Raw genomic sequence first — 72,089 nt, 5'->3', positions numbered from 1 at the left:
AAGAACTGTGCTATTACAGGACAAAAAAAAAAATACCCAGAGAGGGTCTGTGTTTTAGCATTCTCTTGGTAGCTATATTGGATCACTCAATGCCACATTTATGACCCAAGTTATTCCTTTCTCACCTTTTCTACTCTACTTTTGCTTTACATTGAGCTTTTTTTTCTTTTTTCCATTTTTCTTTGGTTTGGTTTGGTTTTGTGGCCCTCCTGGTTCTGTGTTCAGAAATTACCCCTGGTGGGTTTGGGGACCATATGGGATACTGAGGATTGAACCTGGTTGACGGCATGCAAGGCAAGTGCTGTAGCCACTGTCTTATCTCTCTCCCCCTCTCTTGGGATATTTTTGTTCTGAAGCTATATGGAAGCCACTTTAATTTCTACCTAAATCAAGACAAAGTGGATAATGCAAAAATGTCCAACAGTATTCAGCAACTGAGAACAAATTTTAAGTTACCTATTTGGGTATATGGCTTTTACAAAAATAAACACTCACAAACCATAATATGAGTTTTCATCTACTAGACTTAAATCTGGTACTAATTCTTTTCAGCAGTTACTAGAAGGCTCATCATGTTCTCCCTTTTCCAGTTTTCCCTGATTGTGGTTTTCTACAATAGAGTTCACTCTTTTTTGATGCTTTGTTTTACTTTGGGGCCATACCTAGTGATGCTCAGGAGTTACTCCTGACTTTGCACTCAAGAATACTCCTGGAAGTGCTTAGGGTACCATATGGGTTGTCAGAGATCAAACTGTGCATCCACATGCAAGGCAAATGCCCTACCTGCTATACTATATCGCTCCAGTCCAAGGTTTTGCTCTATCTCACATAATAGCTTAAAGATTTTCATTGGGAGACTGCAGGAAACTAATAGCCAAGCCTGAAGGAAAGAGATTTCTCTACTTTTTCTTTGATTAGAGATGGTCTGAGCCTCTAGGAACACACTACTAATTGCTTACCTAAAATAAATAAGACTTCCTTTTCTTGGGGCTGTGAAGAGCATTTACTCTGATTATAAAAAAAAAATCAGATATCTTCCTCATAGAAAAATAAGAAAAGGCAAGGAAAGGTTTTTCTCCTGATACCTATTATATTTCAGATATTTCAGATAATAAAGCCCTGTGTTTTATTTCTCTACAATTTCAACAGCACTGTATCCTGCAAAATTTCCTTTTCACCATGTTTCTTCCCTCACTCTCTTTCTCTGATAATAGCCATTGGAAGAGTTGGCTTTGGTTAGAAATCATCAGGATTATTCCTTGCTGTACTAGTTTCCTTGCTAGTTTCTCTGAACTTAGTTGTTTTATTCCTCTGAAGAAACACAAAGTTTCTTCCCCAGAATATGTCTTATAATAAACTTTATCAACTGCGTTGAATTAAGTCTTTTGAGTTTAACTAAAAGTTTGTTTAAACAAAGGCAGATAATTAGTCAACAAATATTTACCAGTCATCCACTTTGGACTCAATAAATACTGTTTTCCTTCATGTAACATGCTAATGAAAGGAGATCAGGAATAAGTGATGTGATCACTGGTCAGGGCAAAAAGAAGTCATAAAGAAGAGCAGAGATTGAGATGGGAGGGTTGGAATGTGCACAGAGTAAGTAGTGGAATCATAGATGGTCTCCCTGGGAAAAAGAAAGCACAAGAGGTCTATGATGATGGAATGAATCGTAAGAGGAGGGGAAAAACCCAGATGACGCTACTGGTGTCAGCTTCGTTCAATGCTGAAGTTCTGAGTCCTAATCTTGGCTCAGAAACCTCCTTAATCTGCTTAATCTCATCTTTCAGATAAAGAAAATAAAGTTTGTCTTGTCTATATTTTGGAGCTACTGATGTCTGAGTTAAAATTTAGAAAATATTTTGACCTCCATGGACAAGAAACATCCAAGGTTTTTTTTTTTATAACAACACCTGGAAGCAATCCTCTACCAGGGAAGACACTACCACGGCTCTGACATCGACCTGCTCAAAAGAGACTTCCCTTAACACTAAGAAGACTTGACAACAACAACGACCTGCTTACAGGACAAGGTTCTCTGCATTGCCCTATAATTGTGAGGTGAAACGAGAGGACGCTCTGCACCATCCTGACTGCAATATGGGATATGCAGATTCCAGGACCTTTAATACAGAAACATGATACCAACAACAGAGATATTGTGTGAAAAATAAAAGTGCATTGGCACTACAGACAATGACCTGGATTGGACAAACTAGTTTGCCTGGAGCCTAGAGTTGGTCTTATGCCAGGAAACTTCAGGGGTAGGGTCTCCTTGTATTTAGGTCAAGGCTTTTCCTTTCCATGTCCCTCATATTTTGGTGGGCCTATGCAAACAATAATTGCCACTCTAACACCTTTTTTACTGTACTCCTTTGACTCTAATCCTTAAGAAAAAAAACCCACTTAAACTTTTGAGGTTAACTTAAACTAATATGCATCTGTGTGGAAATGTAAAAAAGTACTTTACCTTCAATGTTTAAGGAGTTACATAAGTTTATATCTTTAGATTGCTTTGTGTGCTGCTAAGAAATATTATGTACTACAATCTGGGGACCTGAGGGACAAAGTAATTGTACATGGGTTCTGTTTTATTTTTCTTAATGTTCTTTAGCTGAAAGCTCAAAGTTAAGATATCAGCAATGGGACTACTGAGAATTCTGTTTATGGGTGATTGTCCTTCCACTGTAACTTTACCCTGTCCTCTTTCTTTGCATCTTTGTTCTCATAGGAATTTTCTTCCTGGATCGATGGGACCCCAATGATTCTTGTTTTTGTTGAATTTATTCCAAAATTCTATTGTCATCTGTTTATTTATTTTAAGGAATTTTAATTTCATTTCTGTTAGTTTATTTTGAGGCTTTTTCCATCTGTTGTTAGTTTATATTAAGGTTTTGTTCATCTCCTGTTAGTTTATTTTGAGGCTTTATTTCCATCTTTTGTTGTTGTCTGGGGGTTTTCTAAAATTCATCTTCAAGCTCACTTATTTGTTCCTCAACAGCTATTACTATTACCCAAAACCCCAGCAGCAAGAAGTAAAAAAAGCAGGAGAAAAACACAGGGAAAACAACGTAATTGTACCTTGTACTTTTCTTTTTTTTTTTTTTAATCTTTCAATTAGGACAAATAAATAGTTGGTGATCCAGCCTTCCCTCTTAGTGAGTCAAGCTTATTGATGAATCTTTACATTCTTTGTCTATCCAGGTTAATCTTAAGATGATCCTCTATGCTCTAGGGTGAAGATCAACCTGAAAGAAAAAAAAATATTTTTGTTGTTAAATGCTAACCATCTCTATTCCCCATTGGTGCATATGGTTAACTTCAACCCAGAAGGTGTCAGAGTCTGTGAGCAGAAAGGTGAGGTGTTGAGTAGGAGAGATAGCATGGAGGTAGGACGTTTGCCTAGCATGCAGAAGGACAGTGGTTTGAATCCCAGCATCCTGTATGGTTCCTCAAGCCTGCCAGAAGTGATTTCTGAGTGTAGAGCAAGGAGTAACGCCTGAGCAATGCCTGGTGTGACCCCCCAAAAAAACAACACCCCCCAAGAAAAGAAAGGTGAGGTGTTTAAGTAAGCAAACAACCTGGCACCAATTTACTTATTTTATTTGTTGACTGTTCTAGACAGGTGGTTAGAATCCTATGAGACATAACTCGTTAATCATATTTTTTTGTCTCTGAAATTTACAGAGCCCTAAGATTGTATTCTAAGTTCACTTCATTTTATTTAAAAGTCAGCAATAGAATGGGTGTGCATGCATGGAGGAAACATGATGATAGAGAACACAAATTTTGATTAAATCATGAGAGAGAGAGAGAGAGAGAGAGAGAGAGAGAGAGAGAGAGAGAATAGGATTAAGATGTTTGCCTTTTTGATCCAGGTTTGAACCCCTGATACTCCATATGGTCCCCCAAATACTGCCAGAGAACATTCCTAAGCATAGAGCCAGAGCCAGGAAAATTGCCCTTGAGCACTGTCAGGTGTGCCCTCCCCCAAAAGAAAACTAATTTTGACTTAAGTAGTGAAGTTAAATCTAACAAAGGTTCGCAAAAATGTATAGAAATCTGTCTTGAATGCTTAAAATTGATTTTTAAACAATGTTTTATCATGGAAAATGCCAACCATGCAAAAATAGATAAAACTGTTTAATGAGCCTCAAGTCCTCATAAGTAGTTTTGCCACTTTCAACTTGTTCTCAATGTGTGCTTCATCCATGCCCTGACCAAATTCTTTGTGTGCCTCTCTCAATTATTTTTAAGCAAACTCCAATCATTCCATAAAGTCACACAAACACTGAATTAGCAGAAACCAAACCATTACTCCTCCTAGGACTGAATACACAACATGAGTAATGACTTGGGGTTACAAATACATTTTTGTGAGTAGAAAAATTGGTAAACACAAATTAATCAATAATGAAGAGTAAGTTTTTTGACCTGTAGCTCATGAAAGAATTTTTAATAACCATAATGTCATTTTTTTCAGTTAATGTTAACAACCAAACTGAGGTTTTTGAAAATGATGGCTGGCAAGATTTCTAAATAATTTTAATTTATTAAGATAACTGATTTACAAAGAGTACAAATATTTGTTTTAAGGTACAATGTCACCACACCAAAAAAAAATAACCAGGAGGATATGAGAGCAGAAATGATAAAATATAAAAAGAAGTGTCAGAACTGAAAAGTGTGGTAAGTGAAGTGAGAAATTAATTGGAAGGCTTCTCTATCATAGTAATAGCTGTTGAGGAACAAATAAGTGAGCTTGAAGATGAATTTTAGAAAACCTCCAGACAACAACAAAAGATGGAAATAAAGCCTCAAAATAAACTAACAGGAGATGAACAAAACCTTAACATAAACTAACAACAGATGGAAAAAGCCTCAAAATAAACTAACAGAAATGAAAACAAAAATTTCTTAAAATAAATAAACAGATGACAATAGAATTTTGGAATAAATTCAACAGAAACAAGAATCATTGGGGTCCCATTGATCCAGGAAGAAAATTTCTATGAAGAAGTAACAGTCAAAGGATTATTGCTAAGAAGTTTCCAAAGCTGGAGTTCATGCTTCAGCATCCTGGAGAGTATCAGCTAAAAGAGACCCCAAAACACCCCAAGGTATATACTGGTCACAATAATGAAAACCATGGATAGGGATTCCTGAGTATAGAATAACCCCTAAGCAATACCAGGTGTGACCCAAAAACAAACAAAATACAAAAGTTGAAAGAGAAAAGAGTGAGCAAAGATTAATAACAGCAAATAGGAAGCTCATACATCATTAATGATATGAAGAATCACTTTGAGTATGAATAGTATTATGTACCAATTAAAAGAAAGAGTATAAGAATATCAAATAAACAAGACCCAGAGGCTGGAGAGAAAGTTTCAATATATAGTTCTGCCTACCAACTATGAGGCCCAGAGTCACACAACTTTCACAACACAATTAGGCATATCTCTTGTGACCCTTGAGAACTGCCATACATGATCCTGATAGTACCCAAGTACAACACACTTAGAGGAACTCTAAGATACATAATCACTGTTGTATATGGCCCTTATAAAATGTTCTTTACAAGATATCTGGCGCCGGAGAGAGAGCATAGTGGTAGGGCGTTTGCCTTGCATACTCCCAACCAGGGACAGACCCAAGTTCGATTCCCAAGCATCCCATATGGTCCCCCAATCCTGCCAGGAGTGATTATGGAGCACAGATCCAGGAGTAACCCCTGAGCGCTGCCAGGTGTGGCCCCCAAAAAAACAAAACAAAAAATGAAATCCCCTTTAAATATAAATTCATATGTGCTTATATGTCACTTAATAAAGTCTTAGCTAAAAATGAATCAAATATACAGCTATCCTAAATTATATCTTAAATTCTACCAAAGCCTAGGTATATAGTAAGCTTTGTGCAATTATTATTTTTTTGCCATTAAAAACAATATGGAGATTTCTCAAAAAACTGGAAATTGAGCTTTCATATGATCCAGCTATACCACTCCTAGGGATATACTCTAGGAACACAAAAACAGTACAAAAATGCCTTCCTCACACCTATATTCATTGCAGCTCTATTTACAATAGCCAGAATCTGGAAACAACCAAGATGTCTTTCAACAGATGAATGACTAAAGAAACTGTGGTACATATAAACAATGAAATAATATGTAGCTGTCAGGAGAAATGAAGTCATAAATTTCCTATACATGGATGGACATGGAAACTATTATTCTGAGTAAAATAAGTCGGAAGGAGAGAGATAGACACAGAATAGTCTCACTCATCTATGGGCTTTAAGAAAAATAAAAGCATTATTGTAATAATACCCAGAGGCGATAGAGATGAAGGCTGGAAGGACCAGCTCATAACATGAAGTTCACCACTAAAAGTGGTAAGTACAGTTAGAGAAATAACTACACCAACAACTATGACAATTTTTGTTTGTCTGTTTTTTTGTTTTGTTTTGTTTTGTTTGGGGGCTACACCCAGTAATGCTTAGGGATTTCTCTGGTTATGTGCTCAGAAATCGCTCCTCACTATGGGGACCATATGAGATGCCATCTAACCATGGTCCTTCTTAGGTCAGCTGCGTGCAAGGCAAATAGCCTACCACTGCGCCACCCCTCTACCCCTGTGATGACAATATTAATGAGTGAGAGAAGTAGAAAGCCTGTCTTGAATACAGGCATGGGGTGAAACAGGGGGGATATGAGTGGCTTTGGTGATAGGAATGTTGCACTGGTGAAGGGGGGTGTTCTTTTTATTACTGAAACCCAACTATAATCATGTTTGTAATCATGGTGCTTAAATAAAGATATTATTTAAAAAATAAAACAACTAACACATGGTCCAAACATTAAAAAAATAAATACACTTTAAATATAATTTTATATGTGGTTATATGTCACTTAATAATGTCCTAGTTAAAAATAACTCATATATACAGTCTTCTTAAATTATATCCTGAATTCTACCAAGGCCTAGCTATATAGTCATGTTTATGCTATTATTTTCCTTGCCACTAAAAACAAAATTACCTAACATTTCTTTGGAAATACAACTAATTAATGCACAACTGTTGATGTAAAGAGAATAGAGAAAAATATAAAATGCTAGTACTAATTAAAAGATAGTTGGTGGGGCTGGAGTGGTGGCGCTAGAGGTAAGGCATCTGCCTTGAAAGCGCTAGCCTAGAATGAATTGCAGTTGGATCCCCCAGCATCCATATGATCCCCACAAGCCAGGAGTGATTTCTGAGTGCATAGCCAGGAGTAACCCCTGAGCGTCAGCGTGTGTGGCCAAAAACCAAAAAAAAAAAAAAAAAAAACACCAAATGAAAGATAGTTGGAATGACTCAATTTACAGAGAGCAGATTTAAAACAAGGTAACATTAAAATAAAGAGGGACATTATGTAATAAGGGGTTAATTCTCAAAGAAATTGTTGCAATCTTTCCCATATCTGTAGCTAACAACAGAGTAGCAGAAGACTGCAGCAAAATATGATAAAACTGAGACGAATGATAGTTCACTGGGTAGGGCATTTGCCTGCATGTGGCCAACTAGGATCAATCCCTATTATCCCCTATGGTTCCCCAAGACAACTAGGAATGACTCCTGAGTGCAAAAACATCTGAGTATTTCTGGGTATCACCCCCAAAAAAGATAAAACTCCAAGATTAAATAGATGAGTTCACTCTAATAGATGGAGGCTTTGCTACCATGTACTAAAAGTCGAAAAGGACACAAATCGAAAAAGATACAGTTCCGACTCACCCTATCAACTGAATATAATAGGTATTCATTCATATACAATTTTATTCAGGAACACAATAACCTCAAACTCATATGATATATTTAAGGAAGATCAAATTATGACCATAAAACATACCTTAACAAATCGGAAAAAATGTCCTATAGTGAAATTAAGTTAGAATTCAGTAACAGAAAAGTGACAGTGAAATCCTGCATTATATGAAAATTAAACAATACATTTTAAAATAACACACAGAAGTATATATATAATATATATACATATACACACACCTTAACTTCTTTCTTCATTCATCTGTTAATAAACACGTGGGTTGTCAAAAAATAAAATAACACACAGATCAAAGAGTAAATCAATCAATAAACTAATAATATGGGTAAACTAAATGTAAATGCAGGAATAACTTGTCAAAACTTTTGTTGTGCTACCAAAAAAATGCAGAGTGCTTCTAGAGAAATGTCTATCAATGAAAATATGTCTTAGAAAAGATCTAAAAAAAAATCACTGTCTACTGTTCCAAGCTAGAAATAAATAAATATTGAAAGGTTGAAAAAAAAAACAAGATCATAAATCAATAATTTTAAAATAAACAAAGTATCTAGAAATTATATAATCTGATTTTTAAATTAATAATAAAATTCTGACAGGCTAAGAAAAAAATAGGGGGAAAACACACATGAATATTTGAAAGAGAAGAGCTAACGGATCCAGATTCAGTGAATCTTAGATGATATATAATGCCAAACCATAAATTTGACAGGCAAAGTAAAGTAAACCGTTTTTAAAAAATACAATCTGGTCCGGAGAGATAGCACAGCGGCGTTTGCCTTGCAAGCAGCCGATCCAGGACCAAAGGTGGTTGGTTCGAATCCCGGTGTCCCATATGGTCCCCTGTGCCTGCCAGGAGCTATTTCTGAGCAGACAGCCAGGAGTAACCCCTAAGCAACGCCGGGTGTGGCCCAAAAACTAAAAGAAAAAAAAATACAATCTGTTGGGGGCCAGAGCAGTAGCGCAGCGATAGGACGTTTGCCTTGCATGCGGCTGACCTAGGGCAGATCGCAATTCAATCCTCCAGAGTCCCATATGGTCCCCTCAAGCCAGGCGTGATTTCTGAGCTTAGAGTCAGGAGCAACCCCTGAGCGTCACCGGATGTGACCCCAAAACAAAAAGATACAATCTGTCAGTCAAATCTCAGCACATGAGTTTCTCTGTGGCTGTACCATTTAAGAGAACCCAGCTAGCCAAGAATATTAGCTTTCTATTCTCCGGTGCAAACTGTCAATAAAATGCTTTGATTCCCCCTCCCCCACCAAAAAAGAAAACCCTCAACACAAAAATAATAAGAGAAACTGAGTAGGTCTATATCTATTTTAAAAGCTGTATCAGTACTTAGTGATTTTGCAAAGCAGAAATTACAGGCCCAGATTAGTTCACTGGTATATTCTATAACGCATAGAAGGACAAATTATACCAACACCAAATAGTCTCTTTCAGAGATAGAAGTAGAGAAATAATTTCTAATTTGCTTTATTGGCCAGTATTACCAAAATTCCAAGACTAGACAAAGACATTTCAAGAAAATAAAAATAAAACCAAATTTCATTCATGAGTATATAAAATTTCTTCCCCAAAATATTATCAATCAAGGGGCCAGGGAGAGAATAGGTTTAAGACATTTGGGCATTTGCCTTGCATGAGGTGACTTCAGTTCAATCCTTGGGCACAAAGCCTGAAGGAGTATTAGAATTCCCTGCATTTTAAGGTCCAAAGTTCAAAAGCATTTATAATAAAAAAAAATAAAAAAGAAAAAAAGAAAATTGAGGGTCCAGAGAGATAGCCCAGAGAGATAGCACATTTGGACATTTGCGTTGCATGAGGTGACTTCAGTTCAATTCCTTGGGCACAAAGCCTGAAGGAGCCCCATGACTACTACTGGGTGTAGTCAAAACACAAAATCAACAGTAGCCAAATAAATGCAACAATGTACACAAAGAATTAAATATTTCAGTGATTAGGCAGATTACTAGCGTGCTGAATTATCTAATGGATATTGAACTATCTCTCAGGTAATATATATATATTATATATGTTATTCTCACATAAATACCCTGAATCTTATTTAGTCTTTCTTTGCTAGTCAGGTTCTAATCAGGATCAAATAGAAGAAATAGAAGTGAAGCCTATTGTATAAAAAGGTTCCCTCCCACCCACCCCAGAAGGAAACTAGAATAGTATTGAATTCCCCTGCAATGTGAAAGTAATACAGCCAAACTTCTTGTTTACTAAAATGAACCATCTTAACCTTTGTCCTCTACACTCTGAGCTGGGAGGACAAGGCCTCTACTGATTTCTTTGTGCTTTTCTGAAACTAATGTTGATCTCAAACTAAGAAACCAAAAGAAATACAACTTAGTTCACCTAATTTGACTCTTACTTTCCAGACAGATAAGAGTAAACATGTGGGGTCGGAGCAGTGGCGCAAGCAGTAAGGCATCTGCCTTGAGTGCAGAAGCCTAGACAAACTGAGGTTCGATACCCCAGCGTCTCATATGGTTCCCCAAGTCAGGAGCGATTTCTGAGCACATAGCCAGGAGTAACCCCTGAGTGTCACTGGGTGTGGCCCCCCCCCCAAAAAAAAACGAAGTAAACATGTATCTTATGTTTCAAAACTTCTATGTCAACAAGGACCTAACATCAGATTCTTTGTTTTCATAGGATATTTATTACTCAGCATTGACCTTACAGAGCATTCCTTTGTAAGAAAGTAAAAACTTGGGAACTTGGAGTTAAAGTCTACAGTAATACACCCTATTAATTACTATATTGTACATATATGTATATATATTGTATTATATATATGGAATAGATCTGAGACTTTCTGACTCCTGGATGACTCGAATTTTCTTTTTCTTGTTCTTTCTTTCTTTCCTTTCTTCCTTTATTTCTTCTTCTTTCTTTCTTTCCTTTCTTCTTTCTTTTTTCTTTCTTTCTTCTCTTTCTTTCTTTCTTTCTTTCTTTCTTTCTTCTTTCTTTCTTTCTTTTCTTTCTTTCTTTCTTTCTTCTTTCTTTCTTTCTTTCTTTCTTTCTTCCTTCCTTCCTTCCTTCCTTCCTTCCTTTCTTCCTTCCTTCCTTTTGTTGGAGAGCCCTTCCAAAGTGTTTATATATCAAAGTCATGAATATAATGGTTTATTAAAACTATGTACCAAAAGTATGAAAATGGAATCTGTACCCAAGAAATAATTAATTTTTGTGATTTGTCTAAATATAATTAGGAATATGTTCCATATTAATGATACTGATGTTCACTGGTGCAGATAAACTTCGATAAGCGAAAGTGGTGTTCTCATTTTTTTAAGGATGGGGATCAAACACAGAGCCTCATACATTGCACTTTCACTCTGCTACATTCACTGCCTACACTGTTGAATTTGTAGGGCTCCTATAGCAAGAGAGATCTTTGAAATAAATGAGGTATTAGAATTTTGTGACAATTGAATTTCATGTACAGTAATTACGGTGTGGGTCACCAATATGTAAGCTTCTTCCTCCTCACATAAATCACACACCCCTCCAAGCCTCTTTTCTATTAAGAAATCTGCCCACATGTGTGTGTGTGGGGGGGGTAGTTTTCTTGGTTCTTCACTCTCATCCTGCCCTACCTGAAGTATAAACATTCACACTTCAGGAATTCTTTTGACCTAAAGGAAACAAGAACCAATGAATAAATTGTTCCTTTCCTTCTTTCCCATCATTGCCTTGAATATAGGATTTCTCTTAAACTCAAGTAGTCTCATTTTTTTTCTGAAGGGCCCAGAACTCAGTCTTTTGAACCTTTACAGATTTTGATTCTTATTTCTTGAGGGAGGTCTTGAAATTAGACTGTTTTAGTACTCCTAGAAACTAAAAGAATGGAAAAATATCAAGAAGGAAGTGTAATGCGACAAAGGCTGTTCATGGCAGAAAACCAGCACTGATAGCAACAAAACAAAAATCATCTGTCCCTCACATCTGCTGATGCACTGAAAGTGAAGAAACCCAATGATACTTTCCCAACTTCCCAATACCTTCTCCTCTATAATAGTCTATCCTCGTTTTCCCAACATTTTCTGCTAACATTTCTGTAGGGCCCTGGAGGGATGCCATTTTGTAAAGCCACACAGCAGACTTCTATTAGGTTCTGAACAAGGAGGAATGCCATTTTGTTAGGACCACATGGTGTAAGCCACATATAGGTTTCCTTAAGTCTAATTCTATTAACACCATCCCAAGCTACCTAGCCGTACCAGGATAGCCTATCAGGGAACGACACAAGGGAGCAGTAGAAAGGTACCCCTAAACAACAGCCAATCATTTTAAAGATTATCAAGAAGCTAGAATCTCCCTATATCCCTTTCCTATATAATCCTCTTCATAACCTTGGGTGGGGTTCATCTCCTCCTAGAGATGACCCTGACCTGTCAGTTTGGGGGCTGTTGGTAGATGAGTTAAAGTTTTGTTTAGCTTTACTCCAAATGTGTGGTCTCGTCCTTCAACTCCAGGCCCTAACAGTTTCTGCCTGGCTTGTACTTATCAACCAATCCAATGTTTCATACCATTCTCACCATAACATTTTCCCCCCTCAAGTTTCTCCTTCCTTTCTGCCCTTGTGGCACTGACTCTAAGTCCTCCCTTCCCTTTAAAACCTCCATTACAAACAACTATTAACAAGTCCACAAGTGTTTAGTAGTGACAATACCTCAAGATAAGCAGAATGAGTCACACAGAAGTGTGGCCTGGGAGCAGCCTTCGCAAAAGTGGAACTTGAGGGAAATAAAAAATTCTTTCCTGACGTCTTCCCACATGTCCTGCTCAGGTCCCCACAGTCAGAAACTACCAAGTAAGGAGTCCTGTGAGCTGGAGTCTCACACCATTTAGGTGTTTGTGATGTGCGCTCAAGACTGGGGCTGTGAGAGAAACCACTGCCCGTGGTCCTCTCCTCCCCACAGTCAGTCAGGATTACCTGAGAGAGAAATTACAGTCTCCATTCCAGGGGTTTCATTCGAGGCTCAGCCTATCTAGGTGATTTTACCATTCAGCCAAAGTGCTGACCATGTATTACCGGAGAAAAATTCACTAAGAAAGCAGGGTTCAATTTGGTTTAGTTTCCCTTATGAGACAAGGATGGCACAAGTGATGGAGGGCTTCCTCCTGGCTTTCTGCTTGGAGTTTGAAAGCTTTCATTGTCTTTAGAACTTTAGTTCTAAAATAGTCATCAAGTTGAGAGGAGTGCATGACAGATTGCTTTTTAAACTTATTCTATAACGTACAAACCACCTTTAACATTTTTGATCATGCGTGGTAGAACTTCTTAACGTAAACAGGACTCATCTCAGCCTCATGGACACCTAGACTGGCATCAAGAGTTTGTGGCTCGGGCCCGGAGAGATAGCACAGCGGTGTTTGCCTTGCAAGCAGCCGATCCAGGACCAAAGGTGGTTGGTTCGAATCCCGGTGTCCCATATGGTCCCCCATGCCTGCCAGGAGCTATTTCTGAGCAGACAGCCAGGAGTAACCCCTGAGCACCGCCGGGTGTGACCCAAAACCAAAAAAAAAAAAAAAGAGTTTGTGGCTCATGATGACTGGCTGGATGCCCTCCTGTTCAGCAAATTTAGCAACTAGGTTATTGAGCTGAACAACCAACCTCTTCCTGGCCTCCTTTGACTCCCGATCATTTGGATCACAACTACAATTTTGCTCGTCTCTTCTGACAACGGCATATTTTATTCAGCGTTTTAAAAATAACAGCTCACTTGTAGACTGAAGCCTGTGGGGAGAAAAGTTAGAGACCAGGTGTGGATTTTAAGTATTATGCCACCTTGTCAGACCATTTTCCACTTTTCTTTTTAAAAAAGGGGGGAGAGTGACCAAAATAGAGATTGGAAAAAAACACTAGTTGCAATTTTCTACATGGAAACAAGACACTGATTTGAGTATTTACTAGTGAAGTTTACATTTAGATTAAAATAACATAATCACTCAAATATTTACCTTTTTCTGGCTCAATCCACTATCACTTACAGTCAGCTGATTTGATTTAGAGATTTTCTTTCAATGTAATCATATGATATTATATAGTCAGAAGAAGTATAACCTTGTTTCAAGAAAGCTAAGGTTTGATTAACATACTTGATTAGCTATATTTTCATGTTGATTCTATAATTTAACTTGATTTTTCTCCTAACAATAAAAGTAAACAAAAATCCAGTGTTGTCTAGGTATTTCAAGATTAATTGCCAAGATGCAGTTCAGGAAAAGTCACCAAAGTACATGCATTAATAAAATTCATTTTTTAGACTTTAAGGGGGACTATCTGGGTTTTCTGAACCATCTATTTTGCACTGCTTTAAGTTTAGTTCTTTACCATTTTTTTGTTTTGTTTTTTGGGTCACACTTGGTAGTGCTCAGGGGTTATTTCTGGCTCTATGCTCAGAAATCGTTCCTGGCAGGCTTGGGGAACTATATGGGATGCCGGGATTCGAACCACCATCTTTCTGCATGCAAGGCAAATGCCCTACCTCCATGCTATCTCTCTGGCCCCAGTTCTTTACAATTTTTTGATACTTCAGATAAATCATTATTCCTCTGCATTTTCTCCAAATTACATGCAGACTACCAACTCTATTTTCTGTTTGTTTTGGGTTGGGTCTTTTAAAAAAATTTGTTTTTATTTTGGTTTTGGGGGCACACCTGGCAATGATCAGGGATTACTCTTGGCTCTGCACGAAGAAATTACTACTGGCAAGCTCAGGAAACATATGGGATGCTGAGTATTGAACCTGGGTCAACTGTGTGCAAGGCAAATGCCCTACCTGCTGTGCTATCACTCCAGCCCCCAGAGATTTTTTTTTTATTTTTTTAAACATTACAGTATAATGTTATATACATTTCTGGTAATTTTACTAAAAATCAACATCTGTCTATATTACATCAAGTTTAACAATTGTGCTTTTTTAGTTAATACGTTTTTTTTGGGGTTTTTTTTGTTTGTTTTTGTTTTTGTTTTTGGGCCACACCCGGTAACGCTCAGGGGTTACTCCTGGCTATGCACTCAGAAGTTGCTCCTGGCTTGGGGGACCATATGGGACACCGGGGGATCGAACCGCGGTCCGTCTAAGGCTAGCGCAGGCAAGGCAGGTGCACCTTACCTTTAGCGCCACCGCACGGCCCCAGTTAATACGTTTTTTGATAGGAATGACAACCAAAAATGTTTGTAAGTCCTAGAATATTTTAACATCACACTTTTATGTAATCACTATATATAGCTGAGTTCTATTTTATTAACTTAAACTATTATAAACATTTCTTGCACTATAAAGCAATTTTACAAGACATTTAAAATGTTAGTGGACATTATTCTCTTAGGTTGAGAAATCACAGATCTTTTAAGCAATGCTCCATCCTGTGACATAAAACTAAAATTATAAGTATAAAAATTAACCTAACTCTTACTTTAAATCTAGAGTCCTAGAAACTAATCAGTGGATATTTCTTTCAGAGTTGGTACCAAAAAACTATTGCAATCAGTAAATTATATAGGATGTCACACTTGATCAATTCTTACCATACCAACAGTGATTACACACTTCTCAAGTTGCAGGAGGAAATCAAATAATTGACCCCAGCTGACAATATTTTATTTTACATGGAACACCAAAGCTGGAGGAATGCCAGCCTAGCCTTCCACAGGGCTTCCATTGACTGCAAACATTAGGGCAACTTCCTGTGCTGACTGATACTCTCTCTTTTTGTTAACCTTTCATTTGATGTCTGAATCATCTCAGGAGTACATACAAGAGTTACAACATAACCTTCACTGAGGCCCAAGAAGAATCTAGGCACCCAGAAAACTTCATTTTAAAAATGTAACTCTTCAATATATTACATGCAATTAGAAGAAGCAATGAGTTTGGAAACTCATTTGAACCCCCTGAGTTTTACAGCTGCTTTATATTGATCAGCAAGGACAGTAGCTGCAGAGCAGAAGTTTTGAAAACTGGTAAATCTTCATGCAGGATTTTTCTATGGAATGAAATTGAAAAGAGCAAATGAGAAATAAAAGCTTTTCCTCTTTTGCGTTTACTACCACTTCCTGATAGTTAGCATGTTTTACTTGAATTTTTTTGAATAAACATGTGTTTTGAGTGTGAGCATGTGTGATATCACTTTATTATTATTTATTAATATGAAGTTAGAATAGAATACACATATATACATATATATGAATATATTCACTTCTAACAGGCACATCCAAATTAGAATGAAGTTAGAATAGAATATTAATATGAAGTTAGAAGTAGAATGGAAGTAGAGTCCATTCTACTTCATAACCTACAGATTTTGAGTCAACAGATATAATTTAAACTTTAATTTTTCATAAGATGATTAGTTTGGGTGGCGCTGTAAGAAGAAAAACAATCGGGGCCGGTGAGGTGGTACTAGAGGTAAGGTGTCTGCCTTGCAAGCGTTAGTCAAGGAAAGGACCATGTTTCAATCCCCTGGGTCCCATATGGTCCCCCAAATCCAGGGGCAGTTTCTGAGTGCGTAGCCAGGAATAACCCCTGAGCATCAAACGGGTGTGGCCCAAAAAGTAAAAAAAAAAAAAAAAAAAAGAAGAAGAAGAAAAACAATCAGGGGGCTGGAGAGATAGCATGAAGGTAAGGCGTTTGCCTTGCATGCAGAAGGACGGTGGTTCGAATCCCGGCATCCCATATGGTTCCCCAAGTCTTCCTGGAGTAATTTCTGAGCATAGAGCCAGGAGCAGCCCCTGAGCGCTGCCGGGTGTGACCCAAAAACCAAAATAAGAAAAAAGAAAGAAAAAGAAAAGCAATCAATTCAGGGAGACAGTAGAGTGAGTAGGGAGCTTGCCTTACAGTGGATGATCCAGTTCAATCGCCAACAATCTGTATAGTTCCCTGAGCCCTACCAAGAGTGATTACTAAGCACAGAACCTGGAATAATCATCAGGAGAGCATCATCATGTGTGGATAAAATAATCATGATAACTAATAAGAAGAAGAATAAAAATAAGAATAATAGAAAATAAGTATAGGAGACTTTTTATAGGATATTCTTACTGACTGAAAATAGAAACACAGAAGCAAAGAGCATGGGTGGTGGAGATAGGACCGAAAGCAGGGCACTACTGAGCCAACCTGAGTTCAATTCCCCATACCCATATTGTCCTCTGAACCCTACCTAGAGTGGTCCTTGAGCCCAGACCTGGCTCCAAAACAAAAACAAACAAACAAAAACAGAAATGAAGCCCTACAGGTGCTTTTTTTTTTTTTTTTAGCCATACCTGGTGACGCTCAAGGGTTACTCCTGGCTATGCGCTCAGAAATCGCTCCTGGCTTGGGGGACCATATGGAATGCTGGGGGATTGAACTGTGGTCCATCCTAGGCTAGCACACACAAGGCAGACACCTTACACTCTGCGCCACTGCTCCAGCCCCTACAGTGGCTTTTTGACTTAACAGAACAAAGAAGGCTGCTGTCCGCAGTAAAAGCTATTATGATCCATACTTGAAGTAACAAAAAAAAAATCCATAGAGAATTAAATTACTACAATATTATATTATCATTTAAAAAATAACTGATCCAATTGGAATCGAAAATATTCTGATGAAAATAATTTCACTTCTGGGGCCTGGGCAGGAAAGTACAGCAGGAAAGGTGCTTGCCTTGCACGCAGTCAATGTGAGTTTGATCACTGGCATATCATATGGTCTTCCAAACACTGACAATAGTATTTCTTGAGGGGCCAGAGCGATAGCACTACAGTAGGGCATTTGCCTTGCACGCAGCTGCCCAGTAGGGACCTAGGTTCAATCCCCGGCACTTCATAAGGTTCCCCAAGCCAGAAGCAATTTCTGAGTGCATAGCTAGGAGTAACCCCTGAGCGTCTCAGAGTGTGGCTCAAAAACCAAAAAGTAAAAGTATTTCTTGAGTTCATAGACAGGAAACCCCTGAGTATTATTAGGTGTAGCGCAAATACATACATATATACATACATACATATATATACATATATATGCATATATTCACTTCTAACAGGTACACCCAAACACTTCTCACAAATTCTAGTTCAGTGTGGTACTCATTTTAAAACTTCAGTCAGCATTTTTAAAGTTTCTACATATGTTGAGTGTGTACATACCCATAAAAGACTGTCTGGGCCAGAGAGAGAAAGAACAGCAATAACGAAGCTTGCTTGCATGTGGCCAACCTGAGTTTAATCCCCGACATCATATATGGTTCTGATCACAGCCACAAGTAAACCCTGAGCACAGCCAAGTGTAAATCCCCTCTCCCATGTTTTAGTCAATTATTTACTTTTAGATTCTTTCTCTTCCTTCCTTTCATTTTTGGTTTGTTTTCAGTCCAAACACAGCTACATTCTGGGGTACATCTGGTCAGGTCTATGCTTAGGATCACTCCCAGAGTTGTTTAGAGGACTAGGAGGTGCAGGGGATTCAACCAGGTCTTCTTCATGCAGTCATATGCTTCATTCAGCCTGTTTTGGTATCTCCCTAGCCCTATTTATTTCAAATTAAAAATGTTAGAAACCAATTTTATATGTTAAATTATTATATTTTAGTAGACTTCAATCTTTTGCTTTCAGTATATTTGAAACCTTTTAATGTTGAGTGGCAAGTTTAAATATGTCTCCAGATTCTTTGGGCCATTTTTCAGCTCATTTTCTTTGTTAAAGTGAATTTTATTCTTATACATATGTAATATGAGGGAATGGCTCTAGGGGAAAAACATATCTCAGGGTATTTTATCCCAGTGATTATTTTAATAATACATAAAGTCAAGATATGGTTTGGAGATTAAGGCCATTTATAAATAACGATAAAATCATAAATTATAAATATGTCAACAAGTAGTAAAAGAATACCTTCATACAATTTTAAATAATTGCTTAGGTTTAATTAACTATGACACATATCACCTACTTGCCAGTAAATAAAATATTAAATTTATTTCATTTTTTAAAAATCATGGGTGTCAAATTAAACTTGTGTTAGTACAGATCTTTACAACGGTCATATATGGAAACTTAGTAACTTTCATTATAACAATTAGAGGCAACAAAAGGATATGTATTTGTTAACTATATATTCATAGTTTTATAGTTGACCCAGGATTGGTAAAGTTATTAGACTCGTTCATATTTGATTCATTGTGGGGCTGGAGTAATAATACACAGGTAAAGCATTTGCCTTGCATGCAAGACAACCTGGGTTCAATCCCTGGCACCTGGGGCCGGAGAGATAGCACAGCAGTAGGACATTTGCCTTGCACAAAGTCGATCTAGGATAGATGGTGGTTCGAATCTCTCCATCCCATATGGTCCCCTGATGCCTGCCTGGAGCAATTTCTGAGCACAGAGTCAGGAGTAAGCCCTGAGCATCACTGAGTGTGGCCCTTAAAATCCCCTGCATCACAACCCCATAAGGTTGTCCAAACCCCACCCCGAGAATGATCCCCAAGTGCAGAGCCTGATACAACCCTGAACTCTGCTATTATGACCCAAAATAACTTATATGTATGGCTCATTGTGTTACTGTCTTGATAATGTAAGTATTCAGCAGGGGCTTCTTATGCTAAAGGCTAGATACAGTTTATAGTGCACAAGGCAATGGGGTAATTTAACTTTTAATTTTGTGTCTTTCCATTAACTGGGTCACAAGAATCTTACAAGCACCATTGCCCACAGCTTGTTCCTGAGATTTGCAAGCACTTTGTAAATCTTTTGTTAGTCAACACAGTTTAGTCTTGATTTAGCAGACTGCAGTTACAGAGACTTTTCTTAATTGCTTTTCATGCACAGTTGGGACAAACAGCCAGCCTCTAAGTAAAGGTTTTGTGGCCCGAAATGGCCACAAAATTGCCAAAGCAGCTGCAGGCTCTACAAGGCAGGGTTAAACCAAATACAAATACAAAAAAATTTTCTAGAAACTAAAAAACAGGCAAAATTAATAATGCTAAATTTATCTTGTACATGTATATACTAAGGAACAGCACAGATAGAGGGAAAGTCTTGCCAGTTTCCCAAAATTAAAATGATCTTGCAACAAATTTGAACTATTGTCATTCCATTTTCATCATAACTATAGGAAAGTTATTTCTCATTCTCCAAGCTATAACAAAAGCCAGTCTTGTTAATAATGATATCAAGACCTCATGTCAATTCAGGTTTTCTTTGAATAAAAAGTGACCTATTCTTAGCCTGTGATGACATTTGGTGGATAAGGCAGTCAGCAATATTTTGGGTGGCCAGGAGCATACTGAAGTGTTTAGTTTCATGTGGTAGTTCCAAGTGAGGAACAACCCAAGCAATGAGATTTCACTTCTACGGAATAAGAGGAAACTCGGGAAGTTTAATGGGGTAAACTCTTGATATGGAACCTGGTTCTGGAAGCACAAGGTGGGGGCAAGTCATAGAGAGGTTCTGCTGTTAATGGTACTCTCTACTCCCTGAACCAAAGAGTTGGGGGAACAGCACACAATTTCCAGGCTCTGTACCCAGAGCCATGCGTCCTTGTTCAAAATTCATGCCTGAACGTGTTATCTTCCAAGATGGTACCACTTATTCACACGATTTGGATTTGACATTAGGTGTCACTAGGATATAATGGCTACAAAAGTTTGGGATGGGGCTGAAACTGCACAAAGAAACAAGCTGAGGGCTGCGTTGCTCCCTGGCCTGAAAAGCTCACATACCCCAAATTCTACAAAACTAATACAGTCCTCACATTCCATTGTAATCCTCCCCTTGAAGCTGCCTCCTTTCCTGCTATTCTAATATCTGTATCAGTGCAGAGCAGTAATACAATAGGCTGGGTCTTTGCTTGGCACTTGGCAGACCTGGGTTTGAACCCCGGCATTCCATGATCCCTCCCAAGCTTGCCAGGAGTAATTCTTGAGTGCAGATCCAAGGCTAACCCCAGAACATCAGGTGAGGCCTAAAACAAAAGATAGAAAATAAAATAAAATCTCTCTCTCTTACCATTAGTTTGAACAGTTTTTAATCTTTAACACTGTATTGTCAAGCAACTCTTGATGTATTCTTTTCACTCCTAAGGTCATATTGTACATATTTTTTTTCTACCTTTCTCTTCTCTGCCTCCCCTCCCCCAGATTAGACTTCTACGCAAATATTGCTGGGTTTTAAAATAAATATTTGATGAATTTGTGTGTGAGAGTAGTGAAGAACAGACATCCACTAATGATGGGATAATTTCCATATTAAGTCACTCTTTAAAAAAAAAATTAAAAAAGCATGGAAGCAGTCCAGATAAGGCACTCTACCTTGCACTTGGCTGACCCTGGCATGGCAAATGATCTCACAAGCAACTTCAGGTCTGGTTCCTGAGCACAGATCCAGGAGTAAGCATTGAGTACTGCTAGGTGTGATTCAAAATACACGCCTAAAAATAATCAAGAAAAGGGTTCTGAAATAAGATGAAAATGAAGTCATACAAAATTGCTCATGGGAAATTTCATGTAGAACTGAATCATGTAGAGTGACACACATTGTTTGTGTATTTCATAGTTACAGATGTAATTCCTTAGAAAAATTTACTTTCCAAACCAATCATATCCTGCCTGAATCCAGTGCTATTTCAATAACTATGTGCTACTTATAGCCTTATTAATTAAAGAATTTAAAAATGGCATTTCTGTTATATTTTCAGCTGATTATGTTTATTAATCTATGTCCCTAAAGAAAAATTTTGGAAGATAAATAGAACAATTCATTTCTCCCTTTAGAATAAACATTTCCATTCTCTGAAAATCCTCTAATACTACATGTAGAAATATGAATTTGTCAAAATTCTTACTTACCAAATTGAGTTTAATTGTAATTGACACTTTAAACTTTCAGTTACACATGGATGATATTAGAAAGCGAAATAAACCAATATTTGTTAACCTCAGGGGACTTCTAACTGAAATCTCCTTAAGTCAAGGTCTTCCTCCACAAACAAACAAAATGTTGGTCACATTTCACACATGCTTCATAAGCCTAACTTTCTATTGATTTAATGAATCATTGGTGGTTATATCATTGTACCTCTCAAGCCACTAGAAAATGTAAATTAGGGCCTGGAGAGATAGTATAGCGGCATTTGCCTTGCAAGCAGCCGATCCAGGACCAAAGGTGGTTGGTTCAAATCCCGGTGTTCCATATGGTCCCCCGTGCCTGCCTGGAGCTATTTCTGAGCAGACAGCCAGGAGTAACCCCTGAGCACCGCCGGGTGTGGCCCAAAAACAAAAAACAAAAAAAAAAAGAAAATGTAAATTAACTCTGATACCATAGTTAAAATCTGATATATTTAGATAGCATACAGATTTTCACATATCTAAGTCATTTTTACACATGCAAACAAGATCACATCTAACTCCCTAGTCTGTCTTTTATAATACCTTCAAGGGATGTCAGCATCAACAAATGTTTACAAAAGAAGTTCTACTCACTACAATATTAATAAATGCCTTTCTAAATAGTCTGATATAACTTTTCATGAGATTCTTCTCTCTTTGGTTGCAGGCAATACTTCTGTTCAAGTGCCAACATCCTTTTACTTATTTTATTCCTCTGACACCCACTCCACTTTCGTTGTTGTTGATGATGGATGTTGCAGCAATGGGGTCACACTTACACCTGGAAGCAGTGCTGGACTATTGGAATTGTTGTTGCTGATATTGCATTTTAGCCATGCTTACCATTTCTGGTTGCAGTTGCTCCCTGTGGGTTAAGAAGGTGCTCAAACTTGCACACAGGGTCACACTTCCTGGCCATGGTACTCACACAGCTTTTTAGATGCAAGACTTGCCAGTAATATCACCTACTTTGGTGTTGTGTTCACATCCACCTGGCTGCAATATGCCCTCTCATCATTTGTAACACAGAATTTATAACAGAATTATTTCAAAAGCAGAGATACCATACCAGCCTGGAGGAATGTGGAGATTCCAGGTATTAAGTTCTCTGCCACACCAATGCAAGGCAGACATTCTAAGTCACTCATCCCACACATTCAGTGTCCAGAGGTGCCCTCCCAAGCTCTGGTGATCTAAAGGCCCCATGGTGATTCTCTTTTGCTTCTGCTACCGTGTTTAAATTTACAGCTTAATTTAAATTTAACTTTATTATATTTAACTTAAATTTACAGTGTCGGGGCTAATCAAGTCACTCCGGTGGTGCTGGGGGCCCCCAGCGTGCATGGTGCTTGGCAGCCTCGAGGGCTGCACCTGGTGATGTTCAGGGGCCATATGGTGCTGAAGTCAGGTAGTCCACTTACCTGGTCTCATCACCTCTGTACTATCTCTTGACCCCTCTCAATGTCTTTTTAATGAAAATACAGTACCTGTATGGGAAAGTCATTTTTCAAATGAGCAGCTCTTCTTAGTTTAGTTTAGAGATTATGCCCTAATCTAAGATTATGGAAAGAAGAACCAGTTAAAAAAATGATTAAAAGAACTTAAATAGTTTAGAAATATGTTGCATTTACCAACTATATGTTAGTGATTCACAAATTTTACCTTTAGTTTTTCAAAGATATAGACATATATCTGACTGCCTATTCTACATTTTTCTATTAGATAATAAATATTTTAAATATAATATAACAGAATTATAATTCTGTGTTTTTCTACAATCTATGAAATTTACTCTTTTTCTTAGTATTCCTCAAAAAAAAAAGGAAACCCCTACAAAACTGCATTTATCATTAATGGCATAACTCAGTAAAGTAGCCGAGTCATGTTGGCTTTTCTCACATCCCAATTATCCACATCCAATCAATTATCTTTATGGTTTAAAAGTTAAACATGCATCTTCAATCTGACTATTTTCCTACATGACCCCAGTTACTACTCAAATCAACTTCATCCCTCGCTCAGAATAGTACGTGCTATTGTATACCCAATACCATAGAAATTTTATAGAATCTGAAGTCATCTTCTTTCAGAAACATTAAAAGCATCATGTCATTCTGTTTAGAATACTCCAGCTCTTTCTTGTGTCACTGACACCAGTTAAAAATTCCTATTATGGCCATCATGACTGCTCTCCATTTTTGCTTCTGCTATTGTGTCCAAATTGACCTTCCTCAATTATGTGTTCTGCACCCAGCTCTCTAGTCTCTCTACATTCTCCAATTAGATATTGACATTTGCCAGATTTTTTTCAACTGACCCTTCAGTCCATCTGAAATAATATTATACATCAAGCAAGGCCTACCCCTTCAATTTTCCCCTTTTGGTTTTGGGGTCATACTCCAGCTGCTCTCAGTCCTTACTCCTGGCTCTATGCTCAGGGGTTACTCCTACCAGGTCTTAAAGGACCATGGGAATTGGCAGGAATTACCTGGATCAGCTGTGTGCAAGGTAAATGCCTTTCGTGCCATACTATTTCTCCAAACCTAACTTACACCTTCTTATTCCACTGGAATCAACCAAATGTTTCTTCCTCATAAACTTCTCCCTATTAAGTTATAGTCCAGGCTTTGTGAACCATGACTTTTACATAAACTGGAGAAAGTAATTTTATTTTAATCTTAATTTTGCAAATTTTACCAAATTGGAGGATTATACCTAACTACTGAGAGAGTCAGAAGTTAAAATGCATTAATTGCACAGAGTGTCTAGGTCTATGAATATTGTTAACCACAAATCCACCCTTCATCTCCACTAGACTCTTATTGTACCTATTTGTACTACTTAATACTTCTAAAAAGCTGTGATTTGTCTCCAGCAGTCTAGCAGAGAAATATCACACTTTGCTAAACATGGGGCCTAGCAAAGTGATGCTAGCAGGAGACCTGTTCTTTCATTTTTTTTGAGTGACAAATGAATTACAAACTCTCTCCCATTTAGCAATGTAAGATTAACACAAAACTCTACTAAAGTATTATTTAAAATTGCATGTCAGGTAGCAAAGTTTGCTCTTTCTCCAGCAGTAAAAAGAAAACTTAAATCATGACATGAATCGCAATGTAAAGGAAACAACTATGATGATCACTCATGTCCTTCAAGTATCAGAAATTTCATTTGTTGTTTGTTTGGAGGGTCACACCTAGCAATGCCTAAGGATACCTCTCAGTATGTGCCTTGGGGGGACTGTGTAGTGCCAGGACTCTTCATATGAAGTGTGTATTCTAGTCCTTTGAGTCATCTTCCTGGTATCAATCATTTTTAAGGCCACAACAGAATAAAAAACATAAAAAATAAACCAACTTGTCTGAGAAAATTGAATCAGGTTACCCAGGTCAATTGCTATTCACTGTGACTTAGAGAAAGAGCTCTGCTTCTACATGACTTATAGCCCTGGTGACACTCCAGGGCAGGAGTGCCAGTGTCCTCTGTGAACTCTATGGCTCCAGCCTGTTCTCTGTTATGTTTGTGCAGCTCTTGCTTCATTCTTTAGTCAGTCTGCCTGACCTCATCACTGTAAGAAATTTCCACTGACAGGGCTCTGCCTTGAGATTAGGCCAAAGACCTGGAATTAGTCTCCAAGAGGAACTGACACACATGCCTTTGTATATCTGTAGATAATGTGCTCCTTCATGAATAAAAAGGATAAAAGGTAGGACCAGATATTTCTCTAAGAAAAGGTTAATATTCACTCTATATCTTAAATACTTTAAATTTGGCCCAAGTTTTAAAAAACAGGCTGGGAAAGATAGTACAGCACATAGGGCACTAGACTTGTATGTGGCCACCCCCAAGTTTGATCCCTGACACGCCATATGATGCCCCAAGAGCTGCCAGGAGTAATTCTTCAGCGCAGAGCCAGGAGTAACCCTTAAGGACCTTTAGGTATATCCTAAAAACAAAACAAATCCAAAAAAATGTTGAACAATAATATTTTGGCAAGGAGAGTGAAAACTTAGCTTTTACTACTGTAAATTTTTCTACCATTTGACTTTTTCAAATAATATATTTATTTAAGCACTATGATCATTTGACATTTTATGCTAAAACCTGCAATGTAACTGCCAATAAAAAAATAACAAAATTTTAATGCTAAACTTACCTACAAATAGGAATTATGACATATCATCCAGAATACTCTTTTAATGCAATATAAAGTCATTAGATTTTATGTTTTGTATATGGTTTTCTTGAACTAATTCAGAATGCTATAATATAAATACTATATAAAATATATTTAATGCTATACAAGGCCGGAGTGATAGCACAGTGGTAGGGCCAAGATAGGAGCAATTTCTGAGTGCATAGCCAGGAGTAACCCCTGAGAGTCACCAGGTGTGGCCCAGACCACCCCCAATATATATATAAAGCTATAAAGATAAACATTTTTATATATTTTACATATAAATATAAATGCTATAAAATTTTTGCCTTTCTCTGAAAATTCCCCCAAATTTCTCAAAAAAAAATAATAAAATAAAAAGAGAGAAATAACCTGCTTAAACCCAGATATAGTTGCCTTCCTTCTGTGGAGTGGTTCAGGGCCTATGCTGTTTTGTGATTAACTAGTCAGCTGGAATGTATATTTTGTAGTTAAATTACCTGAGCTAGGTTAATTATGGTAGCAATTGAACCTCCTTTCTATATCTTGCAGATTGTACATTAGTGTGACCAAATTCAACTCCAAGCCACAGTGTATTAAGCACAAATTTTGACTGGGAGCAGTTTTAGAATCAATTTACATCCAAATAAAAAGGCACTCCAGTGAGAGGCACATTAAGATGTTTAAATTATAAGGCATGTGGGATTCATCAAGCAAGGCAGGCAGTTGTAAATCAAACTTATGGTGAATGGGTTCAGCATACAAGCTGGTTCTTAGGGAAAGAGCAAACACTTCCTAATATCTTTTCTCACTTTTAGCAAGCTAAATGAAAATATAAAGAAACAGAATAAAGAGTAAAGTTTTAAAAATAGACAAGTACAGCCATATTTCTCGCCTTCACTCTGACTGGTATCTATGTTTAAAAATAAGAAATAATCAGCACATTTTAGCACATCAAACTAGAATCAATTGGAGGGAGAAATAAGATCTTAAGGTAGCTTAAGAAACTTTTAATAAAGCATTATTATTTGTTCTTTTTTCAGTTTGTGGCTTCTGGTACCTACAAAGATAATATAAATTTTCCCTGTGGATTATCCTATTTCATTACATATCATAAAATTTCTAGCTCAGAGATATGCAACAGAATAATTATGTGCTGGCTAGATGAGCAATGAAAGAAATAAAACTATATTATATGAGTTTTCAATTATGTGGGCCTTCATATTCCTAAACAATATGTCTAAGTGTCTTTGCAAAAATTATATACATATACTTATATATCAACATATAGTTGAACAGTAAAGTGGGTCCTATTTTTTTCAATTAGTGTTAATTGTTTCAAGAGGAGACCCTAAACATCTTCTTTTCATGTCTTTCCCCCTTTAATACCCTTTTCTGCTTTAGGCATCTGGTATTCTCATGAAGATTCTCCCATTACTTAATTGCTGTGAAAGAGCAAAGAAACAAGGGGATGGACTCTTTAGGTTTCTTTAAGGTCTTACATTTTAAACAAACGTTTGTTGAAGAGAGAACAAAGGCAAACCCAAACTATTTCATCTCCTAATGATGAAATTTCAACCAATAGTCTATTTGTGTAGAAGCTTATTCTTCCTTAATAACTAACTCTGCTATTCAAACCACCTATTACAGTAAGTACAACATATAATCAAATATTTTAAACCTGTTACTAAATCAAAAAGGTAGACAAACTGTAGCCCAGTAATCAAATTAGCCTACTTTCTGTTTTTGTAAATAAAGTTTTATTGAAACATCACCATGCTTATACATGCATGGTTATTATCGACATTTTAGTCTCAACAACAGAACTTTAAACACAGAGTGTTTGGCCCACAAAACCTCAAATATTTACTATGTGATCCTTTGTAGAAACATTTGCCAACCCCTGAATTAGGGGCTAGCTCCTTTCAGCTAGATCTTTGGATATATTCTATTTTCCCAGTAGTACAAGCCCTTCTGAGTTATCCTTATTTCCCAAATCTCAGTAAAAGCTGCCTCTGTTTGAGAACCCTCAGTGTGTAGCCAGGAATGCAGAGTCTGCACTTTTGAAACATAAACACTTTGTCTTGATATAATTTTAGTACTTCTGGAACTCCCTAGGAAGTTAAAAACACCAAGGAGCTCCTCTAACAAAACTCAGCTCATACTAAGGACACATATCTTTGCAAGTGGCCTCTCCCTGCTCAATTTAACCATGAGCCATAACCTCTTTGGGGAACCAAACTTTTGCCAATAGTTTTAACCTGTGTATCTGCTGTATGTTTCATATTTTCATTTATTTTTCATATAAATTGACATGAGTTATGGTAAAGTGAAAACTTTAATTTCAGAACTGGGAAGATGAGCCTTGAAAGAATGAAGTTTGAATGAGTTTGATACTGCAAACAAAATAATTACATCAAAAACTTGAAATATTGTGCCACCCATACTCTGCATGCTGGAAACAAGCATTCATGTGGTCCCTCAGCAACACTAGAACAATACCCAAATACTAAGCTGAGATAGCCCCTAAGCACTACTGGATGAGGCAGTCAATGGGGGGGAACCTTTGAAAATTAAATTAAGGGGCCCTGAGAGATAGGATTGCTAGTAGGGTGCTTGGCTCTGTACAAAGCTGACGGCATTCATTCAATCTCAATCTCTGGCATCCGTCTGGCTCCTCACACCCTGCCAGGAGTGATTGCTAATCTCAGAGCCAGGAGTGACCCCTGAGCACCACCAGGTGTGGCCCAAAAACAAAAACAAAAGAAGAAAAAGAAAATTAAAAAAAATAGGGTTTCTCAAAATGTGGACAGGACACCTATGAGGTCTTAAGTTTGAACTCCAGTATCACTCCACATTTCAAGAGCCATCACTGTCATCTGTGAGCTCCAGTGCCACATTCCCAGCACTAGGCTGCTTCTTTACAACCATCATAGACAAGTGCACAATCCGTCGACATCATAATAACAAAAAAGGAAGGAAACTAGGAAAAAAGATAAAATGAATTAATGTGTAATTTGTATCTTTACAGTGATAACCTGGATAAATATACCCATTCCTTATAGATTTACTATCTTCTGTATTTAGAGATATATTTTATTTCCAAAAAATTCATGTGTGGGAGCCCAAGCAATAGCACAGCGATAGGTCGTTTGCCTTGCACACGGCTGACCTGGGACAGACTTGGGATCAATCCCCAGTGTCCCAGATGGTCCCCCAAGTCAAGAGTGATTTCTGTGGGCTGGAGAGATAGCATGGAGGTAGGGCATTTTTGCCTTGCATGCAGAAGGATGGTGATTCGAACCCCCAAGCCTGCCAAGAACGATTTCTGAGCATAGAGCCAGGAGTAACCCTTGAGCACTGCTGGGTGTGACCCAAAAACAAAAACAAAAAAAAAAGTGATTTCTGAGCACATATCCAGGATTACCCCTGAACATCACAGGGTGTGGCCCAAAAACAAAAAACAAAAAAATATCATTGTGAAATCAAACTTGTGTCAGTGTATAAAATTGCGGTAGTCTGGGGTCAGAGAGATAGCATGCAGGTAAAGCATTTGCCTTGTGTGCAGAAGGTCGGTTGTTTGAATCCCGGCATCCCATATGGTTCCCTGTGCCTGCCAGGAGCAATTTCTGAGCATAGAGCCAGGAGTAACCCCTGACCACTGCCCGGTGTGACCCAAAAACAAAAACAACAACAACAAAAATAAAATGTGGTAGTCTCCATGTCTGCTCCTGGCAAGTTCCATAGATTCATTATGTTCAAGAGATGTAAACCAAACTGTAAAACAATGTGGATAAAACTGTAAAACATTGTGGGTGCACCAGCCATGCACCTGAAAGCTGGCAATTTTGGGAGAAGAAAACGGACCAAGCCCTCACCCTGCTGAAGCTACGCCTGCCGCACCCATCACTAGTACATACTGCTTCAATAGTGGCCTACTATATCACTCTACAGCTCTTTGTGGAGTCACCAATTTGACCAAAACTCCAAGTATGTTGGTATTTAAGTTGATAACAGCAGTACTTTTATTGGACTGAGTGCAGGCCCTCTTCCCCTTCCTTCTAGTACTTTCAGAAGCTCTGGCAGCCAAACACCCCAACTCAAAGCATCGGTATCAGTAATAGTGCTTGGAATTCTTGGACCCTGACAATTCCATTTTTGTTTAATACTGTCATCCCCATAGGACTACACCAATCTAGATGCCAATGTATATCTAAGCCCACACAATATTCAGAAACAAAAGGAAAACCAGAATGATCAACTAGCAACAGGTACTTACTAAACCTCTGACAATGGTTTAATGACCTCATTAAGTGAGACCTAGTCATTTTCATAAATTTTCTATTTTATTTTTTCTTCTTTTTTCTTTCTTTCTTTCTTTTTTTTTATAATGTAGCTCCTACTTACCTGGAAACAAATGTATTGTGATCAATTATATCAACTTGTGGCACATGTTTTTTAAATAAATTATATAATTAAAAAATCAAAGTACAATTTATTATTTTCCTTCAAGTAGCACACCTGCCTCACAAAGCAACATTTTTTAAGTATACTTTCCTTATAAAAAGGAAACAGATTTTTCATTTCTTTTAGATGTTGATGTGGGGCTTTGCCTGGCAGTATATAGGGTTTACTCCTAGCTTTGTGCTCAGGGATCATTCCTGTCTGAGCCAAGAATTATATGTTATGCTAGGGTACCAAATTCTGGTTAGCTGCATGCAAGGCAAGCACCCTACCCAAAGTACTATTGCTCTGGCTCAAAAAAAAAACAAATTTCTGCATTTGGAAAGAAAGATTTCTCAACAAATCAGTATGACGATATGTTGATATTTTTGAATCTGGAATTCTAAAAATAGGAGAGCAAATAAAGCAAGAAGTAGGGTCTCTTGGAAGGCATTCTTCCTTCTTGATTTTGTAAGCATCCTATTTGAGAACATCCTATTTGCCTCACAGAGCATGTTCAAGAGTGAAGAGAGAAACTTATTCTATGTACCTGCCATGCTCCATTCACTGTTCAAAATGCTCCACGGAGCCCAACCTATAATGAAATAGTGAAATAAACAGCCAAATGCACAGGTAAAGTCTGAATTGAAGTGTCTATGTAGGCAGGTGGCATTTTAAAAATTACTGCAATAATATGGTACGCACAGTGTTACTTATGCTTTTGGTTTACAAAGTTTGCATATCCCACAGGAGAGGGCCCATTCTGAGTGATGACATTTGAAGAAAGAGAAGCAAAAGATAGCTGAAGTTCCAGATTGAATGTACTGAATGGCAGAGGAACTGAACTGCCGACCTAAAGGAAATCCAAATGTTTCATAGATGTGGGAAAAGATCAGACAGTTTCTTCTATTTTGCTTCATGCTTTATCTTTTTTTAAGTGATTTTGGATGTACGTAATGTTGGTGCATGTGGAATTTTAGTCAAGCAATATGAGAAACTGAAAGGCAAAAAGGGAAGATTTGAGGGTCTGCAGACAGAACAATGCAGTCTGTGAGTACAGTAATTCTGTCCTTCATGGTTCTTTTTAAAGGTTTGATAAACCATTGGAGTGAGAAGTCACAGGAGAGGTTTGCTGTTGGGATTTTCCTCAGTCTCTTTGTTCTCTGTTCTTTGTTCAGATGAGTCAAAATTATTCAAGTCAACCTGCTTTCCAGTGCTGCTTTTTTCAAAGCCTTTTAAAAGCGTTGGGTAGCCCTGATTCCTTGGAGTTACCAAAACTAATATATAAATAAAGAAATGAAAATGTTTACATGCCATTCTGCATGAAAATGAAAATACTATGTTCCATTCTCATAAGACAATTTCTCCTCTCAGTGTTAAACTTTCACACTTCAGCCTGACCACCTTTGCTGATGGCTCAGATGTCCCTAACACAAAACCCTACAATTGTAATCACCAACCCATCTCATTTTCTGGGTGTGTGGATGGGGTGGAGGCTGTTGGGAAGGGCAGGCCACAGGACTATTAAGTCAGCAGTGCCATCCATGCCACATTCTTGTGGCTAGTGAACAGTTCTTTGCCCTTGTCATTTTTCAATCAGAATCAGTCTCTCAACAATCTATAGATTCTTCCCTTTGGGGCAGGACAAGCTTCCCTGAGCACATGCTTTCCTTCTCCGAATTCCCCAGAATCTCAACACTCATCATTCAAAGTAGAAACAACAAATGAGCTTTACATTTTAGCCAAAAGGAAATAGCATCAGTTGTCTTTCAACATGTTGTGTTCCTGTCATAAAGAAAATATTTAATGTAAGAAAATCAGGGAATTAGGTCATGTAAAATAGTTTTCTTTCGAGATCAGGGGTCTGATGGTGGGAGGGAATGATCTAAGGAGAAATGAGAGTGCCAGTTTTTTTTTTTAGGTCAGTTGATTCTGGTTTTATTCAGAGTAGCCATCAACTTTTAATTTTCACTTTCCCTCTACATTTGTTAAATCTAACTCATAGTTTTCTCCAAACTTAAGGAAAAACTTACCAGTGATGTGGCTTAGGCTCAGATACATGAGCACTAGATTTCATCCTCAGAATTGAACAAAAATATTTCAAAAGAAAATAGAAACTTAAGAAAAAAATTACCTTTTTTTTTTTTTTTGCAATTGAAAATAAGTCTTATATTTTAAGGTCTGGTGGTGCTCAGAGCTTACTCCTGGCTATATCATCAGAGGTCATTCCTGGTAGTGCTCAGAATTCTGCATCTTTAAATTATTAATGTTCACCAGAGATATGACTGACTCATTTGGTAAAGACAGGTTTTACATGTGTATATTCAGGATTTAATCACAGGATGTGGTCCCCAAAGCAGTGAGAAGAATATAATTAACATCAGAGTAATTACTAACATACCTGCTGGAATACATGCTTTACATGCAGGAGATCCAGCTTAAATCCCTAGCACTGCCAGTAACTATCATATACATACATACATACATACATACATACATATATATATATATACACCTCCAGAACCTCACTGGGAGTAACCCTCAAACACCACCCGGTGTGGCCCCAAACAAAAACAAAACAGAAAGCATTTGACTGCATATACTATATAAAAATCTTTCCATTGACATTTTTCCGTAAGTTAGGAGATGATTTTTTTTTGGGGGGGGGAGAGGATTCTTAAACTTTTTAATTTGGGACCTCTTTTACCCAACAAATTTTCACAAAACCTCACAAGTATATAGTTTACAAGACAGGTATACAAATAAATTATATTTGTGTTTGTTTTGTTTATTTTATCTGAGGGTCACACCCAGCTGTATTTGGGGTTTACTGCTGGCAGTGTTAAGGGGACTCTATGTGGTACTGAGCCTGAGTAGGCTGCATGCACAGCAAGGTGTGCATCTATTCCTATAGGCCCTAAATTGTACATTTTTAAGTGTTAAATATTTTTATTTGATACTATACATACATCACAGTAAAATACTTTTCATTAAGTAAAAGGCAACATTTAGATACAGAGGATTTTTAATTAAATCTGCATAATTAAGAACAAAAGGATTTAAGGGTCACTGTCATCTTATCCTGATTTTTTCCTTAACTAGGCTAATGAACACAACCTGAAACACAGATGAGTCTTCTTATTCTAGAAGATAGTGATTTCATCCATCTTTAGTATGTTTATGTAGCCAGTTATAGAAATCTGAATAGAAAACTATTCTTCCACAGGTATGTAATGGCAATTGTCATCTCTTGGAAAGGTGAATGTGATAATTTAGCTCATCATATCTATAGAAGGGGCAAACAGTGATTTGTACTTGCTAATCTGAAATTATCAAAATTCAAAAAGTGGAGCATAAGTCATTTAAACACAAGCTAATCTTATTTAAATCAGGGCAGTCCAACAAAGATACGCTACACCAGCCACATTTTTAAACAACTATTTCAGAAACCTTATGTTCAGTTCCATGACTCCATATGGGGTAGGAGCCAACAGATTAAGTAAGCACTGGGCTGGGAAAATTAAGAAATATATTGACAGGGGCTAGAGAGATAGCACAGTGCTAGGGCGTTTGCCTTTCACAAGGCCAATCCAGGACAAACCTCAGTTCGATTCCGGCATCCCATATGGTCCCCCAAACCTACCAGGAGCGATTTCTGAGCTCAGAGCAAGGTGTAACCCCTGAGTGCCACCAAATGTGACCCAAAAACCAAAAAAAAAAAAATTACATTGGCAGCACTTTGGGTTAGAATTAAGGTTACAAGACTATAATGTATATAATCATATAAAAAGCCTTGTATGTAGGTTTTTGGGTCAGTAGACCCTGATTTAAGGAAAATTATTAGTAGCTTTTATCCACTTTGACCCTATGATCTTTCACAATGACAGAATATGTCTTTTTTATCAGCAATTACAGTAACTTCTGCTTTGCCTCATGTTTATGTAATGGTTACATTATTTAAATATTAAAAGTCAGTCTAAATAAACACCAATCTTCAAATATTTAGGTTTCTGCCATGTTCCTGTTAAAAAATAATAGCAAATAATTTCTTGCCAAAGGCAATAAGCGATGTTATTTACTCACAGTGATTGTAATTCTTGTATTTGCTTTCTTAATACATAACAGATGTGTAAAGACATAGGATTGTCCCACCCAACCCCCAAATGCTCAGAAAAACACATGGCCCCGAATCAGATTACACTCTGTATGTGACAAGTCAAATGTGTCCGCTAAAAAAAAAACAAAACCTAAGTTTGCTGTTATTTCCATTTTTGCTAGTTTATTCAATGAACAGCTAACATATGTTGTTTGTTCAGGAAATTAAAATCCTGAAGGTAAATACAATTTTCTACAAAATTTTAAATTCTGTCATTCTCAAGGTTACTGACAAGGGTGTCCCTATATCTACATTTTGGTTGTTTTTGAAAGTTAGTCCTTGTCAGAAAAGTCTATTTTTAGAGAGGCACTAATGAGATATATTTGGACTGTGACATTTAAAGAACAGAGTTTCATAGTCTTTATTAGTTTTGGGATCACATCAGCAGTGCTCGGGCTATTGTTGCCATTGTGCTCAGGGTCACCGTGCAGTGCAGGAATTAAACCCAGTCTCCTCTGTGCAGGAAGAACTAAGCCCACTGAATTACAGCTCTAGCCCAAGAGTTCTGCAGTCTTATTAGAAATGTAAACACTGGGGCCTGAGAGATAGCATGGAGGTAAGGCGATTTGCCTTGCATGCAGAAGGATGGTGGTTCAAATCCCAGCATCCCATATGGTCCCCCGAACCTGCCAGGAGCGATTTTGGAGCATAGAGCCAGGAGTAACCCCTGAGTACTGCCGGTGTGACCCAAAAAACAAAACTAAGAAAAAATAGAAAAAAAAGAAAAAGAAATGTAAACACTGTGATAACAATTATCAAAATATCTCAAAAGATACCTGCACCTCATCTATTAATGGGATATCACAATTATTAAACTTCAACATTAAATGTATTGTATGTTAGAGACACACAAAAAACTGGATAATTAATAGAGCCTATACAAATAAGCAAAATCAAACATTGCAATCTAAAGTGACCCCTTTGAAAACTGTTGAACTTAAGAATCTGGTTTCTTTTTTTATATCATAATTTATTGTACATGTTCTGAGCATATATAATGTAAGTTATATGCAAAATTATTGACCACATAGGCAACCTAAAGAAAATTGCAGGGATAAAAACATCTGTATAACTTTCACTGCACATCAAAGGATTTATCACTTGAAATTCCTCTTAGGTTTTGGAAGAGCTGATAACACTTTTAGATTTGAGATATAAACTATTTAATTACTTCCTGGACTGTGAGAATGAGAAAAAATGAGATAGCTCATACCACTCCTAGGGATATACTCTAGGAACAAAAAAATACAAACAAAAAAAAATATCCCTTCCTCACACCTATATTCTTTGCAGCGCTATTTACAATAGCCAGACTCTGGAAACAACCAAGATGCCCTTCAACAGATGAATGGCTAAAGAAACTGTGGTACATATACACAATGGAATATTATGCAGCTTTCAGGAGAGATGAAGTCATGAAATTTTCCTATACATGGATGTACATGGAATCTATTATGCTGAGTGAAATAAGTCAGAGGGTGACAGACAAAAAATAGTCTCACTTATCTATGAGTTTTAAGAAAAATAAAAGGAGGGGCCGGGAAGGTGTCGCTAGAGGTAAGGTGTCTACCTTGCAAGCGTTAGCGTAGGACAGACCGCGGTTTGATCCCCCGGTGTCCCATATATTCCCCCCAAGCCAGGGGCAATTTCTGAGCGCATAGCCAGGAGTAACCCCTGAGCGTCAAACGGGTATGGCCCAAAAGCCAAAAAAAAAAAAAAAGAAAAAAAAAAAAGAAAAAGAAAAAGAAAAGGCATTTTTGCAATAATTCTCAGAGACAAAAGAGATGAGGGCTGGAAGGTCCAGCTCACGGTATGAAGCTCACCACAAAGAATGGTGAGTGCATTTAGAGAAATAACTACACTGACAATTATCATAACAATGTGAATGAACAAGGGAAGTAGAAAGCCTGTCTCAAATACAGGCGAGAGGGTGGGGAGAAGGGAGATTTGGGGCATTGGTGATGGGAATGTTGCACTGGTGAAGGTGGGTGTTCTTTATATGACCGAAACTCAACTACAATCATATTTTAATCAAGGTGTTTAAATAAAGATATTAATAAAAAATGAGATAGCTTAGCCTTTCAGCTGTCAAGTTCAATCCAAAGCATACATATCAGGAGCAGGATCCTGTTTCAGTTTCTTTGCTGTGACACTTGATTTTACTTTTTGAGGTCATGAAAGCAGCACTTAGATAAGGGTCCCAACTGTCTGAGAACAGAGTCCAACGGGCAGAGCATAAAATAAGGAAGCACTATATGGCAGCTCAAAAGACTGGGGTCCTCATATTGGCAAGGAGTAACTTTCTGGAGCTTTGGAGCTATCAGAAGGAAAGATTCCTCTCTCTCTCTCTCTCTCTCTCTCTCTCTCTCTCTCTCTCTCTCTCTCTCACACACACACACACACACACACACACACACACACACACAATTGGCAGCCAGAGTAATAGTACAGCAGGTAGGGTGTTTGTCTTGCATGCATCCACCCCAAGTTTGATACCCAGCATCCCATATGGTCCCCTAAGCACTGCCAGGAGTGATTTCTGAGTGCAGAATCTGGAGAAACTCCTGAGCACCACTAGATGTGGCTCCCAAAATTAAATAATTATTCTTATCTTTTCCCAGGTATCCACTCCCTACTAATTCCTATTTTAAGGTACTTTAATTCAAGAATTAACCAATTGGATTTTTGGGGGGGTCACATCCCCCAACCTTTTTTAAACAGTTTTCATTAACAGGATTTAATGGGGCATTCATATTCCAACCAGTATCAACATGCCTCCACCAGTGACCTAATGAGCTTCATTCTTTCATGATTTTGTGGCTCTGTGAAGAAAACACAGCATCATTTTTACTTCATCAGTATTTTATTTTCAGCATTTCATAGCTTAGAAATTCAGTTCCATTAATTATCAAACATGTAAGTTGAAGAGAATAAGACTCGCAGATGATTAGCACAGGCTCCAAAGAACCCTGCTGGAGGAAGTCAAAGTCTCATTTGTCCTCCTGGTCCCAAGGGATCCTTCTGCAGCTTGGATAATGAGAATATGCATTTGGTTTAAGAGTCAGAATAATTTCTCTCCTGACCATCATAATTCCTTTTATTAGACATTTTGTTGAGCACTAAATAGCACAAATTCAAATTGCTAAAGTGCAGGTCAGTGCACAGACCTGCAATTCCATTTAGCTTGGGTGTGCATGCACAGTCATGCACACACACAGATGCACATGTACACACCAAAAAGGGAAAACGTGGTACATTTTACTATCCAACTACAGTGCTCTAGAGAGCTACATAGCTTTTTCTTAAAAATGCTGGTGTACATGCAAACACTTTCCCACCTGGTCAATGTACTATAAGTCAGATTGGTTTGATTTGGTTTGGAGAGTCAGTGGTGCTCAGGAATCATTTCAGGCCAACTCGGGGGACCTTTATGCTGAGGATTAAGCCAGGTGGTCACATGCAAAGCAAGCACCCCACCCAATGTACTATCACTCCAGGCTTGTATTTCTTTTTTAATTTTTATTTATTTTTGGTCTTTGGGTCAGCAGTGCTCAGGGGTTACTCCTGGCTCTACACTCAGAAATGACTCTTGGCATGCTCGGGGGACCATATGGGATGCCGGGATTAGAACCACTGTCCTTCTGCATGCAAGGCAGATGCCTTACCTCCATGCTATCTCTTTGGCCCCTGTATTTCTTTTTTAAAGAAAAAAAGATAGCAATGGGTTCCTTTAACAGAAAGCCAATTCTACAGAACTATACTCATAACAGCAGGTGTCTAGTTATTTAATTCTCTAATTTTTATTAGCACTTTCATAAACAAATCAAATGCAGTGCCAAAAGAAGAATGCTACTGTACATGCTCCAACAGTTACCGCTTTCAGTTGTTCTTCTCAATCAGGCAAAATGTTCTTTCTCCAGCTCCTATTTATTTTGCTTCCTGTCAATCTTGCAAATAATTCATCTTGTGTGTAGTTTCTTCCTAAATGTTTCCTGGTGCTTGATTGCTTTGCCTGTGTGATATTTGATTTTAAACTGTCATTTTACCTTTATAAACATTTAGGGTTTGCAAGCATGAGATGTCTAAAAGACATGTGAAAATTAGGCTGTAATTAGATCAGCAGAGTATATTTTTCAGCATATCAAGGTTCTTTTGTATGCCAGAAATCTCTCTTTGCATCCAAAATTGCATTCCAATCAGGGTGAAGACCTGGAACTTCACATTTATTCTCCATCACAGAAGCCTAAATATCAATGTATTTAATTATTATGGGAAAGAATGGTTTTCCATGATTCATAAAACAGATATACTTAAGGTTCTGCACTCAGACCACAAAAATGGGGGGAGGGGGAGGGAGGAAAGAAAAAGCAGAAAATGAAAGAAAATAACAGTAATATTAATTACCACATGTTTTGTGTGTGTGTGTGTGTAAGTGTGTGTGTAAGTGTGTGGCAAAAAAAAAGGAAGAATATGACGTGCAATTGTGCAATTTTCTTTTGCTAGTTGAGCAACACAAGTCTTCATAAAAATTCCACAGATATCCTCTCTGCAGCTCAGGATTTAGTTGCGTGATTGCCTGGGGTGAGAGTTCCTTGCAGACTTCTGATTCTGAGTAGAATCACTGTGTCTGGAATCACTTTTACTCAGGCCAAGATGACGGAGCTTCATGTCCCAACGCTGTGAAATTTAAAACAGAAAATGGGAATACACATTTCATCAGTGTCATCATCTTTATCCTACAACATTGGCAAGGACAGCAAAAGCAAACCTTTTGTCCAATAATATAGAATCCATACCACGGTTACAATAAAGTTGGTGTTATATGAACACAATTCTCTTATATTTAGAAAACATAAAATTGGCTACATGTAATTTATTAGCCATTGTTTCTTGTCAAATCTTAATGTGTTAAAGACATGACAAAATATCACCCTTAAAAGTCTATGTGAATTAAGGTATGAAAAACACAAATTGAGGGAGATAGTTAAACATTTTCCAGCGGCCCAAGAGGTACTGTGAGCAATTGACCTGTATATCTTTAATCTGGATTCGAACCCTGGCAACACATATGGTCGCCTAAGCCTGCCAATAATGATCCCTGAATATAGAGCCAGGAGTAAGCCTTGAGCACGTATTGTTCCAAAACAAGACAAAAAATATGTGTATTCTCCAAATTAATATTAACCAACTGCAACACTGAGATATGGTTTTACCTGCATTATAAGTTTCTTTTTGTTTGATTTGGGATTTGTTATTGTTATTGTTATTTTGTTTTGTTTTGTTTTTTTATTTTGGGACCATACAGAGCAGTGCTCAGGGCTTACTCCTGGTATTGTGCTTAGAGATCATTCTTGGTGGTACTCAGGGAGCCATCTGGAGTGTCAGGAATTGAATCCCCAAGTTAGCCATGTGAAGGGGCCTGAGAAATAGCACAGTGGTAGGGCATTTGCCTTACATGCAGCTGACCTAGGAGAAACCTGGTTCGATTCCTGGCATATCATATGGTACCCCAGCCTTCCAGGGGCGATTTCTGAGTGCAGAGGCAAGAGTAACCCCTGAGTGCCACTGGGTGTGGCCCAAAAACCAATCAACCAAATTAGTAACCATGTGCAAGGCAAGCACTCTAACCAATGTACTATCATTCAAACCTCTTATTCTAAGGTTTTAAAATTGGGCTTATCCTAAGAGGTATCATCTCACACCAGTGAGAATTTCATATATAAAAATTCCAGAATCATTCATATTTCGATGTGATGAAAAAGAAATCCTTATTCATTGTTGATAGCAATGTTGCCTGATTCAGTCTCTATAGAAAACAGTAAGGAGATTTCTCTAAAAAGTAAGAATAAAGGGTGCTGAAGCAATAACATATGCCTTGCACACGGCCAACACAGGGCAGACCCGAGTTTGAATCCCAGCATCCCATATGGTCCCCCAAGCCTGCCAGGAGCAACTTCTGGGTGCAAGTGGCCAACCCAGGACTGACGGTAGTTCAAATCCCGGCATCCAATATGGTCCCCAGTGCCTGCCAGGAGCGATTTCTGAGCACAGAGTCAGGAGTAATCCCTAAGAGATGCCGGGTGTGGCCAAAAAGGCAAAAACAAAACAAACAAACAAAAAAAAAGAACTTGTTAATAAAATTATAGATTTTCATCCATAGTCTAGAGTAGAACCTAAAATCTTCAACCTAAAAATTTTTCAGGCAATGTCAATGCTGGGGGTCTGACATTTAAGTAGAAAATAACTAACGTCCAATACAAGTTCAAATTCTAAATCTATCAGCTACCATGTAAATTTCTTAAACTTACTAGAACTGATTTTTATCATGTATTCATTAGAATTAGTAATATAATCATCTTATAAAACTTCTGATAAGAGGTAAAATGTATAAAGTTCTTGGTACATAATAAATTGTTTTTTTACTGAAGGCAAGTCTTCATTTTAACAAACTTTGATCCTCTGTTTTTCATATTAAAAAAACAATAATTCTCAAATCCCTGAAAATCTTAGACCTGAACAACCAGTAATAAAAGCATGATCTATGCCTTGCATAGGGCAATCCACATTCACATATATTCCGCTGTACACTGCTGGGTATAGGCCTAATAGCCAAAAAAAAAGAAAAGCCCCCAAACAGTGATCTACGTATGTAACCATTTACATGGCAAAACAATTCAATTCTTGATTTCTCTTCTGAGAGCAAAAATATGAGCTAATAAAGGTAAAGTTGTTTGGTTTTGGTTGTTTTTGTTGTTGTTGTTGTTGTTGTTTTTACTTTTTAGGCCACAGCTGTGACGGTCAGGGGTTATTCCTGGCTATGTGCTCAGAAATTGGCTCCTGGCTTGGGGAACCATATGGGACACTGGGGGATCAAACCAAGGTTTGTCCTAAATTGGCCGAGTGCACCCTATCGTTGTGCTATAACTCTGGCCCTACAAAGTTTATTTTTAAAGCATCCTTCACAAAATATTTTATCATTTTCTCAGAAAGACTGAAAATTGAAGGATTTAATTCTAGCCAAGAGATTTTCTACTCAATGTCTTAGTTCAACTATCTGAAAAGGACTAAAAACATTTTCAAGTTTTTTTGTTTGTTTTTTGGCCACATGCAGTGAAGCTTAAGGGTCACTCCTGACAGACTGGGGGGTGGGGACCATATGGGATACCAAGGATCAAACCTGGGTCAGCTGCAGGTAAGGCAAATGCCGTACCAACAGTACTATTATGCCAGCCCCAATTATTTCAAGTTTAATTCTTCCCTTTAGAATAGTTAAAGCCAGACTGAGAATTTAAGTGTTTTTATAATAATTTTTTTTAAATGTTATTCTTTTGTAGAAAGCAATGAAAATTGCTTTTCCTACTGAATAACAGAACAAATAAGACTCATATTCAGGGCCTGTGATACTGTCCTGGTACCAAAAGAGAAGCACCAGGTCTTGCTACAGACTCACAGCAAGGATGTCAACAACTTCAATCTGCCACAGGAATTTAGGACAAGTTAGCAAGCCAGGAAAACAAAATGAAAAGGACAGTAAGATTCCACCATGCCAATGTACTTTTTCTTTATTAAATACCAAATTATTTCAAGCAAGAAACAAATAGAAAAATACCCCAAATAGGAGTTTGAAATATATCTCATTTTTGACAAATGGGGTGAGGAAGAACATATTTATGAAAAATAATGCCCTCTACATTTTTGTAGGTTACTTAAACTCAAATGTGTCTATTGTGTCAAGCTCAAGATGCAGCTGATAAACTGTCTTAACAGATTCTGTGTAAGTTTCTCAAGCTTTCAAATTCAGAGAAGGGTAGATTGTGTTCATACAATTTCCACTCTCCCTCCATTCCCCATCCACCCAGTACATACAAGCACAGATGAGTGCACACATGCAGGCACACACACAAACACACACAGCTATCTGTTTTTGCTGTTTGATTCTCTATGTATACTCTTCAATATTTCTTTCTTTAAAACAGATTTGTGTAGAACAGTAATGAAAACAGAACCTTTTATAATACATTTACTATGTGATTTCCAGAAAATATCAACACTTTAAAAATCAGAGCTGTTGGCTTAAATAAAACTACATTACTACAACCCTGTAAGTCTAATTGTTTCATATCTATTTCGGTTTTGGTTTGTAGACCAGGATTACACTTCCTGACTCTGCATCCTGGAATTACACCTGAATCATATGGGATATTAAAGTCAAACCCAGATTGGCTAATTGCAAAGCAAATGCCCCACCCACTCTACTATCATTCTAGCCTCTGGTTCATATATTTTACAGATAAATAGAATTATACTTTATACACAGAAAGTAATTTCTATATATTGGAACAATATTGGCAGTTTATAACCTGAATTTTATTTTCTTCCTTCTTTGATTCAAGTATAATTTTGTTCAATCAAGCAATATACTTAGTTTAAAATATTTTATTAAAAACTTTATTGATTGGTTTTTGGACCACACATGACAGCGCTCAGGGGCTACTTTTGGCTCTGCACTCAGAAATCAACCCGGCACGCTGGGGGACCACATGGAATTGAACCTGGTCCATCTCGGGTTGGTTGCATGCAAGGCAAACGCCACATTGCTGTGCTATCTCTCCAGCCTCAAGTTTAAAAAAAAAAATCTTTAAAAATAAATAGAGCTTGGGCCCGGAGAGATAGCACAGCGGCGTTTGCCTTGCAAGCAGCCGATCCAGGACCAAAGGTGGTTGGTTCGAATCCCGGTGTCCCATATGGTCCCCCGTGCCTGCCAGGAGCTATTTCTGAGCAGACAGCCAGGAGTAACCCCTGAGCATCACCGGGTGTGGCCCAAAAACCAAAAAAAAAAAAAAAAAAATAGAGCTTGCTAAACCTTCTGGTATTATATTAATAACTTTATTAGAGATACAATAATTTTCACAAATATATTTGCTACTGAACGTTTTCTTCTTTCTTTTTTCTTCTCTTCCATTTTATTTTTTAGTTTTTCTTTTTATTTTATTTCTATTTTTTAATAACTTTGCTTTCCCTCCTTTTGAAATAAATGTATTATGATCAGTTATATCAACTATGTGATGCATTTTCTTTAAATAAAAAATAAAACAAAAACGAGTTCATAATTAAAGCAAAAATCAAAATTTATTTGATAGAGTTTTATTGGAACACACAAAAAATAAAGTGACTATTCTCTGCTTCTCTTGGATCTAGGGATTATATAGTCCTAAATCAAAGAAAATGCTGCTAGAGGGCATAATAGAAAAGTTCCTTTCATTTCCCCTTTATTCCTCCAAAGAATGAAGACACGTGGCTGGCAGTGGCACAGCCCTTTAGTGATCTCCAGATGAACATAACCATGAGAGCAATACTATAAAGGATGATAGAACAGTAAATGAAAAGACCAGAGCCTTAATGGAATACAAAGCTGCTCTCTCATTTCAGGAGAAACCATGTCTTCTCTTTTGACAATTTAGGTACCTATCATTAGGACTTTGACATACACAGAGTTCATTCTTCAAACAAAAATTAAAGAAAGGTGAATCATTAGATATTTATAAATCTATATTTACACATATATTTATCTATGTGCAACTCACGTTTTGATAATTCTAATATAGGTTCATGAAATCTAAATAATATTTCTTAAGCAGTTATTTTATTCCTGCAACAGTTGATTTTCTGTTTTTATTTTTCATGTACAACGTAGAGCCATACCTTAACTTTTTTACCCAGGCGATCCTTCCATTTCTCAGCAATAGAACCTTCCACCAACAGTAATCTGTGTTTTTAAAAGAAGCAACATTTTTAAAAAAAAAATTACAACATACTACTGAAAAATACAGGGGGAAATCTGCTTGCTTACTGAAGAACAGTGCAGTCACACTTTGAAAAAGCAATTCTTAAAGAATTAAAGTCATTCGTTCCTTAAAGAAACAAAGTTTTGGTCCCTCTTCCCAGAAAATGACATACATAAATGTACATATGAAATTAAGGGACACATCAACCATCGGTCCATGATCTTCTAGAAGATAAGTCAATGCTAACGCAAGAACCCTAGCCACAGACAATGAGGGTTGCCTAGACATAAACAGCATTCCAAATATTCAAAGATCATACCTGGAACGTTCATCATCCTCATAGCCCATGATGACATATTCCTCATTAATATGAAGTGGAGGACACAGGCAGCCAGAGCTGGTGTAAAGGTTCACGGTGTCCCTTGGAATGTTTACCAAGGAAGCCTTTAGTATCTCCTTCACCTCAACTACTGCAGTCACATCATGACACTTGCTCTTTACTTCTTTAACTTTAGCACGAATGACTGGATAAAAGACAATAAAGCACATACAGTGATCTGATCCACAATAGATGCCCAATTGAAAAAAGAGAAATAGATTTGCTTCTAGTTTTCACTCAGTGTTCAAAGAATAGAAAGTAAACATCAAGCAGATATTCCTGCATTAGACAGTAATGAAGGATACACTAAAAATTTCTATTCTCAGAACGTTCAGCTCTGATCACCTTTCTAATTTGTTTGCATGCATATGTAAATATACCACTGTACATACATGAGTCCCTATATTTCATTATGTCTGTATTTCAGAATGAGGAATTTATTTTGAAATTCAGAAGTTGAGATAAAATTTTCTCTAAACCTTCATTCTGGATATGTGTATCAGTAGGTGTGCTGTTTCGATGTCTAACAACAGTTATTTAACTCTATTTCTCTCTAGGTAAGGACCTCAAGTTTAAGAGCTTTAAAAAAAAAACAATATGGGCCCGGAGAGATAGCACAGCGGCGTTTGCCTTGCAAGCAGCCTATCCAGGGCCAAAGGTGGTTTGTTCGAATCCCGGTGTCCCATATGGTCCCCTGTGCCTGCCAGGAGCTATTTCTGAGCTGACAGCCAGGAGTAACCCCTGAGCACTGCTGGGAGTGACCCAAAAACAAAAAACAAACAACAAACAAACAAAAAAACAATATAATATCCTACATTCTTGGCTTGGTGAATTTTGTAAACAAAAGCGCCATTTTTCATTTGTTTTTCTTTAGATTTTCTTTTTAAAAAAAGATAAGGTAATCTCCCCTCCCCCTTCTTACAAGCCATTTGGAAGAATCTGATGACAAATTCACAGCTCTGGCCAGCTTTGATTTTTATCCTGGTTCACAGGAGAGTATTTCATAATATCCATCAGTTATTAGAGATTAGTGAACTGTGCAAATGTTCTCCAACTAATGATTTATTTACCCAATGTGTCAACTATTTTCAGTAGACATTTTTAACACATGTACCCACTCCAAAATAAATATCTCTCTACAAGACTTACTTTATTATTGAAATAATTTTGTTTAAGTTCAAGTGCTCTTAACAGAATAATATAAATAAAGCAGAATTTTGGTCTACATTATCAGTTGCTCCCACTCTGTTTTCTTAATTGACATATCAGATATATTAAGTAAAATATACCAATCTGTATTAAATTTAAAATTTAAATTTTTTATCTTTAATTTTTTATTATAATTTAATTTTTTATCTTTAAATGTTTTATCTTGCACTAAATAAATTGAGTGCCTGCTTTTATTTATTTATTTATTTTTTGGTTTTTCGGGCCACACCCGTTTGATGCTCAGGGGTTACTCCTGGCTAAGCACTCAGAAATTACCCCTGGCTTGGGGGGACCATATCGGACGCTGGGGGATCGAACCACAGTCCTTCCTTGGCTAGCGCTTGTAAGGCAGACACCTTACCTCTAGCGCCACCTCGCCAGCCCCTGCTTTTATTTTTTTAAAAGTTATTAAGTTCCCAAAGAAAATTCTTTAATTATGGTCAACCTGGTGTTTATGTGGTTATGAGCAAGAAATTATCTCAATTTCATGCATGAATATACCTCATGTAATGATGTAATGATATAATATTTATATAGCAACCTGTCTAATGCCTATAATTCTTTCATTCTACAACGGGTAATCACTAATCTTTTGAAGATTCTTACTTATAACCAAAAACACCAGCACAGGACCAAAGAAATAGTACTGCAAGTAGGATGCTTGTTGTAGATCCCTTGTGCTCCATATGGTCTACTGAGCCCTATAAGGAGTGAACCCAGAACACAAAACCAGGAATAAGGCCTTTGATTTGGTGGATTTGGTTCCCCACCCACCCAAAAATGTCAGCACAAATCCCTGCAGCACTAAACAAGTAAAATAAAGATTGATACTAAGTAAAATAAACACAAGTAACTAGGTTTCCTTAATCGGGAATTTAATTACTCTTCTATTTTGAAATATGAGTGCTTGAAATTCACATATAATCTATTGATATAAAATATCAATCTCTTTCAAATTAAACTCATATTTTCCCTGTTATTTTTTTCATTTCTGGCTCAGATAAGTGGCCAGACACTGAATTTCAATAATTCTAACATTTCACATTTGAAAAGTATGTTTATCTTCAGCAGAATTAGATTTATCTTAAGACAAATAGTAAGCAAAAAATAAAAGTTTAGTCTACTGAAGAAAATCCTGGGAATCTAGCCCAGCTATACTTGTTTTAGAGGGATTAAACTAAGAATTTTTACCTTGTATCTATTAGTAAACAATATTTTCAAGATATCAAAGATTACTCTTGCAAAAACTTGCCTATTTCTTTTCTAATAATACCCCAAAGTAATAAAAAGCATAAATAAGCATGTTGTACATGTCTTGTATATTTTGAAAACAGACATGTAAATTCATTATAATTCTCATTTTAATAATAAAGATCCTTTTAAACATCTGTTTACTTTACAAGTTATCAGGGTTTTCTTTATTTTTTTCTTAATAATTTTTATTGTGATTAATGTGGATTACAAATCTTTTATAGTAAGATTTTAGGTACATAGCAACATTGAACCCAGGGCATTCCAACCACCAGTGTTGTCCTCCCTCTAAACCTGGTCCCAGCATGCATCCCATATTCCCTTCCTTTGCCCTCCAGGCTGCTAGTATAAGAGGTCCCCTCTGTGTCTAGCTTATTGTTGATTGGGGTATCGATTCTGTTGTCGTTGGCTTAGGATTTGGTGTTTAAGTCTGATCATCTTTTCTTTATTCCTATTCAATGTTCATACAACTGTTTAGTCTTGGTACCATCCATTTTTCCCCTCAATTTATGAATCAGAACAAGATGATTTCAGTTATGTGGTTCTGTTTGAAGGGAAAGAAAAATACAAAAATAAAAGCAAAAAAAAAAAATCTGGGAGAGGTCCATCTAGAAGGTTATAAATATCAATTTAAGAGAAGAAAGGGAAAAGGAAGAAAAACATCACAAAAATACAAAAAAAAGAAAAAATACAAAAAAAGAACAAACAAGAAAACAAAACAAAAAAAAAGTACAATGACAAAACAAACAAAACCAAAAAGCACCACCACAATACAGACAACAACCAAACAATAATCACGAACCTGAAATAAAAAGAAAAAAATTGTGCTTCCTTTTTTTCCCCCCTCTTTTGCATAGGCACAGTAAATATTGAGAGATTAGAAAGGGCATTCCCTTGGCCTAAGAGATTCAGGGTTGGGCCCGGAGAGATAGCACAGCGGTGTTTGCCTTGCAAGCAGCCGATCCAGAACCTAAGGTGGTTGGTTCAAATCCCGGTGTCCCATATGGTCCCCCGTGCCTGCCAGGAGCTATTTCTGAGCAGACAGCCAGGAGTAACCCCTGAGCAATGCCGGGTGTGGCCCAAAAACCAAAAAAAAAAAAAAAAGAGATTCAGGGTTTCTCCACCTTTGAAGCATATTGTCATGGGAATAACTACAGGCTCCGTACATACTCTTTTACTCTCCTCTAGGTATTTTTGTGGTGTCTGGAAACTTTCTGCTCAGTTGTGGATGATAAAATAAGGCCTCTATAATGAGAGATCTTGATATTTGTACAGGTCATAGGATGGAGCCTAGGGTAGAGTCTTTCTTTACAGTTCTAGAAGTTCTGTTCCAACACTGTTGTTTTTATCATTCTGTAATTGGTGTCTTGGTGTTTGCACCGATCCTGGGATGAAGCCTAGGATAGAGTCTTTCATTATGTTTCCAGAAGTTCTGCTCAGTTGCAGTTGTTTCAGTCAGACCTCTGGATTGGATATCTTGTTTATTGTAAAGATGGTAGGACAAAGCCTAGGCTAGGGTCTTTCATATTGGTCCCAGGATAAGTTCTTCATAGTTGTCACAGTCAGTCTTCTGTAGTCAGTGATTTTGGTTTTTGCACAGATCAAAGGATGGTGTGTCTTCTGATTTCATCTTATCATTAGCTGATGAGGTAGGACAACCTGCTCTTAGATCAAGTTGTCATTTCCTCATTGTCAGGATGTTATATCAAAGCTGGCTCATGTTGGTGTTAGAGCAGTATTAAGAATGTCCCAGAAGGAGCTTGGTTCCTTGAGATGTTGCTGAGAACTATGTTGGTTCTATGTCTGAGATCTAGGAGTGGGGTTGGATGGTTGCTGTTTAATCACATGGAGTCTAAGTTGGATGAACATGATATATGTTCAAGGTGGGAGGTGCCCCTGTACTGTAAAATGTATGAGCTCTTATCTCTAGTAGGTAAGTGCTTATTTCTATATGTAAAATTTCCCCTTATTTAGTATGCCTATGCAGAAAGAAATGGTGCCACATTATATTGCTGGTGCATTTGGAGCTGAGAGTGTCAGGCTCCATCATCTCTGTGCCCTGGTTTTGACCCGAGCTTCTATCCCAGGCAAGACTTTTTCTTGTAGGTTTTTGTACCAAGCAGAACCAAAAGGGGGTGAAGTTAAGGAAAAGAAGAAAGCAAAAACAAGACAAAAACACATATATAGATAGATAAAAGAAGAAGTAAAATTTAAAAAAAGTAATTAAGGGAAAAAAGTGATGTAGGAGACTACCTTACATTATTTCTTCTTAAATCCAATGATACTCACAGTCTGCTTATACCTCTTGTTTAACTGACCAATATTTTTCCTATCAATATTACCTACATTTTAAATTCCCTTTAAATACTGATTTAGGGGCCAGAAAGATGATACAGTAATTTTAATACTTGCCTTGCACAAGGCTGACCAGAGTTCTACCTGGGCACCAGATATGGTCCCCAAGCACTTCCAGGAATAATCCCTGAATGCAGAATCAAAAGTAAATCCGGAGGATTACTAGCTATGTCCAAAAACCAAACCAAAAAATCTATTTAATTGCCATGTTTACCTACAAAATCAACAATACTCTTCTTTCAAGATAGCAGTCTAAATTTTACTAATCTCACAGATGCTTTAGAAAAAAAAACAAAATTATTAGTAATACAGAGCATATTAATTTATCCTTTAACAACTGGAAAATACTATTATTTGTCCATTCTATATGTACTGGCAACTGTGAACACCAGTGAACAAACAACTCTTTGAATAATCAATACAAGGTAATTTAGGTTCAATAATCATTGATGAAATCAGACTAATATATTTCCAAGGGCATTTGAGAAAGCAACACAAGATTAAAGTATGGAAACCATCCTACATAGAACCTGGAATGGATGCAGCAGGCTGCTTCTTCTTCATTGTTTTGTCAGCTACATTTGTACTTTCACTAATATTTTATCAGAATAACATACTGGTATGTTAAACTACATAATAAAACATTTTCTTCAATTAAGTACTAACCATTTTTGTAAGCACTATGTTCCAACTCCGCCAATATTTTTCATGAAAAAGATTAAGTGAAGAAAGAAACATGACACTTTCTACCATTCTTTTTGCATTAACATTCTCCTAGTTTAGTCCAGTGAATTTAAATATGGCTGATGATCCTCCTACCTAGTTTGAAATACTGTTTTGTGTAGTTATTTGCATGAGTTTAAAGTCAAAAGCCAACAATGTGCCTAATATTGAAAAGCAAGCATTTGTTAAGGATTCTACCCATATTAGATACTGTTTATCCGAAAGAAGATGTTCTTAAAAGCTGATTTTAATTTTTAAGCCTGATCCTTTAGCTTTTTACTTATCACACACACACACACACACAAACACACACACACACACACACACACACACACCTAGATGCAGCAATTTTTAGGTCAGTCATGAAGTTATCCTTACCATAGTTGTAATTATTCCGGAAATAGGTCTTCTGTGTAGCTCTAATAGGCTTACACTTGCAGCGTTCTGAAAAATACATTTTAATATGAGAGACTCTCCAAAATTAGATACGATTTATTTAACTACATTTTTTTCTAAAACTGACCCCAAATTTAAATCTGTGACGATTTCAGCAATTTCTTTACTCCCTTTCCCCCAGGACTATAGTCAAGTTTATTGTATCTACAGAATCTATTATTCAGTGCCAGTTTTCATCCCAACAAACACCCCAGAATTAACACCATTCATCATCAATCTTGAAGTATGCATGACCCCTGAATCCTGAAAGAGATATGCTTAGTGTTTAGAGAAACAATTACTGTCTACAAAAGGCATTTTTTATGGTGGTCCCAGAGCCGCAGCATCATTGTACTGCTGGGCCTGAGCCCAGACCTGCACCACTGGCCAAGTATATCTGGGAGTCACCATTGGTCCACAGCATTTTAGAAGATCCTTCCCAGTTTAAAAATAAAACAACCGATGGAAAGGTCTCCAGAGCTGTTGCATCATGTCCCTATTTTGTACCGACATATAAAACATGGTTTTTAAGAGATAATAAATCACGTAGGGCACTTGCTTCACATGTAGCGTATTTTGGTTCAATCTCCTGAGCACCCCACAGATTGAGGCTTCTAGAAGTATGGTCCAACCACCTTCCCCAAAAATGTAAAATATTTTAAAATGAGATATTCTTTTTTAAAATATTTTACATTTTTACACAGTTATAATGTTCTTAATTGAATTTTAGTCATACAATGTACAACATGCTTTACTTATGCACATTTTCTTGCTACCTATGTCCCTAGTTTCGCTCCAGCTGTCCTATACCACACCTGTCTCTGTAGACATTTTTCTTCATGAGAGATATTCTTAAGATGAGAATATTACTATAAAAATAAATAATTTTTGATTTCCAAGTTGTTTTCATATATAGATATAGATTCAAATGTACACTATTTATCAAAAAAATATCAGTATTTATGTCATTCTGCAAAAACTCTAGTAAAAAATGAAAACATATTTTGGCAAAATTGTACCAATGAGCCAGCCTTTGTAGTGGTCACCATATAACTTTGCTTGAGGAAGAAACTAATGGGTTCCACAAAACTTCCTAGGCAAAGATTTGTTTCAAAAATGATATAAAAGTGACTTAAAAGTATCTCATTTGGGGGCTGAAACAATAAAGCAAGTATGGTGTTTGTCTTGCAAGCAGCTGTATTGAGTTTGATGCCCATCATCCATATTCCCTGAGTCATGCCAGGTGTGAACCCTAAGTGCTGTTGGGTTCACTGTCCCCAAAATATTTCAACTGGGGCTGCAGTAATAGTCTAGTTGGTAAGGAATTTGCCTTTTTATGTATCTAAGTTCACCCCTAGCATCATATAATGTCCCCTGAGCTTCACCAGGAGAGATCCTTGAGAATTTGGGAGGGTGGGTTTTGGCCCACATCTTAAGGTGCTTAGGGGTTATTACTGGCTCTGAATTCAGGAATTACTTCTGGCAGTACTCAGGGTACCATATAGGATACTGTGGATTGAATTCAGGTCAGTTTTATGCAAGGCAAGTGTCCTATCCATTGCACTATCACTCCAGCCCCACAGAGCCAGGAATTTTTTTAAAAAATATTTCAATTAGGTAGATTATTTCTCAATTGCTAATCAGTCAAGCAACACTATTTTTGAACTAAATTTTTTAGCATAAAACTAGATAGAAAGTATTAAAACAAGTCATTTCCCAAAACTTTCCAGTAGTGATACCTGAGCAGAGAGCCAGAAGTAAACCCTGAATATAAATTGCTATGAGCCCCCTCCCCCATTTTTTCCTACCTCAGTGCACTATATTTCTCTTGTCTAGATGAATACAACAGAGGCAAATCAAAATGACAGTATATTTAGTCATTCTAATAGATATATAGAGATAGAAAATGTAGCAAAATAATAAAATACAGACTCCCAGTTCCATCCTTTCCTAGGACCATAAGCAAGTTTTAAAATTAATTTCTAAGTGAATTTTGCCAACTTCATTTGTTTTTTACTAAGAATTTAAAGAGTAATTCACAGATAGAATTTGGTATAAAACTCATAAGACTATTAGCACAGATATTTTGCTTGGCTTAAAATAATGTGTAGTTTATTTGAGAGACAATCATTTTCAGAGGCATTAGAAATGCTCTTTATTGGGGCCTGGAGAGATAGCTCAGCGGCGTTTGCCTTGCAAGCAGCTGATCCAGGACCAAAGGTGGTTGGTTCGAATCCCGGTGTCCCATATGATCCCCCGTGCCTGCCAGGAGCTATTTCTGAGCAGACAGCCAGGAGTAATCCCTGACCACCACCGGGTGTGGCCCAAAAACCAAAAAAAAAAAAAAAAAAAAAAAAAAGAATGCTCTTTATTGTGATCTGGTATATAACTACATAGATGTATACATTTATCAAACTCCAATATAGGGAGGCCTGAAAAATAGTACAGATGTTGGGGCTGGAGAGATAGTACAGTGAGTAGAGCATTTATCTTACATGCGACTCACCCAACTTCAATCCCTGACATCCCATATGGTCCCCAGATTCCTGAGCACAGTGCCAGGAGTAATCCCTGAGAACTGTTGGGTGTGGCCTCAAAACAAAACAAAAAAACCACAAAAACATTATACAAAAGCAGGAGTAACTCTTGAGCATTGTTGGATGTGGTCCAAACTCCGCCCCCCCCAGCAAATAATATAGCTATAAAGCACTTGCTATGCCCCCTTACTATATAAGGTTCACCCTAATACTGCCAGGGATCACTCTTGAGTGATGCAGGGCATGATCCAAACCCCATTTCTAACTCCACCCCTAAAAATATTTAATGTACTGGGGCTGAAGCAATAGCACAGTGTTAGGGTATTTGCCTTACATGCAGCTGACCCAGGATGAACCTGGGTTCAATGTCCAGCATCCCATAGAGTCCCCCAAGCCAGGAGCAATTTCTGAGCACATAGCCAGGAGTAACCCCTGAACATTACAGGGTGTGGCCCAAAAACAAAACAAAATTCAATGTGGCATATATTTAAGACTATTATAGAGTACTGGTGAAGGAACTTGGACATCTTGGTGGTTTTGAGGTAACTATGTACATCAAAGCAAACACTACTCTAAATATGTGATTCTAATTATAAGAATTATTTTTTTAATCACAAGAAAACCAGGGGCCAGAGAGAAAGCATAGTTGTAGGGTATTTGCCTTGAACGTGGCCAAACCGAGATGAACCGAGGTTTGATTTCCAGCATCCCATATCATCCCCTGAGCCTGCCAGAGCAATTTTTGAGCTTCTTGCCCCCCCCAAAAAAAAACAAAAAAAAATCTAAAAATTTTAAGTATTATTTGAAAATTTTACTTTATTAAAAAATTAGTTATGCAAGGATTATTGAAATGAAACAACTTCAACATCAGACTACATTGAAAATAAGAAAGAGATTATATTTTACTGTACATCAAGTATATTCCAACAAATTATCAACAAAACTCATATAACATTCTTTTAATTTTTCCATCAATTGGAGCAAAATTGAACTTAGCATCTGTTCATTATTTTTTAAATAATATTTCCTAAATATAGACACAAAATTAAAAATATTTGATTATATTTTAGATTAAGGCAGTTTGTGGAAAATGAGGTTGACTGGTGAACCTAAGTAATATAATAAAGACTTTCAAAAGTAAAAACATTTGCTCACTTTAACTGGAAAAACAAACCTCAAATATTGCAATAAAGGTCTCAATTCATAATAATTTGTACTCTATAAAAAGGAATTGCTTAGAATTGAGAAGACTAACACTAAATTAATAAGAAAAGGAAATTTGGTTTACTCCTTTGGGATTTATGTCTTTGGAAAGTTTTAATACACTGCCTTTTTTGATGTACAAGCCATTCACAACCTACAAAAAAAATTGAATGCAATTTGTCCCTTTTCTCTTGTGCAATACTAAAGAACTGTGTTGATAATATACCTTAAAGAGGTGAGTTAACCAAGTTACAAAAGAGGGTTTTTCATCTTTCTTAATAGCATGCACCTACTTGGAGCACAATGAAAAGAGCCAGTGGAGCAGGCCCATCCATCCACTGCATCTTGCTTCACTCCACGGGATTGACATTCAGTGTGTCTGGCCCAGGGAGGCTCCTTCAGGTTGTGAACTGCTAGAGAGAGTGTGTGTGTGTGTGTGTGTGTGTGTGTGTGTGTGTGTGTGTGTGTGTGTGTGTTTGTGTGTGTGTGTGTGTGACATTCAGTGTGTCTGGCCCAGGGAGGCTCCTTCAGGTTGTGAACTGCTAGAGAGTGTGTGTGTGTGTGTGTGTGTGTGTGTGTGTGTGTGTGTGTGTGTGTGTGTGTGACATTCAGTGTGTCTGGCCCAGGGAGGCTCCTTCAGGTTGTGAACTGCTAGAGTGTGTGTGTGTGTGTGTGTGTGTGTGTGTGTGTGTGTGTGTGTGTGTGTGTGTGTGTAAAGGAACTAATTGATTAAGAAGTTTCTGGGGCCAGAGAAATAACACAGCGGTAGGGCCTTTGCCTTAGACGAGGGGTCTCAAACTCAATTTACCTGGGGGCCGCAGGAGGCAAAGTCGAGGTGAGGCAGGGCCGCATAAGGGATTTCGCTTTGCTCGGGGTATGCGAATGTTTAATGCGATTTTTTTTCTTACTAAAGCGATTTTTATTGCGATTATTTGGTAAGTGAATAATCGCGAATACTGAGATATTTGAAGGCCGGCCGCGGGCCACAAAATGTTGTATGGAGGGCCGCAAACGGCCCGCGGGCCGCGAGTTTGAGACCCCTGCCTTAGACACAGAAGGACGGTGGTTGGAATTCCGGCATCTGATATGGTCCCACGAGCCTGCCGGGAGTGATTTCTGAGGGTAGAGCCTGAGCGTTGCCATGTGTGACCCAAAAACCAAAAAAAAAAAAAAAAAAAAAAAAAAAGTTTCTGTACTGCCCAACTCAGAGAACCACAATACAACATACAAGTAAAAATTTGCAAGGAGAAACTTTTTTCTGTTTAAAAAAAAACTTTAGGGGTTGGAAGTAGTACAAGCAAAGGTAAAAGCACTTACCTGTACCACCGCCCCATTACGCCTCTAATTCCACCCTCCCCCCCCCAAAAAAAAAAGAAAAGAAAAAGAAAAGCTAGCTAAGGCTAGCTCAGTTTGCAGGTAGATGTAGATGAGGTCTGTATGCATGTGTGAGTTCCTGGGTTCAATCCTCAGTACTGGAGGGGGGGAAAAAACAAACTGGGGCCAGAGAGATAGCATGGAGGTAAGGCATTTGCCTTTCATGCAGGTCGGTGGTTCGAATACCGGCATCTCATATGGTCCTCCTGAGCCTGCCAGGAACAATTTCTGAGCATAGAGCCAGGAGTAACCCCTCAGCACTACCAGGTGTGACCCAACCCCCCCCCCCCAAACTGAATTACTTCCCCCAAATCAGTAAGAAGCCAAAGGGGAGGTGAGAAGTTTGAAGATGGGAAAGAGAGAGACAGAGAGAGGGGGAGAGAGAGGGGGGGGAGGAAGGAGAGGAGAGGAGAGGAGAGAAAGAGAAAAAAAGAGAGGAGGGAGATAGGAAGGAAGAGAGAAGAGAGGAGGAGAGGGAAGGAGGGAGGATGGATGAAGGCAGGGAGGGAGGGAGGAAAGGAGAGAGGGAGAGAGGGAAAGATGGGAGATGGAGAGATAGAGAGAAAGGGAGAGAGGGAGGGAGAGGGAGAGGGAGAGGGAGAGGGAGAGGGAGAGGGAGAGGGAGAGGGAGAGAGAGAGAGAGAGAGAGGAGAGGAGAGGAGAGAGGAGAGAGAGAGAGAGAGAGAGAGAGAGAGAGAGAGAGAGAGAGAGAGAGAGAGAGAGAGAGAGAGAGAGAGAGAGAGAGAGAGAGAGAGAGAGAGAGAGAGAGAGAGACACTATTCCACCCCAACTTGGCCACTGTCCATCTAGTACGAGAGGGGTAGTTGGGGCAGGGCCAGCAGGGCTAGGCAGTCGGGAATCTCGGGTTACTCAGCAGCTGCTGTGGGGTTTGTTGAAGCACCTTTGAAAAGGGGCCAAAAGATATTAGTGAGAACTCTGGGAGAGTATCCAACTTCCACCAGGGAATACTGCTAATGTTTCCCTAATTAGAAAATATTATCCGAAGGAAACTCAGAGGTCAATGCAATCTGATTTTATATTAGGAAACAGACTCAGAGATGTTAAATAATTTCGTCATGCTGATACTGTTAACTGGCATCAGGTCTTGCCAATCCATCTTCTCTCTGGGGAAATTTGTTTTCCTTTTTTTCCCTTTCAAAATGTTTGTGACCATTATAAAGTAACAAGTAAGAAGAATCTAGAATTCTTTTGCTTAGTTTTACATAAAAAGCAACAACACATCTTTCCACTGCACATTCTAAATATCTGCCTTAGTTTTCTGTAGATTTAATACAATGAGTGGAAAAGTGGAAAAGAACTGAAATTGTTGACCCTCAAAATCTATATTAAAGAAGCAAGAGAGTAACGCTTTCTTTTTCATTATTATCGTTACTTAGAGAGTAACACGCTCAACAAATGGGAAGTTTCTCAATCATTGGCTTAAAAAAAAAGACAAAAAGTTTCGCAGCAATCGGGGCCTGGAGAGATAGCACAGTGGTGTTTGCCTTGCAAGCAGCCGATTCAGGACCTAAGATGGTTGGTTCGAATCCCGGTGTCCCATATGGTCCCCCGGGCCTGCCAGGAGCTATTTCTGAGCAGACAGCCAGGAGTAACCCCTGAGCACTGCAGGGTGTGGCCCAAAAACCAAAAAAAAAAAAAAAAAAAGTTTCGCAGCAAAAGGCAAATTAACCATGCTAAAAAATTATTTTCCAAATTCCAGTGAAAGAGGCTGGAGCAAGAGCACAATGGTAGGCATTTGCTTTGCACATGGCTGACCCAGGACAGTCCTGGGTTTGATCCCATATGGTCTCCAGCACCAGGAGTGATTTTTTTTTTTTTTTGGTTTTTGGGCCACACCCGATGATGCTCAGGGGTTACTCCTGGCTATGCACTCAGAAATTGCTCCTGGCTCAGGGGACCATATGGGATGCCCGGGATCCGTCTTGGGCAACCGCATGCAAGGCAAACGCCCTGCTGCTGTTCTATCGCTTAGGCCCCACCTGGAGCGATTTCTGAGTGCATAGCCAGGAGTAACCCCTGAGCATCACTGGATATGGCCCCAAAACAAGCAAAAAAAGAAAAAAACATAAACAAAAATAAAAACACCCCCCCCCAAAGAAACAAATTCCAGTGAGAAAGAGCTAGATCCTTTTGAAAAAGTCATTTAGGTACTGATGGTTTCATGTCTTCCTCATTTCCTATCTGATAACCAATCTCTGCTTTACATTATTCCAAAGTGAAAGTTTAAGTGTGAACAAATTATATTTTCTTCTAGTAGTGTGAATATGTCAATGTGCTTTTTGTTTCACAAGCAAAGTGAAGTTTGTTTTGCCTATTTGTTCATTTTCCCTTCTCCCATTCTACCATGAACAGGAAAGCACTTATTAAAAAAGAACAGTAAACACCAAATCCAAGAACACTGCACTCATTTTAGGGAGTTTTACACATTGAACTATTTTTATATGTTGCTTAGAGTGTAACCCATGTCCTCTCTCTCTTTGACACACTGAAGTACTGTATTATGCTAATTATAAGTCTGGACAAATTGATAGCACATGTAAGTACTCAGCCAGACATTCTGACTCATCAACTTTACTATTATACAAATGATATTTTGATTTGTTTTCACCAAATGTAATAGTAAAAAACATTTTTGAAATAGCACTATTACTGAATACTAGTAATTTTCTTTCCCCTAATTTATGATACTATAAAAATAGTCTCAAATACATTTAACAATAAAAACATAATTCTACATCATTTCATTCTTGTATATTTTCTCAAAAACAATAATTTGTTCAGGAGCTTTGGTGGACATACCTCATATAAAATAATTGTATTCTGATAAGTATGTGGAAATCATCAGTGAAAACTAACTATAGATGCTCTAATACCTTCATAAAATATAGCAGTCCCCCCCCTTATCTGCCTTTTTTGCTATTCTTGGTTTTAGATACTTAAGTCACTAAAAGTGTTAGGTGCCAAAAGCTATCTTGAGAGATACCACACTCACATAACTTTTAATTATAGCATCTTGCTATAATTGATCTGTTTTCATAGTTACTGATGTTTATCCTAAGTCTAACTTATAAATTAAACTTTATCATGGGTATATATATATATATATATAATAAAAACATTTTATTTAAAGTTTGGTACTATCTTTGTCAGATATGCTCAGGGTTTGGGAACATATCTTTTATATATAAGGGAATTACTATAAATGTTACACTTTCACACATAGTGACTTTATGAAAAGACAGGACACACAAACCGAAATGAGTGCAAATTATGGGCCCAGAGTGATATAACAGCAGGTAGGGCACATATATGACCTACGTTCAATTTCCAACATCCCATATGGTCCGTCAAGCCTGCCGGGAGTAACCATGAGCACTGCTTAGTGTGGCCAAAATAATCTGTGCAAATTAATATTTTAATATTAAATAAAAATAAATGATCCAGCTATACCACTCCTAGGAATATACCCTAGGAACACAAAAATACAACACAAAAATTCCTTCCTTATACCTATATTCATTGTAGTACTGAACACAAAAATACAACACAAAAATTCATTCCTTATACCTATATTCATTGTAGTACTATTTACCATAGCAAGACTCTGGAAACAACCAAGATACCCTTCAACAGGTGAATGGCTAAAGAAACTGTGGAACATATACACAATGGAATATTATGCAGCCGTCAGGAAAGATGAAGTCATGAAATTTTCCCATACATGGATGTATATGGAATCTATTATGCTGAGTGAAGTAAGTTAGAGGCACATTATGAACTAAGTCCAGTATAGTATGGAGCAGTCATGTGCAAAGTAACTGAACTGAAAACTCAAAGTCATTCCCAGAAACAATGACAACCCTTTAACTACAATCACCCTCTGTCCAGGAGGTTCTGTGCTTACTGTCTTTGTTAATGTCAACTACCCCTACATCTGTGGTCCCCAAATTTCCATCTTTAGAATACATGGATGTTGGATTTATTTACTTCTCAATAGCTCTGGCTTACCAAGACCTCATTTGACTATGCATCAGGTCACAGAAATCCCCTATATTTTATAACCTATAATCACAGCTTCAACAAAAAATGCATCTCTCCCCATCAGATAGTTGTTTCCCACTCACAGAAATCTCATCTCTATGTGAAACTCCTCATACACCAATAGTTCTGGAACTGGGACACTATTTTTCCATGACACAATACTATTTCTCACATATAGATTTTTCTTTGCAAATTAACATTTAATTCCCCTAACTCTTCCTTATTTCCATCTACTCCTCTCTATTCATTTCAGCTCTACTGCCAAAACACAACTTAGAAATCATTCATGTTCTCTAATTTGTTATTCATCCACACTCATCATTTCTCTGGATTAAAAGACCATGAATGAGGGAGAAATGTTCATACAAACAGTGCTGACCTACTTTAACTCTGATCTCCAGATCAGAGTTAACACACTAGTGGTTGATACGATGCATTGACACTGTTCCTAAAACTTTAATATAACACAATTGTAAAAAAAGAGGAACCAGATTAGTACAGACAGTAGGGTACTTGCCTTGCATATTAGTTCAATTCAAAGCAACCAAAAGAGGGGAATGTGTGTATGTAGATATATACACACAACTATATAGATATATGTATATACATATATACATGTATGTATATGTATATAGAGATAGAGACGACAAGTTCACAAAAATGTTTAAGTTCACAAAAAGACGTTCAACATCATTTCTGAAAATTAAAAACATGATAAGCAATCATTGCGTATCTATTACAATAGCTAAAATTAGAAAGAAAAATCCAGGGCCCGGAGAGATAGCACAGCGGCGTTTGCCTTGCAAGCAGCTGATCCAGGACCAAAGGTGGTTGGTTCGAATCCCGGTGTCCCATATGGTCCCCCGTGCCTGCCAGGAGCTATTTCTGAGCAGACAGCCAGGAGTAACCCCTGAGCACCGCCGGGTGTGACCCAAAAAAAAAAAAGAAAGAAAGAAAGGAAGGAAGGAAGGAAGGAAGGAAGGAAGGAAGGAAGGAAGGGAAGGAAGGGAAGGGAAGGGAAGGGAAGGGAAGGGAAGGGAAGGGAGGAAGGGAAGGGAAGGGAAGGGAAGGGAAGGGAAGGAAGGGAAGGGAAGGGAAGGAAGGAAGGAAGGAAGGAAGGGAAGGGAAGGGAAGGGAAGGAAGGGAAGGGAAGGGAAGGGAAGGGAAGGGAAGGGAAGGGAAGGGAAGGGAAGGGAAGGGAAGGGAAGGGAAGGGAAGGGAAGGGAAGGGAAGGGAAGGGAAGGGAAGGGAAGGGAAGGGAAGGGAAGGGAAGGGAAGGAAGGGAAGGGAAGGGAAGGGAAGGAAGGAAGGAAGGAAGGAAGGAAGGAAGGAAGGAAGGAAGGAAGGAAGGAAGGAAGGAAGGAAGGAAGGAAGGAAGGAAGGAAGGAAGGAAGGAAGGAAGGAAGGAAGGAAGGAAGAAGAAAGAAAGAAAGAAAGAAAGAAAGAAAGAAAGAAAGAAAGAAAGAAAGAAAGAAAGAAAGAAAGAAAGAAAGAAAGAAAGAAAGAAAGAAAGAAGAAAGAAAGAAGAAAGAAAGAAGAAAAGAAAGAAAGAAAGAAAGAAAAGAAAGAAAGAAAGAAAAGAAAGAAAAGAAAGAAAGAAAGAGAAAGAAAGAAAGAAAGAAAGAAAGAAAGAAAGAAAGAAAGAAAGAAAGAAAGAGAGAGAAAAATCCAGAGTCAGGAGATAGGTAAAAGGCTGGTGTATGTTCCTTGGTTGCTCTATGAGATTGAGCTCTAGAACCATATGTTCCACAGTCCAAGCTCATTTAGGTATTACTTGTCAAGTTTGCATTTAACCATCAGGCCAAGATGTCCATACATCTGGGGGCACTTAGCATTACTTAGGCAGCCCACTCCATCCCCAACATCAATAACCAAGAAACTGACAATACTCAGTATCTGAAAATATTTAAAAAAAAGTAACTGGGTTTATTAAACAATATTAGTAAAAAAAAATTGCATAGCTATCTTGGAAACAACTTGCCAGTTTTCCTATAAAATCAAATATATCCTTAGCATATATTGCAGTAATCTTATGATAATAGATTTGCCCTTGAGGAATGAAAACATATTCATACAGAAACCTATATTAAAATGTTTATAGTAGCTCTATTCACAATTGACAAAATATAAAAACAATTATACTTTAGGACAAAATGGATAAATTATAGTAAGTCATAAGAAATAAAACATGGCAAGCAGCCGATCCAGGACCAAAGGTGGTTGGTTCGAATCCCGGTGTCCCATATGGTCCCCTGTGCCTGCCAGGAGCTATTTCTGAGCAGACAGCCAGGAGTAACCCCTGAGCACCACTGGGTGTGGCCAAAAAAAAATAAAACATGTAATAAATGTAAATAAAATAAAACATGTAGATGATTGTTCATCCAACAACTTGGACACATTTTAAGGGTATTATGCTCAGTGAAAGAAATTCATCTCAGAACAAGAAAATGATGGCCAACGACTCTTCCACATACTCTGGTTCAACTCAGGGGCCTTTTCAGAATGAGGTGGTCAAATTGCCCTTTCTGCCCACACAACAGCTTATAGCTATTCCCACACCTTCTGCCAGAAATCGTTCAGCTGCATAATTTAACCTTATCAAAATGCCAAGTCACCAAATTTGTTCCAGATCTATAGATCCTAGACTGTGGAACACTTCAACATTTCATAGTATTATCAGACCAGTAGAATCAGAGCATATCTAATGGGAAAGTCAGAGAAGTATACCAAGCTCAGTGAGTCTAAACAATAACAACTATAAATCCTCAAACAATGATTTTAGTAACTACTATTACAGTTTGACCCTTATTAATCTAAGTTTTGATAACTTCATTTGCCTTTGTCTTGTAACAAACAATAAATAAATCTGTTTTTTGCCTGCAAGGAAGAAGTTAGGGTGGTGGTTGAAAAGCTGGGGACATTGGTGGGAGGAAAGTCATTCTGGAGGTAGGATTGGGGTTTAAATATTTAATGCATGAAATAACTGGATTAAGGACAATTTGCTAAATTATAATCATCTAATAAAACTTTTTAAAAGAAATACAATTTTCACAAATTTTCTTGTCATTATACACTTGTTTTTCTTCTCCTTTTTTCATTTTTTAATAATTTCGCTCCCACTTACCTGTAAAAAAGTATTATGTATGATCAACTATGTCAACTATGTGATACATGCTCTTGAAATAAAACAAATTTTAAAAAATAAATTCATCTTTAGTTTTATTCTTATTCCAATTATATGATAATGGATAGAAGAGTGATTGCCAAGGTAAATAGCAAAGAATAGTATGAGGAAGGTAATTTTAGGGTAATGGAACTATTCCTTATTCAATTGTATGGTGACTACAAGTCTATATATACATTAGAATGCATAGAATTTATATAATTTTAATCACCAAGCGGTCAATTCTATTTACTAATTTAAAAAATAGGTGCATAAAAATAATTTTTGAAATTTACTATTTTTAATTTTATTTTGGGCACATGGTTATAAAACTGTTATTAGCAGGTTTCATAAACAAAATATTCCAGCAACACATGTAGTTTACTTTAAAAAGGTAGAGTTCTGGGGTTTGGAGCTATAGTATAATGAGTCGGGCATTTGCCTTGCACATGGCTGACCCAGGTTCAATTCCCAGCACCTTTTATGGTCCCCAAGCCCACCAGGAGTAATTCCTGAATGAAGAGTCAGGAGTAATACCTGAGTACTACCAGGTGGAGTCCAATGATCAAACCAAAATACAGAATTGGACTTTTGGGCTGGAAAAATAATAGACGGTAAATCACTTGCTGATACGTGCACCCATTCGAATCTCTGGCACCATATACAGTACCTCAGCACTTCCAGGAGTTGCTTGTGAATAGGAATAGCACCTGAGCACCATCAGTTGTAGTCCCAAAACCCAAAATAAATAAGTAGAATATAAGACCCAAATATTCCAATGAGACTTAGCTACATAGGTTGCATCAAACTATTTCAACCACAAATAAAACTCAGGAAGAAAGTGACATACTCACCACTGCTTGTCCCTCTGCAGTTCCCATTACTAGAATCCATTGGAAAATCTAAAAGGAGGTAATAAAGTAAAATTCAGAACATAGTTTTCAAATTTCAATAATTCCCATATAATCTAGTTCCCACGAGTTTGAATTGGTTCAAGTATTATTACTAATAGTATGAGGCTGGCAATTTTTCATTTTTAGGTCCAGCAAAGACAAGAACTATTCTTTCTTGTCATGGGAAAGGTGATAACCACCCCCCCTTTCTGTTCACTTTTCCTGATAACCTCTCTTGAATTCTCATCAACATTCCAATAAAAATTTAACTTTTATAGATTTTGAGTTCCATGAAATTTGGTTGGGCTGAGTGATAGCACAGTGGATAGGGCATTTACCTTGCATGAGTCAGGCTTGGATTCAATTCCCATCATCCCATATGGTCCCAGTCCCTGAAAACCTGCCATGAGTACTTTCTGAGTGCAGAGTCAGGATTAACCCATGAGCATCTTCAGTTGTGGCCCCAAAACAAAACAAAAAAAAATTCTGTACATATTATTAGGTATGGTTGTTAAAATATTCATGAATAGAGAACTGCATAACTTCTTGTTTTTAATACTTTGATAAATTTATCAATCTTTGAATAGAATAAAAGTCAATAAATTAATAATATAGAACATATGCATGTATATCTGGTTTGAGGGCCATATGTCACAGTGCTCAGGGGTCATTCTTGATGGTGCTCAGGGTATTTTATGGTTTCAGAAAAAAAAAAAACAATTTGAGAGGTATTAATAATAAAAAACATTTTCAGAAAGTTACACTTAAAAAATCTAAGTAAATTATTTTCAATGAAAAGAATAGGCATTATTCGTAAGCTTTATAGCTCATAGATTTCTGGAAGTGTTCATGGTGGTTTCCAAAAGAAGCTGGGAACCCTTCAGGAATGAAGGAAATGAAAGTGCATTTTCCAAACAGAATAATTTGCAAAAGTGTAGGCCTCAGAGAGCAGAGGATTCCCCAGAGGAGCTTGAAATCTCCCTTGTGCAAGCAAAAAGAAATGAGGCTGGAGAGGTCAGAAAGGGTAAATTCTGAGTGCTGTGGCAGATGCAATAAAGAAGTAATCTCTTGGGTGCCAAAGTGACAATACAGTGGGTAGGGGGTCTGCCTTGTATATAACTGAAACAAATTCAATCTCCATATGGTCCCTCAAGCACCACCAGGAGTAAACAGCCAGGAGAAATGCAAGCATCATAAGGTGTGAGCCCAAAATCATAACCAACTATAAAAAGAAGTAATCTCTTTTCTCTTGGAATCCGTTGTCCAAGGCTAGTTGCTCTTAAACCATATAAAACCAAGTTTAGAAAATATTGTGAAACTTGATCTTGAAAATTGCAATTTAAGAGGCTAGCAAGATAGTACATAGGGTTTACCTCACACATGGCCATCCCAGGTTTGATCCCATAATCCCATATGCTTCCTAGAGTCTTTCAGGAGTAATTCCTGAGTGCAGGGCTCAGTAACCACTGAGCACCACCAAGTATGGTTCAAAACCAAAAATATTTGGTAATCAAAATACACAATTGATCATCACTTCTCCTTTCATAAGAGAAGAAAGGTTGGAGCAGTGGTGCTGTGGTAGGGCATTTGCCTTGCATGTGGCTGACCTAGGATGGACCAAAGTTTGATCTCCGAGTATCCCATATGATCCCCAAGCCAGGAGCAAATTCTGAGTGCATAGCCAGGAGTAACCCCTGAGCGTCACTGGGTGCGACCCCAAAAAAATAAAAATAAAAATATTGAGGACTAGTGCCTTAAATATTATTGTGAAAGATTTGTAATTCACTTTGGCCACAATAAAGATTTAAAAAGTTTAAGGACTACAAAACATTTCACTACCATTGGTAATTGGGTTAGGTGCAAATAAAATTGAATACCACAATACCATAAGATATTTTTCCTGGGGCCGGGCGGTGGCGCTAAAGGTAAGGTGCCTGCCTTGCCTGCGCTATCCTTGGATGGACCGCGGTTCGATCCCCCGGTGTCCCATATGGTCCCCCAAGCCAGGAGCAACTTCTGAGCGCATAGCCAGGAGTAACCCCTGAGCGTCACCGGGTGTGGCCCAAAAACCAAAAAAAAAAAAAAAAAGATATTTTTCCTATTCCATCCTGGGTGCTTCCCAATCATTTCACCTAATGAAGAATTCTTAGAATCTTATTTTCTCTGTAGTTGTAATCTAAAATTTCCATTTTCCTTTTCATATCACACTAAATAATTCTTCCTTCTTGGTATTTGGCCCCTCAAATATTTGTAGAGCAGTGCTGAAGAAAAGACTGCCTGTCCCTCAGAGAGAGGAGAAATTATTAAATAGCAATTCGTGCATGCGAAAGTTAGGACAACTCTGCCAGGCGAGACCAAGTCTGGAGAAAAGCATTGAGCCAGAGTTGGGACGACAAGTGAACAAGACCACAAAACCAGCACTGACTGAGGAGTGATTATAAAGCCCTTGGCAGGGCCAGCCCTGAGTGCTGAATAAACAGCTGTTAAATATCATACTATATATTCTCATAAAGTCTTCACGTCTCCATTTCTAAGATGAAATATTTGTAACTAGCAAACAGCTGTCAGACTTGCCTCCTGGTGCTCCCAAAGGGATTTGTTCTTGAGCCTGACTTCCAGGTCGATTTGTGTGAAATGAAAGATTATTAACTTGATAGATTCAGAAGAAATAACATCTGCTTTCCCAGTTAGTTCTCAGTTGGAAGCTGTTTCCCAGTGCTGAAGTAATGAGGTTCTAAACTGTAGCACATTGACCAGTAGACCATTTCAAAAAAAGAAAAAAAAAAAGTTGGGGGAAAGCTCACATATAACAATAAGAGTAAAAGAGCAGTAGCAGAAGGGCTTACTATAATCCAGAAACTATCTATGCTGTTCACTTCATCTGTCCCTTGCCCAGGAACTGAAGGTACTATTAGCAAAACCCCTATGGTACAGATCAGAATAGTCTGAATCAGTAAAGTTAAAGAATTTCCCTATTATAACAGTTAACATGACACAGAGTCAAAATTCAATAACTGGTATCTCCAACACCAGATCTGTACTCTTTACTTACCATACACATTAAAGTCTTCATTAAATGTCTTAACTGGTTGAGTAAATGCATACTTGCACCTAGTATTTGGAATTAACACTCCATATTACTAAGACTGATTGGTAAAATGCTCATTTTTGAAGCATAACATACTAAGAAGGCAGAAATATAGGTAAATAGTAGGATTTGAAACTATTCTTGGCCTTGTAGGAATGTGAAAGTGGTCACACATTACTCAGAGGCTTCATTGTTAGAACTGACTAGCTAGTACTGTCATACAGGAATTATTTCTACCTAGAAAAGGGAGAAACATACTTCACAAGCTATTGTATCTCACCATAAATCAAACAAGCTCCAGTGGCAGTCCCTAAGCAATTCCAGGCCCCTGGCAGTTTGACCTACCATAGAGAAAGTAATTTTCAGCAAGCTGACCCAGGTGGCCAAGGACCTTTGCAGGATAGAATCCCTCATTTCCATTTGCTAGATTCACATTCCCTTCATTTCCCCCCTGCTACCACACTCTCTGGTTCACAATAAAGGTTATGGCAAAGAAAATGGAGAAGGGAGTCTATCACATAAAGGTTTCAACTAAAACTTAGGCCTATTTATTTCCCTAGCCAAATGTCTTCAGCAAAGCAGAGATGGTATTTTGAACAGTTCAGAAGTCAGGTCCTAGGACTGACAAATTGATTCCATGCAGATCCCATTTAATGCATCAATGAGGCAATTCTTCTGCAGTCCACAATTCTAGGTAACTCTGGGACACTTAGGGTAATTGCTTCCCATCCATATTGACTATGGCTTTGAGAGTCAATGACCTTGCCAAACCTTACTCACTTAAGGCCCATCCTTGAGAGGTTTTAGAGAAAGTCTTTTCTGGGAATGGGAGGATGCCTTTCAGCATGAACTATGGGCCACTCATTCCCAGTCCTTGACCTATGAATTGGCAGCATTTTAACTAAGTGCCTAGCAAATGAGGGTTGTAGCTGAATGAGTTCTTCTGAGTGAAGAGCCTATGCCATGTACCAGGCTACTAAATGCCTGCACAGCCCAAAGAGCAATCTATTCTTCCTTACTGCCTTATCCAGCTAGTCCTTGATTTTTTCATTCAAGTCAATTATATAACAGATATAACCCACGAGAGGTAATGAATTAAGGTGATTAAAAAAATCATGAAATCATGAAATCTTTTTCCTGCTTTTGATTTGTACATTTTCCCTTCCTCGCTTATGATGTGATGACTGTATACAGAGAGCCACTTTTCCAAATCAGTTCCCTGACAACCAAGAACTCATACCTAGAAATACACTAAGAACTTTGATTCTGTTGAGCAAATTGAGAGGCATAGAAAAAAGTTCATGGGGCCAGAGAGATAGCATGGAGGTAAGGTATTTCATGCAGAAGGACAGTGGTTCGAATTCTGGCATCCCATATGGTCCCCGAGCCTGCCAGGAGCGATTTCTGAGCGTAGAACCAGGAGTAACCCCTGAGCGCTGCGGGTTGTGATCCATAAACAAAACAAAACAAAAGTTCATGTCTGAGAAATGAACAGAGACAATGGATATATATTTATATATATATGTATATATATTATATATAATTAAGCAAATATATTTACAAACAGAATTGACTAGAGGAAGTGTGAGAGTAGAACATTTGAGAAAAGACTAAGTTTACCTGTAAGTATATATGAAAAGTGGAATTCAAGCGTGGGGTTCATTGGTAAGCATAATATTGAGTTAAAATGAAATCGGCCACAGTGAACTAGGTTGAGCAGTGACTGCAGTCATTAACCCAAAAAGTATCAAGGTAACAACGTGTGATTGAATCTATTAAATGTAGGACTGCAATAAAGTTTTATGGTAGAAAAAAAGCTGCAATGAATGTGCATGCGGTTGATACACAAAGAGTATGAAAGATAACTTCTTCACACAGTAGAAGAGTGGGATAAGGGACGCAGTTAAAAATAAGATTACATGAGAGTCGGGTGATGACACGCCTAAAACATTGCTCCCTTTGTCCATTTGTCATTTGCAAAATGACTTGAATTCATGTGGGAACCTGAAAGGAACCTCGCTGGCAATTTCACTCTGCCAGCTCAGGCTGGGTCTGGAGCGAGTCACAGAAGCTAATTAGCGGCGCATAGCAATGTTTCACAGCTGTTTCCGTCTGGCCCAAGAAGAACAATTTATCTCATTGAAAGGAGGTGGGGTGAAACGTAAGGTGAAGGTAATTGCTCAAATTGGATCTGGAGCAAAACACATACCAGTCACATCTGCGGATCCGAGTAAGGTTACTGAAATAATCTGGGCATAATTTTTTTTTCTATTTTTCTATATTGGACCAAAAAAAAAAAAAAAAAAAAAAGGGAGAGAGAAAATGTTGCCCGATCGTGAGAAGCAGAAGAAAGCTCCAATAAAGGCAGAACGTGCAGAAGCAGAGGCGCAGTGCTAATAGGCGTCAAGGGTGGCAGAAAATAGGTGTCAGAGCCGAGCATCCCTCTGCGGGAAGAAAAAAGGTTGGGATGCAAGATGGGAACAGGGGGTGGTGGGGTGGAGGGAGGACAACTTTGGTGAGGGGAATTCCCCTGATTCGGTGTTAATATGTACCTAAAATATTACTGTGAAAGATAGGTAAGCCACTATGATGAAAATAAAAGTTATATATTAAGAATAAATAGATAGATAGATAGATAGATAGATAGATAGATAGATAGATAGATAGATAGATAGATAGATAAAGAGGGGGGTCGTGATCCAGGCACCTTGGAAGACCTGGAAGGGAAGAGACCCGGTGACCCGGAGGCTGCAGAGAGAGGACCAGGGGGCCGCCGGGCCGGGCGGGACTCACCCGCGCCGTCGGCGGTGACGATGGCCTCGGGCGAGATGCACACGCCGCGGTCGTAGACGGGCAGCTCGTCGCACGCCAGGCTCTCGGGCCACGCGTGGCGGTACTTGACGAGGACGGGCTCGCAGCCCTGGCGCGCGCGCTCGCACACCGACTTGCAGGGCTTGATGGGCTCGTGCTGGAAGTCGATGGTGCAGATGGGCGCGTACATGGCGCACAGGAAGAAGAGCAGGTCGGGGCTGCACTGCGTGCCCAGCAGGCCCTCGAACTGCTCCATGGCCAGGATGGCGTTGGCCTGCGTGCTGTGGTGCAGGTGGTTGGGCATCTTCGTCATGTTCCAGGGCAGCGAGCGGCACAGCGGGATGCGCACCGGCTCGCAGGCGGCGGCGCTGGAGATGGGCGCCCGGAGCAGCAGCAGCAGCAGCAGGCACAGCGCCGCCAGCACCAGCGGCCCGGCCCGCGGCAGCGATGCCCGCCCGGGGTGGCCAAGCTCCAGCATCGCGGGGTGTCCGAGGCGACCGGGGTCCAGGCTCCTAGCAGGGGACGGCAGGGCGCGCGACTCCGTCTTCTTCTCCTCCTTCCCTGGACGTGCAGGCGGCGGCCTCGAACCTGCTTCTCCCTACCCGGGGTAGGGGGGGACCCGGAGCTCGGTCGCTGCCCCTCGAGCCTCCTTCGGTTGCAGCGGGCTTCCAGGAGGAGGAGGTGGAGGAGGTCAAAGCCCGCGCGCGGCTGCGAGACACGAACACGCGTGGACGTGGGGTCCAGTGGCCCCCGGTGGCAGCTCCGGGACGGCACAAGGGTCCGGAGAGCAGCTCCGGAGTGTCCCCAAGTGGGGACAGGAGAAGGACGGGGTGTCGGGTGGCCCGCAACGCTGCAAGCCCAGCGCAGAGGAGAGAGAGATGCGGGGACGGACCTCCCGGGCCCCGAGAGAGAGAGAGAGAGACGCGGGTGTGAGCCCGGCTGGCCGGTGGCTCGCGCTTTGGATCCACCTCGAGCCCTGGACGCAGCTCCGCCCTTTGGGCTCGTCCCTCGCTCCCCCCACCCACCCCAGCCCAGCTTGGGCCCGAGCTGGCGCCCCCAGGGCTTGGGGGTTGGGGTGCCAGGAGGAGGCGCCCGCGGCGGAGGGGCCAGAGGATGCGGTAACTCGAGCTTCTCAGCCCCCCCCCCCCTGCACCTCCTCGGGAGCCTCCAGCCGGCCCGAGCCCTGCGCCCCGCGGACTTTGTTCAACTAGTTCCCGCTTCACCTCGACGAGCTGCTGCAGCTCCTCTGTAAGGGGAAAGAGATTGGAGCAATGTACCGAGTCCCAGTTGCAAAAAAAATCTCGGTTCCAATATGGTCAAAATAAAAAAGAAGAAAAAAAAAAATCTTGTTCCCGTGGGAGCACGGGTGATCTCTCTCTCTCTCTCTCTCTCTCTCTCTCTCTCTCTCTCTCTCTCTCTCTCTCTCTCTCTCTCTCTCTCCCCTCCTCCTCCTCCTCCTCCTCCTCCTCTCTCTCTCCTCCTCTCTCTTTCTCTTTCTCTTTCTCTCTCTCCTCTCTCTCTCTCCTCCTCTCTCTCTTTCTCTCTTTCTCTCTCTCTCTCCTCTCTTTTCTTCTCTTCTCTCTCCTTTCCTTTCTTCTCTTTTCTCTCCTTTCCTCTCCTCTCTTCTCTTGTCTTCTCTCTCTCCTCTCTGTCTCTTCTCTCTTCTCTTCTCTCTCTCCTCACCTCTCCTCTCTTCTTTCTTCTCCTTTCTTCTCTTTTCTCTCCTCTCCTTTTCTCTCCTCTCTTCTCTTGTCTTCTCTTCTTTCTCTCTCGTCTCTTCTCTTCTCTCTCTCTCGAAATAAAAAGTGTTAAATTTTGCTTTTTAAAGTACTTGCATTTCACACACACACACACACACACACACACACACACACACACACACCGGATTTTACTCATTAAGATAAAATAACATGTACATCTCCAACACTTAAGAGAAATACGTAGGAAAATGAAGCAATAACAGGTCATAAAAATGATGATGGTGGTGGTCCTGGTGTTGGTGGTAGTGGAGGTGGTGATGACGATGAAGACGACGACAATAAAATTCTTTCCAGCTGAAGAAACTATTTAGGGAAGAAAATAGAAAACAGATTCCTCCTGGTCTGCCCCAAGCCCCCTGGGATCCACCTCTCACTCCCAAGCCTCCCTTACGGGTCCTCTGTCAACGGAATTACCCGCAGAGCCCTGCAACGGGCCCTTTCAGTGGGAATCGAGAGCACAAGATTTGCAGGATTTTAGGACACATAGTCTTTTTTGAGAATAGAAGGAAACAAATCCTAAAACAAAACCTGGGAGGGGGGGGCGGAGAAATAGTACAGCGCTTTCCTGTCTCTTAGTCGACCAGGGTCCGAGTGCTG

At 38.5% G+C, this 72,089-nt stretch overlaps 1 protein-coding gene across 1 annotated transcript; it reads right to left on the bottom strand.

Annotated features, from left to right (window-relative positions):
• Positions 1-38,818: 38,818 nt before the first annotated feature.
• Positions 38,819-70,280, bottom strand: FRZB (frizzled related protein). Its single transcript, XM_049773550.1, has 6 exons — positions 69,715-70,280; positions 63,795-63,842; positions 50,545-50,610; positions 44,569-44,773; positions 44,167-44,230; positions 38,819-39,141 (listed from the first exon to the last, which is right to left on the bottom strand). The coding sequence occupies exons 1-6, from the start codon at positions 70,208-70,210 to the stop codon at positions 39,025-39,027; spliced, it is 996 nt and encodes a 331-aa protein (XP_049629507.1). The 5' UTR covers positions 70,211-70,280; the 3' UTR covers positions 38,819-39,024.
• Positions 70,281-72,089: the final 1,809 nt, after the last annotated feature.

The sequence above is a fragment of the Suncus etruscus genome, chromosome 5 (genome assembly GCF_024139225.1).
Source record: "Suncus etruscus isolate mSunEtr1 chromosome 5, mSunEtr1.pri.cur, whole genome shotgun sequence".
NCBI classification, from domain to species: domain Eukaryota; kingdom Metazoa; phylum Chordata; class Mammalia; order Eulipotyphla; family Soricidae; genus Suncus; species Suncus etruscus.
Note: the sequence above shows the minus strand (reverse complement) of the source record. Positions and strands in the feature narration are given on the sequence as shown.

What these genes read in the sequence shown, in the direction of transcription:
- FRZB (XM_049773550.1), bottom strand. Translation starts at nt 70,210, where the DNA reads ATGCTGGAGCTTGGCCACCCCGGGCGGGCATCGCTGCCGCGGGCCGGG. An exon ending in CTGCAGAGGGACAAGCAGTG is followed by an intron (nt 50,611 to 63,794) that starts GTGAGTATGTCA and finishes TGTATTTTTCAG; the next exon opens with AACGCTGCAAGTGTAAGCCT. An exon ending in CCGGAATAATTACAACTATG is followed by an intron (nt 44,774 to 50,544) that starts GTAAGGATAACT and finishes TCTTTTATCCAG; the next exon opens with TCATTCGTGCTAAAGTTAAA.